Here is a 60,269-nt window from a genome sequence, read left to right on the forward strand (position 1 = left end):
CTATTAACATGTCTATCCAAACTCAACTTTTTAAAGAAATATTAGAGAAATTTTTTCGACTATAATGAATATTAGAATATCAAAATTAATTTTCTCCTTTCACTAAATTTACTCACAATATCATATTCTTTAAATTTAAAATTTACAATTATCTTTAAAATATGGGTAAGATATTCGTAAACAATGAGAATATTAATGGTAATTTATATCTTCTCTGTTAAATTTTAAATTTGAATTAACACAATATGAATATTATATTAAGTAAAAATATTTTATTTTTAAAATAATTAAAATACTCTTAGTATGACTTGATTGAGAGTATTTATGTAATTCTTTTAGTATAGTTAATTTAATTAAGATATTTAGTTAAATTTAACTAACTACATATTCACTAAATTATAGAGTTCGATTTATAAATAATAAAAATATAATGTGTAAACCAAAATTTCGCTAAAAGACAATGTGTTACGTACAAATTTCTCTTCACTTAAAAATTACTTGTGTTTAATATTGCTTATTTGTTTCTTTATAATAACCATAAGCTTATGATAGATCTATCTCTTGGTGCATATATTATTATTATTATTATTATTATTATTATTATTATTATTATTATTATTTCTTAATCGGTATCAGACCATATTCATATATTTTTCACTGTTGTTAAGAACCCAAAAAATGCCCTAAGCTAAATATATACCACAGAAGCTGGCCAGAAACTTCCTACAAGCCAGCTTGGTATGGACTGGCAAACCTTTGAAAACTCTTCTCTCCCGGCCTCTCTCTCTCTCTCTCTCTCTCTCTCTCTCTCTCTCTCTCTCTCTCTCTCTCCCCACCGTATCATGTGGGGATCCACCTGCCTTTCTTTCATTTGGTTGGTAATTGGTATCCTCCTATCTACTCCACAATGCCATTATTAAAATGGTTTACTTTTTAATATGTGGTCTTCCCTGCTTAGTTCTGGGCTCTCTGACAGTGTGTATCTTGTTTGCTTTTAAAGCTTTCTAGTCCCTGTTAGTGATGCTTTCTCACACTGCCCCCCCTCTTTCCATTGACCACATTGTCTGCATCATTTGCACATTTTCCTTCCCAACCCCTTCCCAGTCTTATATAATTCATTCAGACCCCCAAACCTCTCTGCCATTGTGAGTACTTACTTATTCCTCTGCCTTAAATATTCCACCAAAAGGGTTAGCTAATCTTGGCCTGGATATAGCAATGCTCTGGGTCCTTCAAGGGTTTCCTTAGTATCACTTTTGCTGGTATGAGTGTTCTTGGGGTCTGAATCATGTAATTCTTGCTTCTTTTCCAGTGTGATTTGTAGATCTCAGTGGTTGCCATTGTTCATCTAGTCATGGAACTGATTGGTCCTTAGTTTGCTGCTTGATATGTAATTTGTCTTCCTTTTTGAGGACATTGTGCCATTTTGTTCATTGGTCTAACTTTAGCTGATAGGATCTGATTTAGTGTCCAAACCATGTAAATATACCCACTTTTTTTTTTTTTTTTTGGTTCTCAGCAATAGTCATCTGCCTATCTTAGTAGAATTCTTAGCCTTTATAATCTTAGAGATAGAGAGAGCATAGTAACTAACCAAGTAAACATAGATATGGAGGAATCTTTTGTACCACTTCGCGGAATAAAAAATGATCTTCATGGGAGACTGTTGTGCTACAAGCAAGATTGGACTGGTGGCATCCGGTCAGGAATCAGGTAATAGTCTTGAGGAATGTACAAACAAATCATTGCAACATTATGAGTTCTTTTTTTTTCCAATAAGCCTAGCATATAATTTGCGAACTGATATATTTGAAATCAAAATACTCAATCATCTGCATCTAGGATTCTTGCCCCGACTACGTATATTTTCTTTGCGTCAGCAATACCAGTGATATCATTTGGAGAACAATTGGAGAGAAATACTGGTAAGAGAATCAGTTCTTTTGATGTTCTTTTGCCTACTACTATTGTCTCTGTGCATTTTAACTATAGTCAGGTACTCAGGTTCCTCCTAAATTGACATAGATGTGCTATTGCATGATACAGTAACGTATTCTATGGATTTGTGCTGATATTGGCAGATGGAGTTATAACAGCAGTCCAGACATTGGCATCGACTGCTCTGTGTGGGATCATCCACTCAATTATAGGAGGCCAGCCTCTTCTGATTCTTGGAGTGGCGGAGCCCACCGTGCTTATGTACACATTCATGTTTGCTTTTGCCAAAGATAGAGCGGATTTGGGTCCAAAGCTATTCCTAGCTTGGACTGGTTGGTAGGTTCTTCATTAGTGTTTTGTTTCCTGAAAGTGACAATAGATTGATCCATTCTTGAATATGAGGTTAGGCTTTCCTTTAATTTTTATCTATAATTGAGATCGGCAGGGTGTGCGTCTGGACTGCCTTATTGCTATTCTTAATGGCTATACTTGGTGCTGCCTCTATCATCAATAGATTTACTCGTGTAGCTGGCGAGCTGTTTGGCCTTCTAATTGCGATGCTTTTCATGCAACAAGCAATTAAGGTTAGCACCTGAATTGGTTCACTTTTCATGTCTTTAAGCTTGTTACATAAAAGAAAAGGGGGAAGGACCAGGTGTGTATCGAATACAAGAATAAGTATAGCTAAATGTAACTAATATTCTATTCAGTACTCTGTGATCTTTCACTTACCTTGTTAGTCATATTTTAAGAAATTTATGAATTGACATGATATCAATGGATTTGGCTGAAGTAATAATAAATCAATTTTATTAACAAAAGGAGGAAAAGATATATAGGTAGCTTGCAGCTTTGATGAAAATCACATGAGATTCACAGCATGTCAATTTTTCAGAATTTTTAGATCTTGAAGAATTACCTTGAACTCATGTTTGTATGTTATCAAATTAATGTTCCAACTTAAGAAGTTGAAATCTTCTGGGACAGATTGTATTCTAGGAACCACATAAGCTGCCTCTTTATGGGTAATTAATCTGCCTGGTGCTTTAGGGTCTTGTTGATGAATTCCGCATACCCAAGAGAGAAAATACAAAAGCACTGGAATTTGTTGCCTCATGGAGATTTGCCAATGGGATGTTTGCTCTCGTTCTGTCATTCGGTCTTCTCCTGACTGCTTTACGGAGTAGAAAGGCACGGTCTTGGCGCTATGGATCTGGTATGCATGACAACTAGGACTAAAACTGTCTATATATCTTCTGTAAGTGACTTTCCTCTATGTCGACATCTAACTCAAGTGTATTGATATCTGCAGGTTGGCTGCGAGGTTTGATTGCAGACTATGGTGTGCCACTAATGATCGTTGTCTGGACTGGAGTTTCTTATATACCTTCCGGTAGCATTCCAAAAGGGATACCTAGGCGCCTTTTTAGCCCAAACCCATGGTCACCTGGAGCATATGAGAATTGGACAGTCATCAAGGTGAACAATCTCAATGTTTTGTCTTAGTTCGTTTCATTCCACTATACTAACCAAATATTGTAATATACCATAAAATTAAACCAGACTTTGTTGGTCAATCCCATTTCCTTATGATTTGTTACTTCGTACCAATTAATCCTATATTAATCTTGCCAAATTAATTCTCTCTTTTTGACTTACAATTAAAATTTGGATGGAAAAATATGCAGGATATGCCTCATGTGCCCTTTCTCTATATAATTGGAGCATTCATACCTGCAACAATGATAGCAGTGCTATACTATTTTGATCACAGTGTAGCATCTCAACTTTCTCAGCAGCAAGAGTTCAATCTTAGAAAGCCTCCATCTTTCCATTATGACTTACTTTTGTTGGGCTTTTTGGTATGTTATTGCTAGAACTCCGCATGCTGCCTCAGAATTACTTTCCTTTCTGTAAATTGGTAATAATGCTTCATCGATGGTCATAATTCTTACTTTTGTTTGGCAGACCTTATTATGTGGCCTCCTTGGAATCCCCCCGTCGAATGGGGTCATTCCACAATCCCCAATGCACACAAAAAGTCTAGCCACTCTCAAGCATCAAGTAAACAATCAGTTTTTTGATTGAGTAAAATATATAGATAAATATACACTTATTATGCTATATCATTGCTATTTTTCATCCATCAATAAACTCTGCAGCTGCTTCGTGATCGATTAGTAGCCACTGCACGCCGGAGTATGAGTCAAAATTCAAGCTTGAGCCGACTGTATGGTAATATGCAAGATGCATATCAGCAGATGCAAACCCCTTTGATTTACCAAGAGCAGTCTGCCAGAGTATGGGAATAATAAGCTAATGCTCATCTTTTCATCACCACCGAATTTAATTGTGTCGAGTTGTTCTTTCAGGGATTGAAGGAACTAAAAGATTCTACAATCCAATTGGCTTCCAGTATGGGAAACATTGATGCGCCAGTGGATGAGTCAGTATTTGATATAGAAAAGGAAATTGATGATCTTTTGCCTGTTGAGGTTAAAGAACAGCGCGTAAGCAACTTACTTCAGTCTCTGATGGTAGGAGGGTGTGTTGCGGCCATGCCTTTCCTCAAAAAAATCCCAACATCTGTTTTATGGGGTTACTTTGCCTTCATGGCAATTGAAAGCTTACCAGGAAACCAGTTCTGGGAAAGGATTCTCCTGCTTTTCACTGCTCCTAGTAGAAGATACAAGTAACTCTCATCTTAGCCTTAGTCCCTGGTCTCTAATTTGCCTTTCATGGTGTCAATGAACACCACGAAACTAAATTTCCTCTATCTTACAGGGTGCTTGAGGAGTACCATGCCACCTTTGTTGAGACTGTTCCTTTCAAGACGATCGCTGCTTTTACACTTTTTCAGACAGCATACTTGCTTGCGTGCTTTGGCATTACATGGATTCCTATAGCTGGAGTCCTTTTTCCATTGATGATCATGCTGTTAATTCCTGTAAGACAGTACATTCTTCCCAAACTCTTCAAAGGAGCACATCTCACAGACTTAGATGCAGCAGCGTATGAGGAGTCGCCGGCTATACCATTCAACCTCACAATGGTAAGCTCAAGTATTTCTAGCAGTTACTGAAACCATGTCTGATCTTATGAACTACTGATGATATAATTGTCCTTCTAGCAGGAGGTTGATATTGGCATAAGAAGGGCAGAGAGTGGGGAGATTCTAGATGACATAGTCACCAGAAGCCGTGGCGAGATCAAGCATATGAATAGTCCTAAAGTAACTAGTTCGAGTGGAACACCAGCGACAGATTTGAGAAGCCTTTATAGCCCACGGCTCTCGGAGAAGGCATATAGCCCACGCATAACCGAACTCAGGCAGGAAGAGTATAGTCCTAGGCTTGGCGGGAGAGGACCAATTAGTCCAAGAACAGGAGAAATCAAGCCTTCCAAGTTAGGAGAAGGTCAGAGCTCAAAGTAACAAAGGGTTGGCTCAACTCAGTTACTCAACATGTTCATATTACTGTATGGCTTTCCTGCTTATATGCTGTGCTTTTGTTCTCTAGTCTGTTATGATTACGTATGAATTTTCAGCATTTAATTTTTCCTTCTCTCCTCTTTAGAGGATTCTGTAATCCCAAAATTAGCATAATATAGAAGATTACAAGGAAAATGTTAAGCTTTATATTTCTTCTCTTCTATTTTGAAACAAATTGTATGAATTTTATCTATTTCAGTTAAGATTGTAGCCATTTCTGAGGCTCACTGACTGTCTCTCCGAGTTTTGTCCAACTGGGAAGCATTTATTAGATTGCAACCAAAACAGCATAACCGAATACCCAATTTTTTTTTCTTTTACGCGTTTAGTATTCTTTATACTTTGCTAAACCACTAAACCAAGCAGTAACATTCAAATATAAGTGGCTTTCCTTTTACTTATATGATAATTTAAAAGTTATTAAGAAAATTTTTGAATCTTAGAAGATAAATTTTTCATATTACCTCGTTTCTTGATTCAATAATTTATATTTAAAAGTCGCTGTTCGGTTTAACGATTTATATGAAAAAGTTTCTCCTAAGACTTAGTAGTTTACTAAGCGACTTTTAAATTTTTAAATAAGTTATTGAACAGAAAAAAAAAAACTACATATTTTTAAAAGTCGATATCGAATTCAGCAATTTTGCTAACATGGCAAAACACATGTAATTTTGTACTTAAATTTTGAAGTAAATTAGACACAAAAAAAAAATTAACAACAGATTTAAAATAATCAAAAACTCTATATTTTGCATAGAGAAATGTAATCACATCCTTCTTTCCTTCAATCGTAATATACCATGGAGGAAAGAGAAAAAAAAATTAAAAGGATGAACAACTAGTACTCAGACAGTAAATTTATTGGAATGATATTTACTAATCGTCTCACATGATATTCTAATCCCCTTCATCCATTCCAGTAAATATTTTTTGAAGTTTGAACATTGTTACAGAAATCCATGAAGAAAAAAGACTTATAAACAAGCTAAAACAAGCAAGAAGGTGATTGTTGTTAGTACAAAAAGTAGTAGTGCAGGGTCGATAGCATCTCATCTATCTTTATCATTTCTAGTAAGATCGACAAGATTGTCCGATAGACTTTCTCCTCTGATTTCTATTCTTGTCGGTGAACTTTGTCGTCTTTTCCTTCATTGTGAGCATTTTTGCAATCAAGAACAGAACTCATGCATGTCAACATCTTAGAAGTCAACAAATAGATGGATGTGTCATGGCATTTCTGTAGCATGGACTATCAGTTGATGGGAGAGATTGAGAGAAAGTAGTGGGAAGCATGAAATGAAAGAAGCTTCTCCAGATGTGAAGTTTCCAAGAGTTGTGCGTGTTGGAGAGATGTAGCTCTCACATCATTGACTTGAAACAAAGTGGAAGCATTCAAATTCTGCAACAAACTGGGCCATTGAGAAAAAAACAAAAAAGAAAAAGAAGCCAGCTCTTGATCTAAACTCAAAAGTTTAAATAGTATTATGGATTTAAAACAAGACTATGATGCCTAGAAGAAAAGAACTACAGCTCAAAAGAAGAGAGTGGTTCTGAAACTATACTATTAGATAAATAGTTGATCTAAAAACTTAAGCTGCTAAATAATGAAATAATAATATGTATCATGTCTTTAATATTTTCCTCTTAGAATGACTAAGAATAAGAAGTCTGATATGTAAGCCATTCGAAATGGTGATACTTCATGACGCTGGCACAATTTCTACTCCTTTACAATAAATTAAATTAAAAGAAACACTCTTATACCAATTTTATGGGGCCTATTCAATAAATTCACCAAATTACAAATTCTAGTAGCGTCTGATATATTGTTCTGAATTTAATATCTTCCAGGAGATTGTAGAGAAACAAGCACTAGGACTGAGAGGTTTCCCTTTATTACTAAGTGATGCAAACTTAATTTTCTTCTCACACTTAATCTTATATATATTGAGAAATAGAAAAATAGTCTGTTACCATTATTCAGGATTCCATGAACTTTAGACAAGTTGAATGTCATTATCTTAGAATTTATTGCATGTTAGTTGCAAGAGAAGTTCTCATCAATTTATTATTTGCTAAACTCGCCTTGTTTGGTTTGAGACTAAGCCCCAAACTCAGATTAATTAGTCTCATTCCTTCGTTTTGATTTTTTGAAGAGTAAATCTAATTGGATATGAAAAAAATAAAAAGATATATAATTACTGAACAAATTTAGAGTTTCTGAACCAGTTTAAAAGGGGTCTCTAAACTCAAAGCAAATAAGTTTGTAATGTTTCAATAACTGAGGAAATTTATTAAAATCTGCCGGACTAAAAATATCGTTTTGTTAATTAAATCCAACTAATCACAACTATATCCAAACTTAGATTTTAAAAAGACAATTTTGTTCTTGTATAAATTGCTTAAAATACTTCAAAACTATCTTGTTTCCAATATCACATTACAAGAAAAAAAAAACATTTTCTTATACAAGACAAGAAAAAAAAAACAAATTATGAGATGCAGCTTGAAGCTACTAAATAGGATATGACAGTGACTGCTGATCCCCTCTAGCAATTATTTTATCTGGCTGATTAGGTCAATGGGCATGCAATTTCCGCATTTGGAGTGAGATGGTACTTAGATTATGTCAACTTGTCACTATTATTATCTTACTTATGTGGCCATGTAGTTGAATAATCTTATATGCACGGCCTCTGTGTTATATAATCAAGCTGAGACATCTCTCCCTCAATTTCTCAAAAGAATAAAAATGAAACAACATTAACATGGCCTCTGACTAAATTTGAAGAATATCTTGCAAATGCTTCTATGATTAATTTCCTTTTGACATACATATATTGATGAGTACACACAAAAATCACTCATAATCAGAATAATCTTAAGTACCGATTCAAGAAAAGCCGACTATCCAAGAAAAGGCAGTTAGATGTAACACCCCAAAATTTAAAAAAAAAAATAGTGTGGGGGGGGGGGACCGCGCACGCGCCGAGCGCATGCGTGCATCCCAACACCACATCCCAACACCACTGCCACCCCCCGCTACCATCCCCACCTCCATTAATCCCCTTCTCCCCCCTCCCACCGCACCATCTCTCCTCCACCTCGCTACCTCTCTTTCCCTCTTCTCTCTCTCGGGTTGCCGACGCCGGAGACGAAGCCTCGGAGCCGACGGCTGACGAAGCCAACCGCACGACCCCTTAGTAAATCTTCCTTTTCTTTTGTTGTCTTTCCTTCCTTCACCGTGCCTTACCCCTCTCGACTACATGGCTGCGCCGCCGACGTCGTCGACCTCGATGGTGGCCGCACCTCTCTCTCTCTCCCCTCAATTTCCTCCTCTCCTTTTCCTCCTTTTCCCTCCGGCGAGCCACCCACCCCGGGTGAGGGCCGCGGGCTGCCAGCAGTATGGGCCACCTGTAGCGCCGAGCCCTTCTATCTCCCCCCTTTGTCTCCTTCCCTCGGAAGGAGATGGTGTGGGAGGGTGGGGGTTAAACAAACCCCACCCATCCCCTTAGTGGGCTGCGCTGAACCGCAGCCCACTAAGCCGACTTTGGTGGGCTGCGGTTGGACTGCAGCCCACAGCCAGCCTTGGTGGGCTATGGTTGGACCCCCAGCCCACCCCATGCAACCTTGTGGGCTGCAGTTGGACTACAGCCCACCAAAGCCTCCCTTACCCTATTGGGTTAGGTTTGAGCCCAACCCAATACCCCCCAGCCTAGCCCATTTGGGCCATTTGGAGTTTTGGATTCTATAACCCGTTTATCTATTTCCACCTTATTTATTAGCCTAACCACTCCCATAAGGACAAGGGTACCATTGACTCATGTATACGCCCAAAGATAAATTCTCTAATAAGATAATTAATTCTATTAGTTCGCTAATCTTACATACGGCTTTACTTGCGTGATTGACGAGATTTAGTATACTGTGGAGAACCCCTAGATGAGTAGAGTTTATACAAGTCTAGAATAATGTAGTTATAGTTATTATATCTTCCATGACACTGTAGGAAATGTCGGTATTAATACATACATCTAGTGTACCATGATATATCTTGGCATGTGTAGTTATTGATAATTTACTCATCATGATATTATGAGAATGTTAGAATATACATTAGTATAACGATGCTCTACATGTATCCTGTATGATAAACTCTTGCATAAATATTTATTGTGAATATAGAATGTAACGATCATGATGACTATGACATACCTTATACGCTCACAAAACACGCACCACTTTCACCTATCATTAGTAGTCGGGTTCTGACTAGGCAGTGTCCCTACTCACTCAGCTCAGGGTTAAGGGTAGAGTGTATCCTATATGACTATACTATTAGCGACCTATACCTGAGGTCGGGAGCCTATGTGGCATTCAGATAATTATACTGCATAGTCATAACTAGATTATGATGATAGAACAACATGATTGTTAGGTGGGGATATATCTCTAGCGTTACCCGACGACGCAGGGTTAGGGCGTCCGTTGATGAGCCGAGGGCTCCCGATTCTTCCGCTGATGGCCACAAACAACCGATCACATGCAGTGTCACCATGCATGTGTACATGACATTACCGCTAGATGTGTATATATTCCCCCCTCGATGTATGAGATGATGGATGGTTATGTGATGGATGATTTTCTTGAAAGTATCTACCCTGTGTGGTGAATGGCTCAGTGAGCTATGATAAAACATGATTAATCCTTTGGTGAGCATGGAATGACTAAAGTACTCTTTTATTGCTATGCATAACATGTGAACACTATAATTGATATTTGTATGAATAAAAGATTGTATCAAACTTTATATCTGTGCGAACTTATCCTGATATGTTTAGGAACTGTCATATTCCAGGATAGTGACGTGTAGTCTTTATTGTTTGTATGGATTTAGTAATTCATGGTAAGTCATCTAAACAAGCGTATTGTTATTGCTAGCAACTATAAGCATGCATTGGATATACACGTGTGATTTCATTGTTATAAATTGTGGATTCTACTCACTGAGTTATGTGCTCACCACCTCGAGGAGTAGTTACCTTTTTATTTCAGTTATGTTTATTAGTTGTATTGAGCCCCTACGAGGGCGTTATGATTGACGTTGTATATTGAACTTTAGCGTTGTATTTTTGATGTGTATCTTAAAGGCTTGTTGTGGCATGTGGAACTTGTATCCGGACTCTTATGGTTAAGTTTATTTATAGTATAAACTTATGCTGCTATGTGCCTTGTGAAATCCTATTACTGACAGGTCATATAATGCGGAATCTCCCCACGCGGTTTACATGTGTATTTGGAAGTGTGGGTATTTCACCTCAGAAGCATAACAAAAACTAGTTGAGTTATGCTTTAATAATGTGTAGAGGTATTAGGGATGTAGCTTGAAATTTGCATGTCAAGTCAAATGGAGAAACATTTGATGAATTTTAGTATTGTTTCTTTAACAACACTATAAAGAAAATATAAGGAAACATTTATTAGGATACTCTACATACTTGAACCCAAGGTAGAAATGGATCAGTGCTGCCAAATCAATTTGTTTGCTCCTCTGTCCAGGAATATTATTTGCTAAGATATAATGCATGAACAATCTCCTACGGGCAGTAAAATTTTCTGGCGTAGCTCTTTCAAAGAAGGTTGAGATTACCAACTTCAATTATGAAGCTTTTTGGGACCTCTCAGGAGCTTATACAACAGGAAGAGAATTCAACCCATGTTCAGATCCTCAAGTGAATCAATGGGTCAGTCAATCTCCTCCTCAGGCTGCCAGGTACTTGTTCATTTACTCGTTTGTACCTGAAAACAAATTTAAAAGTCAATTACATGTTCATGATCAGATTATAGTGCAAAACAATTTCCTACTTGATAATGTTTGTGAAAAGAAACCAATATATTTTGACTAAGCTGCAGGCAATGACCCATCTATTTAGTTTTATCGGGCAGTGGAAAGAGCGAAATACTAGCAGGAAGAAAGGAACTACAAAATGATCCAGGTTTGGAAGTTGTTGTTACGTTCAATAACAAGAGCTTGTCCGAGGTTCGACAGAATTGTAATTCCCTATGTCAGTGACCAGGTTAACATATGGACTCTTCACAACATAAAGAACAAAGAAAATGATACATATATATATAGATTAAACATCCAAAATATTGAAACAAATTTTCTTTTAATTGAAAACAAAATATTAAGAAAATATTCTGAGAATCTTGAGGAATTCACATCTTTCTTTTCCTTCAACAAAAGAAACTCTCAGAATATACGAGGTTGGTGCATTTCATGATATACTTTATGGAAAAGTATGTCTTCTTTTGCATTATGACATTCTTTCGTAGTTGCTAGACCACATAATGTAAAAAGTGAAGAAAAATTCACTGTGGCCAAAACGATCCTTTCTTAGAAATGCAGTAAATTGCATAATACAAAAAAGTTAATCATGTGCACACTACTTTGTCCTTTATAGTACGGTGAGGCAGAATATACAAACAGAGGTGGCTATGAATTCCAATAATTGTCTGAAATAAAATATATAGCTATTGGATCATTAAATGCAGTTCATGAATCAATGTCGAGTTCAAATCAACCATAGGATACTATACGGTACCTTTGTTCAATATTATTTAGAGGAAAATAATCTCATTTGGATAGCAGAAAACTGAGAAAATCAAGGTTTTTCATGAACTGGGAATATCAACTACAGAAAACACAGATAGAATAGCATTTAGATGTAAGGCCCACAAAGCAGTTGTAAGGAACAGTTTACATATAGCACTAAGTAATATCATGTTCTAATTTATAGACGAATGCCAAAACTGTTCATTCTTTTTTTTTTCTCTCTCGCTCTCTTTTTGGTCCTTCCTCTTTTCTTTTATTATTTTGACATAGGTTTGAACTAATCTATCAATTTTGTGAGGATCTGTACACTTGCTTATGAATAATGCTGACATATTACTTTCTCTAAAAATGATTATCTCTGATCTTGTAGCCACATTCCCTTCCTTTCAGTCAAAGAAACCCTTGAATTTGCACAGGACACCCAATGCCTTCGGCCAGAGAATTTTACTCCTCAAATGAGGAAATTTTTTGCACACGCTCTCTTGGAAGGACAAGATCCAGTTCTAGAATATGTCTTAGAAATCCTTGACCTGGAAAGGATTGAACTTCTTCCAGTTAATAATATAATAACATCTATGAAACTGACAACTGCTGAACTCGCACTTGGAACCTACTCAGTCATGTTCTATTGACCAACCTTTAGCTGGCTCTGACCCAGCCACACAACCTATGATTTGGTGGACACTATCCGAACCATCTCTCGGATTCAGCAGCCATCAGAAGTCATGTCTTTAAATCATCTCTCACAGGAGGTCTTTGATCTATTTGATTGAATTATACTTCTTGGATTAGGTCGAATTCCATATCAAGGCCCACGACAAGTTGCAGTCGCTTATTTTGCTAGACTTGGTTACTATTATCAAAATTATTATTGCAACTAGTAATACTAGCATTATTCATATAAAAGATGTAAAAAGTATAGCCTAACAATTTAGGATTATAAATATTACTGACACAGAATGCATATGATTTACCAAAATGTAGGTACATGAAGCCATTATGTAGAATCCTGGGAGTTTCTTGAAGACAGTTGCTGGAGGGAGTTTGCAGTACCTGTTACCAAAATGTATTCCTATGAGCTTGGAAGAGCGAGTGGAGTGTCATCAGTCTTCAGAACATTATTAAGAACTCAGGATGTCATAAGGAACATTGGCATTAAGGATGACATGAATGCATACTGGACTGAGAGCGAGTCTAGCGAAGGATTGTCCCTCACGAAACCAGCTAAACTCGACTCCAACGTCACTCCAGGAAGACAACAAGAAGTTGGTCAGTATAGACACTTCAGACCATGTGGAGCACATACCTTAATATTATATCTCATGCAATTCTTTCTTGTTCTGACTGGTACAATTACCACTTTCAGCTGCAGAGCTAGTGGTTGATAAGCTTTTAAGCAACGTAGGCATGCAAGTGGGATACAAAGTTTGGGGATGCAGTGACTACAATTTCCATAAATGGAGAGGAGATGAAATATCTAGCAATAGGACCAACAAGCAGTCAGAAAGAGCGGGAGGCCAAAGTGTACCTCATAGATCTTACAATGAGGTAAGCTCTTGTTTCGATTGACTTGCTTCCATCCTTTTCTCCACTTGATGTAAACCCAAGATGCTAAACAACCATTGTTGTCACCAATTTCAATCTTGTCAGGAATCAAACAAGACTATCCCAAATAACTCTTCATAACATATCTTCTAATTGATCATATTCTTGTTTGATCTACTTTAATCCTGTCATTCAGTAGATGAAAAGTTCTCAGGAACTACTGTAACATTTTAATTGTATCACTTATTTGTACATCTTTCTGAACTCTTAGTTTCAGAAATATAGCCCTTTCATAACTTATCCATCAAAGACAGATATCTCAGGCAAGCTCATCTTTTCTTTGCATATTGCTGCCATTTCTGCAATTACTAGAGCAATTGACCATATTACCATCTCATAATTTTACCGATGACAAGATTTTGACACCATCTTGGGCTTTCAGTAGGCTTAATTCACTATTTAATCATCTAAGCCATGGTTCTCAACTGATGTAGTATGACAACAACTAAAATATACAACCTGAACTTCTTAGTTCTTAGCTTCTGCTCACACTGTTATACACATCTAACACACTTCAGAAGAGTAAGTACAAGTTCAAGTGGGAGCAGTTTCGGGGGCCATTTGTCAAAACATGTGGAGATCCACAAGAACTCTGATCCATAGACAACTTTGAATCATCAAACGACTTCAGATGTTAATCAAGCTACAGATTTTCCAAGTCCAACAATAAAAACATTGTCAAAACTCACCTACTTGATTTCATTGCCCACAGAAAACCAAATCAACTTCAATGTATTGCAGGCATGGATCTTGGCATCTTTATCGGAACACTCTTTTACAAGTTCGGTGGGCAGTATATATAACAGCACATGAATTCCATGAGGGTTCTCAGATTCGTAACAACCATGAGCATAATGCTGATAAACATGGTGCAGCTCCCTCTTTAGATGCTTCAGAGACCAATATACTATAAGCACAAAGCCCAGAGATTTTTTAGAACTTCCTCCTATCAAGTTGCTCACTGTGTAGTCAATATCCCACAGACATTTGCAGAGGTAAACCCTTTCTCCTCTCCTTATGGAGGTGCAAAAAGTGTTCTGAACATTGAATACAAGTGTTACCGTTAGATCTTCACAAGACAATTCAAGTTGACAGGCTGTCGCAAGTTATATGTGACAGAATCCCATCCTTCCATCTGCACCAAGTAATAAAATCAGGTTATGGTTAAGAAAAGCTTAAAACAAGAAGATATAATTCTCTTGATAAAGTTCAAATTCAGCCTTACTGAGATCATATCTGAAATTTACCTAATCTTGGGTGATGGTATCAGCTAGTGCGAAGTACTTATTATCTTTGTAATGAAATAGAAGTACCTCATAAAAATCAACATAGCAGCATAAATTTCTTTTAGTATCAGCACATTCACAGTTAGTAATTTCAAATGAGGCCAAAATATTTGGATTACTTTTACAGGAATTTCTTTATGCATGTATCGGGGCTTACTGTGGCAAATAATGGAGTGCTGTTCTTCGTGTACCTTGCTTTGATTTTCTAGTAGCCTACTTCAGTTCATCAGTCTTCTTCCTCAGCGCAGTGTCATCCATTCCTGAAGTTGGTGATGCTTTAGCAGGTAAACGCAAGACAATCAAATATTTAGAGTTTTAAACACATTTTCCAGCTGACTGGAACAGCCAGTTACAACATAATACTTAAAAGTCTAAGCAAAAGCCATGTTCTGATAACTCACCAGTTATTCAAATGGATGAGAAAAAGGTTAAATTCTCATGTCTCAATCTTAGCACATTGATTTACATATTTCTTTTATGGACTACTCTTTGCAGGTCTTGTAGTCTCAGTTTTCCTACTATTCAATGGCTTCGTTATCCACCCATCTAACATCCCACATTATGTGAATTCACATTGGGCCAACATATCCTTCTGTGAACTCCAGTTCTCAAATGGTTACGCCAATCACTGCCTCAATTATCTAGACCAGCTTCCTTTCTGCAATGATATCCAAATATGACTGTAGGAAAGGCCTACTTACTCTTTAGCCAGCTTTCCAAAGATGCTTCAGGAAAATCTAGCATCCCCTATGCAATTTTGGCAGGATGGACAGTTATTGCAAACTTGCAGACATTGCTAGCCCTAGAGAAGATAGAATTTTCACAAACAAGCCAATCACTGCCTCAGATAAAAGATAGGCCAGCAAGAAACAACTGCTCATATGTTCATTGAGAGCTATGCAAGTTCAGACCAAGCTTTTGAGAACTCAGGGGGATCTAATTATGCTAGGCCACAGACACATGCATCCAGCTCTACCCTTTTGACAGTGGAGGAGGATGATGGAGGAGTTTGTAATTCGATAAAGGAATTCCGATTCGATATGGAGTCTGAACAGCTAGGAGTTCCATTTCTCCCAATAACACTACCATTCTCAGATCTGTCATTCACAAGGTGATTTCCCTTCAAAAAAATCTTAGACATACATTTATAGATCATAATCTAAGATAAATCAAAATAAAAGGAGTCAATTGAAATGCTATTTAAACAAGATGATAAAGGACCAGTTGTGAAGTTTCAATAGAGAAAATACACAACAAAAGTTCCACAAATTAAATACGTGAAATAAAAGCATATAGTGGCACCAATGTAGCAAAACACAACAGTTCCTAATCACCATCATTAAAGCCTTTTTTCCCAATCACATGTTAGCTAGAACACACTCAAAGATGAGAAAGGTCAGATTGTTATGAGTCTTATGACCTTCTATCAACCTGATATAATCCTCTAGAATTCAAATAATAGATATAACACAATTAGAAAATGGAGTATCTATCTACTTTCCTAGCTAATGCTCCAGCTCATGCAACCAAGAAGAGAGGAGCAACCCATCCAGAAGGTCTTCTACACATGAAACTAAAAGACCAAATGAAACTTAGTACATAAATAGACTTACTAGCTCTCTTTTATGTGTCAGATATGATGAAGGAATGAAGCAAAAGGTCACAGTTTTTTACAATGTCAGTGGCTATGCTAAATGAGGAATTATGCTAGCTTCAACGGGTGGTGCCAAGGGAAGTATCATGACCCTCCTTAAATGCCTTGCAAGTAGAGCACCTCCCAATGGAAACCTTTCAGGGAAGCTTCAAGCAAATGGCATGAACCCATTTACTTCCTCCTCTAAAAGACTAGAACTGTCAGATATGTCGAGAGACTTGATGCCCACCAGCCTTACCTCACTGTGAGTTTTGAGTCCCTCCAATTCAATGGCAGACTCTGGCTGAACAGTGAGATCAGCTTGATGAGAAGCTACATCCATGTTGAAGTAGTCCTTGACCAACTTGGACTGAAGCATTATGCCAACGACCTAGTTGGGTCCCCGCAAGATGTGACAGGGAAGACCTTTGAGGTTGCAAAGAAGCTCAGTGTTGCAGTTGAGCTTGCTGCCAACCTAAGTGTGCTCTTCCTTGATGATCCCATCTCTGGCCTTGATGCTTCTGGGACCACAGAAATCCTAAGGATTCTGTCACAGCTTTCAGTGTGTGAGCATAGCCCAACTCAACCATCCTAACACTGGGGACACTCTCCTACTTCCACCGTGTTCTCATCCTAACAAAAGAAGGCCATCAAGCATACTTTGGTCCAGTCGGAATTAACTGCAATGAAGTACTTGGATAGTTGGATACTTCGCTGCAATTAGAGAGGTTCCGCAATACTTCCAGATGCAGAATGCAGTAAGCTTTGTCGTAGGAGATTTACGCCTAGGAATCGGAAGGAGAGGAAGTGTAGTGACAGAATTTGGGGAAGCATATCAGAGTAGCATCTCCTGTGAGTCTTAACAAGAAGGTTTTAAGGTCCATAATAAAGTCAGGTACTACAAAGGAAAATGAAGACTGTTGGTTCTGTATACCCATAATCATATGCAAGGCAGGCAGGATTAGTTCAGCTAAGAACACAAAGATCATTATGGAGGAATGTGCGCTACACATACGGCAGATCATTATCGGTTGGTTTACTTCAGAGAAAGGTCTATAATGTACCTGCCAATCTTCTATCCATTGTCATGGGTGGTCGGAGAGGTTCCATACTTTCTTATTGCAGCACTGCATTCGTTGGAATTGGAAATGTCATGACAGAGATCGCATTGCAGATGCTGCAGACTTCCTAGCATGTTGGTTGACACTCTTTCTTTCACTGCTTGTGTGTCTTACTTTGGAATGATGATAACATAACATTCCTAGCACCAGCTCCTACATTAGCCGCCTTTATAGTCTCGATCATAACATTGATGTGGGTCTCTACTTCAGGCATGGTAGTCGTCCTCTCAGACATCAAGTTCTATCGGTGGATGTATTAGACAAATCCATTTCAGTATGTGATAAATGTATTGACATTAATCCGCTTCTACAGTGATAGAGCGAAATGTGGGTCAGAATGTCCACGTCCACAGCTTCCAGATGGCTTGTATGTGTGGGATAGGTTTGCAAGCATAGAGTGAAGGGAGAATAAATTCAGATGTAGCTACCTTGGAAGGGATGTGTTTTGTGTTTGCAAGTCTTGCATTTTTCCTCGTTGTCAGTTTGAAGCACAACTCACCTCAGTCAGGATGAGAGAAACCTAAGATGAAGAAAAATGCAGATCAGAAGTATATTAGTGTACAACAAAAATGCACTTCATAAACATAGAGCAATCGTCTCATACCCATGTTTATCTAGTTAAGATGAAGGTTACAGTTTTTATGTATCTTGATAAGATGGAGGATTGAAACATACCAAAGAAGTGAAACTGCTTCATCCCCAATTCCTGATGACTGTCATTTCCAGCTGAAAGTAGCTTCTTTAAAATTACTGCCAAGCTACAACAGGTAATCCACCTGAACTCAGAAAACATTTTTTGATATGAATGAGAAAATGAACTTCTATATCATTATACAATAAATTCCATATCAGATGCAGGTTTTGACCAGATGAGATAGTTCTGCATGTTAGTTATTCCTCATGTACACTCATTTAAGTCACAGTTCCTGATCTGCTTCGGTTTTTAATATGTGACCGAAGGGAAAAAGAAATAATAAATCTGCATTAGAATAGAAGCACATTCATCAAATAGCTGTAGTTCAAGGACCAAAAAGTTGTACTCCTTAGATAATAATGTCGTCCATGACTCAATAAATCCTGTGAAGCTCTTAGCTAGCTGCACCATATAAAAGATAGGCCAGAGAGGCTGCTCTGAGATTATAGCTCCCAAATGAACTCAACTTACTCAATTCCATAAATTAGCAAAAGATAGCATTAAGGATAATAGGAGAACTTGAAATATAACTATCATTGTAATGGATAAATTAGAAAGCATATCAGCCTACAGCAGGCAAGAACATACCAAGTCAACAAACATGAGGAATTCAGGTAGTTATACAAAGGTGGTACCAAATATAATTATTTCACTGTATACCGGGATATTATACTGCCGCCAGACAACACAGGCAATAAAGTAAATAATTTTAAGATTGCTAACTTTAAAGAACCTAAACCATTCAGTCAGACAGTTATACAAGGCATCACAAGAAGCCAAGAATGGTAGAGACAACTCTCTGATTCTCAGTCTTTAATGATGCTAGATTTCCTGCCATAAAGTACTTGTTGATAAGCCATGAAAACCTCAGGGGCTAGATTTCCTGCCATAAAGTTCTCTAATTGACAGCACAGAGATTATCCTCTCAGCAATAGCAATATTATGAGTAATCATACAACGAGATGCTCTTGTCATCAGAAACACTTGCAAGCCGGCCTACACGCACTCCAGTTCCTCCAGGTGGTCGGAAAGCTACACCCCACACCTGGTCTGTGTGGTTGGTCATTGTCTGCACCGCAGTCCTCATGCCGAGATCCCAAAGCCGAACAGTCCGATCACTGGACCCTGTAGCTATTGCTGCCCCATCTGGGCTGGCATCCACACTCAGCACCCAGCTCACATGCCCTGACATGGCACCAACCAGGCTCTTTCCCTCAGCATCATACATGTGCACATGAGTATCATCGCAGGCAGTGAAGAGCACACGCGAGTCCACTGGAGAGAACACCAGTGACCTAACAGGCATGTGGTGGCCCTCAAGGTGGTGGAGAAACTTTGCACGAGCTACATCAAATACAGCTATTGTGCCATCCATTGACCCACAAGCTAATCGTTTGCCATCTGGACTCCATGCAACAGAAAGAACAAACTTTCCACTGCCAGTCCTATCAGGCTTTGCTCCGTCGGGACGTGGAACAGCAAGGGTGGCAACGAGCTGCCATGAGGAAGTGTCCCACAGCTTCACAGTGGCACTCCCACCACCAGCTACAGCCAGAACAGTACCCTGAGGGACATAGAAATTTGCTTAGGCAGATTGAGTGTCCACTAGTTCACCCATATAAATATAGGAAAAAAGCTTCATACAGCCAATCAATTGACGACATTGACTCAAAATATAGTTAATAAACTTTGAGTTTGCTTCTAAACAAAAGATAAATATTACTTTGAACAAAAAATCGGAGGTGTTTATAGAGATATATGTTGGAGGTTACAATCTGATTCCAAAAAGTCACAAAAAATCCGATCAAAATGAATTAAATAAACTTACAGATTACAGAATATAAAATTCTGAATAGTCGAGTCTAGTGTTGGACACTATCTCCTTAAGACCAATTCGTCCTCCACCAATTGCTTCTGGAACAGTGGATGTCGGTCTCCCATGATACAACGACTGCCTTGCACTAGAAAGGAAGCAGCTTTCTAATGCCTTGATTGAACCTGAACCGTGTTGTACTCTCTCTCAAATGCAAACTCAAATTTAAAGACTCGACTCTAGAAGGAAAGGAATGAACCAATTTTTCTACCTTAAAATATGCAGACTGACAGCCTATTTATATAATTAAACAGGCTCGACGAAAAGACACAAAAGATCACCGAATTGATGCACCATTTCGGGTCAGAAACTAATTAATAGTTACATTATGAAAGGATACACAATTTCAGGTTGGGTTCAACCAATTAACCGACTGATTAACTGTTTATCGAAGGGACACACCACTTCGACCCCTAATCAAACCAGATTTGAACCCAAACCCATATCAGTCAAAAATTAAAAATTGGACTTGACCCGTACGTGCGAACCGAACCGAGCCGAACCGGGCTGAGCGGCGCGCGTGTGTGAGTTAAGTTGCACAGTAACCTTTACCCACAAAATAGGTACCCCTTTTGGGGCCCAAAGCTCATAAGAAGTTTGTTACTTATATACCATACTAACATTTCTTAAATATTCAATATGGTACTAAACTCACTTTTCTTTATTTTCCATTGCCATGATGCCCACTTTAGAGCCAATTTTTATTTACTTCTCTTCATGGATTTGACTAAGTAAATATTTGACAATAAAGTACACTTTGAGCTAAATTAATTCCACCATTAAACTATCATTAATAATGTGTGGGCCCCCACTTAAAACTTAGCTCAAAATTAATAAAAATCCATGTCAAATACATAAAATTACCAACAATATATAGCAATAAATTATTCTAGAGCTTTAAAATAGTGATAAGCAATGACATTTTACTTTGAAAATATCTTTTAGCAAACAGGAGATGTGACAAGAATGCCAAAATACAAATGAAGACAAAGAAAAACAACGATAGTCCCAACAATGTATACCAGCCAAACAATGTGCATTCTGCAATAACTATTCTTGACATTCAATAGAACATGCACTGATGCACATAATTAAATTTTATTATTCGAGCTATTGCATCAGAGCTAGCAACACTTCTTTGAGATCAAAAATGTAAAACCCTCTCTTAATGGGGATAAGACAATAAACATCAGCAGTAAATAAAATCATATTTAGCTCAATGAAATGCCTTGAGTTCTCATGAGGTTTCACAATTTCCATCTTAAGGAAAGAAAAATCTATAAGAGATACATCCTTTTGGGAGTGATCAATTAATGCTGTAGAAATTGAATACATTTATCTATCACCATAAAGAAAATAGGAAAGACAAGAGAAAAGATACTTTGCAACAGCTTGTCTGGGAGAAGAGTATTTGACAGACAAGCTAAAGAAATATATATGTATATCTAGGAAAGAGCCCTACATTCACAGCCTCACAAGAACCCATCCATATGTAAAAAAGATCTGGTTAAGTTTTCCTACATGAAAGAGAACTCTAGCATCACTTAAACAATGAAAAACTTACTCGGTTAAAGACTTTGAATCAGCGGGACTTCATACTTTGCATCCATTACACCTCCTTTAGCTACTTAGCTAGGACCTAAGCAATTTTTCATTAAGCCACATAGTTTCTTTGTTATTTTAGCTAAGCCCAAATAGTTTAGACTAAATGCTTTGTTATTTGCTTATTTATATGGCCACTGTTAAAGTAAAGTAGTAAAGGACAATTTTGTCATATCTGCTTAACTAAGCTAGTGTCATGATTCTTGTGTTCTTGTGCTTGAAAAAGATGCACTCCCAATGAAGATGCTTGGATGCAAAGATCAAACTATTCTCATTAGTATAGCAAAAAGGAGCTAATTTATTTCCAAGTAGCAATACTCTGCATGTCAATCAGCGAAGTAAATGATTCACGAATCAGCATCGAAAAGGCCTCACCTTTGGGTCGAACTGCATGCCCCATACCTCGGAGGGCGGCGCCTCGAGGGTGGCAATGGACGCATTAGAATCCACATAAAAGACCCGGACGAAGCTATCAATGGACGAGGAGGCGGCGATCGTGCCGGAGGGGTGGGCGGCGACGGCGACTACCCCGAGGCTGTGGCCACGGGAGGGCGGTGACGCTGCCACGAGCTCGTCGGGCCGCCATAGCCGCACCGTCTCGTCGAGGGACCCGGTAAGGAAGAGTGCCGGCCGGGAATCAGTCGCCGGAACCCACGCCGCCGCCCAGATAGACTCATCGTGGGCATTCTCCACCGACTTGATCCCCGCAAGCTTCATCTCACAGTGCGGAGAAAGAGGGGCTCAGGTGCAAGTCAGAGGAAACCTAGAAATAGAGCAAGTCTTCTCCGACGAGGAAACCTTAGGTTTAGGGATTTGGTGTAGAAGAAAAGACAGGAATTTGCAAAGGAGAGTAGAGAACGAGATACAGCAGCCTTAAACCCCGAGAAGTACGAACCTACTTATCCTTAGTTCGATTTCAATCCATGTTTGTTTTTGAGTTAGAGGGTTGTTTTTTTTTTCTTTTTAAGGAAGAAAAATTACTTCTTTAATTAGCCACCACGGTTAGAGTTAGAGACCAAAAACAGAATCAATTCAGCAAGAAAAACTGTCATTCCGTGTACGCCTAAGAACTACCCTTTTCAGTCAGCCAATTAGCAGTATAATTGACTTTCCGATAGACATAAGTAACTTTATAATTTTGATAATTATGAGTGAGTTTAATAATATCATCAAGATTTTCCATCGTCTACGATGCCTTTGATCACATTGATCAATAGAAGCGAGTCAGAATCTATCCATAGATTTGGAATATAGGTAAGGTAAAGTCTCCCTTATTTCCACAGCTTTGCACCGAGTTGAAATAACTAAATCGAACACTTGCAAGTATATGCTCATAATTAGCCTATTAGAGAACGAAGCCAGCTCCCCCCAACTCAGTAAACCCAAAAGCACCGCCCATGTTAACTGTTAGCCACCCAGGTGGTGGAGGTTCCCAGCATATCAGAGCAGGAGGAAGAGTCAGTTTCGTTACTTTGATAGAATAATTCTTAAAGTATTCAGCATTTAAATTTAGAGCTTGGGTCCACACCTTTTCTAGATCTTCTATTTGATTACTATAGCAAACATTGTATCTGAATTTCCAAATTTGCCATAAGATGATAGCAATAAGAGCCCGCAACCAAATATTCCCCTTATCCAGAAGCTTTGTGTCTTCATTAAGCCAAAGTCCATTCTCCCACGAGTCAAAAAAAGGAAAGAGAAACCGAAAGTCGGTCCTGCATAAAGCCCCACAAGGTAGAGTCCACTCTAAACTTTAAAAATAAGTGGACTATGGACTTAGGTTCCAGGTTACAAACAGGGCATCTAAACTCATGGTTGAGTCCAATGCTAACTAGGTAAGCCCTAGTAGGCAATTTACCCTAGCAAAGTTTTCATATGAAAACTTTTATATTAGGAGGGACCAAAAGGGCCCAAATCTGCCTCCACCCATCCCAGGCATGGAGGTTGATTGGGAGGTTACGAAGATAGTTAATAAACAATTTTAGAGTCAATGGACCCAGAGAGGTAGAGGGTCCACACACCAAGTATCGCTTCTACCCCATATACGAATGACCAAATTAAGCATTACATCTAATAACTTAGATCCAAAACAATGAATATTTGACAATACATTTCGTACCTTGCTAAAGGCCACATTGGGCATAAGTTTGCAGACCCAATATGTATGAAGCAGAGTGTTAGTTGTTACCCTCCCCTACAATACTTTCCAAACAAAGGCTTTAACTCGAGGGTTAGCTTTAAGCTTCCAGAGAACACTCGATTTCGTTGCAATTAGAATTGGACATCAGGTAAGAGTAAATTGTCTTAGCCCTAGCCACCTCTTTGTTTTTTTTTATATTAAAAGAGTTGAGATCTCAGCTATCAGGTACAACACAGGCACTGCCCATACCCAAACTATCATTAAGTAGCTTCCATAGCCTAGACCAACCTTCCCACCCATTCTCCTTAGGCCCACATAAGAAGTTGTAAATAGAGCTTGCTTTAGCTTCCCCACGCACATCTACAACCTACACCTATTCATTAGCTAGGTCAGTATCTCTCCCAACTTACGTGGCAATATCGAAAGCCATATCTCTTTCAAAGCTAACCAGCAGCTTATTAATATCTTACATTCTATTCTACATAAGAATAGAGACATTAAACTCATCATGAAAGCACTCATGTTGATTGGACAAGATTGCCTTCCAAATGGAACCGTCACGAGCCAAGCGTCTCCTAAGACGAAAGTACCTTCTCTGTTGCCAATGTGTCGCTTGAAATTTTTCTTTAGATTCATCGCTATCTGCTATCTGACAAAGAGCTCTCCATAGCCACGAGGAATTCTTTGCCGACTTCGCATTCTATGGATCAAGAGGCCCATATTTAGCTAGCATAACGAAGACCCACGGGACCTATTTGTTGTCGGGCCACCGAATCTATTTGTCCTCGTTAGGACTTACCCACAAGGAGCCTTTTGATTTTGTCCATCAAAGTAGGCACAAAAACTTCATTGATCCTAGTGTCAACCACCGCCCATTGTGCAGAAAAAAGCACTATTAATTCAATCGCATATGCTCAAATTTTACCGAGTCCGTATCTTTTGGAAGCAATCAAACTTATCCCGAAACAAGACCGACCACATCCAATCGAGTTCGTTTATTTACACGACGTCGAGACTCGAGAGCAATTGCAGATTTGCAGCCGCCACTGCCCACCAGTGGCAATTTGGTCATTTCAGCACTTTCCAACCTCGACTGTATTTATTTGTTAATTTTGCCTTTCGCTCGGGCATTCTCCTCTCGCGAGGGCAGAAGAAGAGAAGGTTGGCAGGACCGTAGCAGAGAGAGAGAGGAGAAGAAATGGCTATGGCGAGCTTGGCAAGGCGGAGGGCCGGGGACATCATCCGTCCGGCGGCGGCGTTCCGAAGCGCCTCTCTCTGCCGGAGTTATGCGGCGGCGGCGGAGGAGAACGACGTGGTTGTGATCGGCGGCGGGCCGGGGGGTTACGTGGCGGCGATTAAGGCCGCCCAGATGGGGCTCAAGACGACGTGCATAGAGAAGCGTGGGGCTCTCGGCGGCACATGCCTCAACGTCGGATGTATCCCCTCCAAGGTGAGATAACAATCTCGTCATCTCTGGAAATCGAATCGAGCGCTAGGTTTCTATCCTCTCGATGGACGCTTGTTTTGATGAATTAGATATGTAGGGTTCTTGATTCAGTCGAATCATGTGAAGTTTCATTCATTGCATTGTGCAATTTGATCAGTGAATCGTTTAGTCAACGCCGTCTAATTGATGTTTGGTTCATTTCCCTTGAGATGCATTACATAGGTTGCGAAATGAAACGGATAAAGGTTTGATTTTGTTTCATATGATTGTAGAAACTGTTTGTGTTGATAACAAGTTCTTGTCCATTGCTTGATTTTATTGTTTTTTCTTGCAACTATATTTGTGATTAAATCTTCGCCTATAATTAGAGAAGTAAGCGATTTGTTAGTAATTACTTTTTGGTAAATGACCTTGGAGGAGGATTGAGCAAGAGAATGGGAGCTCCTGTTAATGAGGAGGAGAAATGATGATAGATTCTATGGTACCATGTTCTATTTTCCACGTGTTAGTTAGGAAGATTAGGAAGAATAATCTCAATAGTGGAGGATCCCTTGCTGCCCACAAATAAGCTAGATGAACAGGGAGAAACTCAGGGAGAAGGAAGAAAAATATGTATGAGTTTGGAGAGGATTAGTGGCTATGAACAATAATCTACAGATATAGTGATGCAAGTGCAACTGAAATCATTTACATCTTTTCACAGCTATTTGTTGACCATTTTGAAGAAGTAGGTATCTGCTTCTTTCCAGAACCTAGCATTACTTTCAGGATTAGATCAGCTGATAACAACAGTCTAAACTACTGAACAAGATGATAAGCCCCTCTTGATAAATTAGCTTCCATGTACTAATTAATCTGCAATCAGAAATTTTTAGCTGCAGCTAGGATACTGCCGTTTCAAGCATGTCCAAATAACACTTGTATGGGTTAATCTGTCATTAGTACAGAAGCCAGCCAGCCTATTGAAGTCTTTCTAGGACATCTAGGTGAATCCATAAGATAATAACTCCTCTACCAGATGTCTAAAGATGCTTGATGGGTTCTTGTTAGATCATTTAGTGTCCATTTTGAAGATGAACAACCAAGCTTGTGAACTAGTCATCACCCTGTTGGAAGCATGCAATCTTTCTAGTAGTTGTTTACACCTCGTCATATATTTAGCCATATGCTGGATTGTAGAAAGCATGGATATTATTGTTGGTTCCTTTGTATGTAATATGGCTAAATAATTTCTAGTTTTGATATGCTTTGGGTCAGATCGGACCACTTCATATGACAATGGGTTCGCTGGGTCGAGCCTAATCATCTTAGCTTAGTCACTTCCTATTTTAGCACCTGATATATTGTTGAGTCCTAGACATGAGTACCCGCTAATTATAAGCTTAAGTTGTTAATTTGATTAATTGGTCTAGTCAAGGTGTTTAATTGGTCTAGTCCAAGTTCGAGTCTGTTTGGGGTTAGGGTTAGCCTCTAAATATATGTGGAGAGCAATCTAGTTTAGGTTATTAAGGAATATTTGCATTGTTTAATTTCTATCTCTCCCTTCTCTATCTATTAATTTCATCCTCTCTAGCCTCCCTCACGTTCTCTCAAGCCATCGACGCCCTTCTTCAAGAGGATGAAGCTTCTCCTCCCTCATCAATCATTGATCCCCTTAGTCTCTCATGGCCGACCTATTTCTTCCTCCTCTTTCTTTCTAAAATATCGATCTACCTATTCATCACAATCATCATGAACCCTCTATGCCATCTCCATCATAGCTACAAGCCGATCTACCATTGTGCCCTTTAAACCACAATCACCACCACACCCGCCACCAACACCACCGCCAGCCCTCCCATCTAGATCAAACCCAAATATTCTGAATCTGAGAAGAGCCTGAATACCAAAGAAGGAAAGTTACGAAGCGAATATATTTGGTTTTATAATTTTCTGACGATGTAAGAATATTCGGTGAATATTTTTCCCAGACTGCATAGACCTACAAATCTGTGACTAACTTAGATCTACCCTCCGAACCAGGTTCGCATCAAGTTTGTTGTGTATATTGCTCCAACTTTACTTGTCACATGAGGTGCATGTAGAAGCCCCATTTGAATGACGACCTTAAGATCGAGAAATTAATAAAGTTTACCCTAGGTTAGTAAGAAGGTAACTGTTTCAAATTCTTAATTAGTAGAATAGGTAAAATATTCTTAAGTAGTTAGTGAAATTCACGGTGGATAAGAATTAACACTATAAGAGTTATGGTAAGACAACAATTTTAGTTTGCATTCAAATTTGAGCATGCAATAGTTTTGACTGTCATAAAAGTGATTAAGAGGGAAGGTGATCTCTTTGTTATTTTGGTAGATGTTGCTCATTGTGTTCCAACTTTGAAATCAAAGACAAACTGGGTAAATTCATGGTTCAAAGTTTTGATTTGTATTTGGACCCCTTAAAGAAAAGAAACATTTGGACTGATAAGGATTTGTTTCAGCCAATGGTGGTCTGAAACCAAGGTCAAATCCAGCAATCTTGTGGGTTTCTACCTTGAGCAATGATTTTTGACCTTGGTTTTGATTAAGTTTCCGTTGGAATCATATTCAATTTTATCCCAAACTTCAAACTGTTTATGGGTTACAAATCATTTGAAATTGAGTATGCCAAATGTTTGCTTTAGATATGCCTTGTATTAGTCGGGATAATGCATATTGCTGCAGTAATATTTCAGTGAAATGTTCCAGATGTAGCTAAGCAGATGTAATGTATTTTTTGCTAGGAAACTGTGGTATGTTACTATGTGAGATCTCTTGCATTTAAAATTTGTTGTGCTGTGCTGGAAATCAATGGACTGCATAGTGCATGTGTGGAAGGTGGATTTAAATGTGGCCATATTTGTGTTTCATATCTTAATTTGATAACATACAAAATAAGTAGGAAACTGAAGAACAACAAGCAAACAATAACAAGCAAACAATGAGTCCCAGCTAGTTGGATTGGGCATGTGTAACCTTTCGTCCATTTGGCTCTATCTAGCGTAAGGTTCTGATTTATAAGAATTAATGGTGAAGCATAAAGTTTCACGGATCAAGAAGAATGACTAGGTTAAAATTCTTTTGCAAAGAAGAGCCAATACCAGCATGTAGTTTTTCTTGCTTTTGTGATTGTATAAAGTGCTTAATCTTTACTAGACCTCAAAGTGTTAATTTCATGCTATTATGATTATCTTCTTCACATCATCTCATGTCTTTATTTGAAGTTTTTCCTCCTTATGGTCAGGCAGGGGATGATTGCTAACTATGTTAGAATATCTGATAAAAAAATATTATTTTATGTATTACCTTGATTCTTGTTAAACTGCACAGTTTCTTCACTTTCAATAGAAATAAAGAAAAATAAACAAAAGAAAAGAAAACCATTTTCCTTTTTTGCAGATAAATTTAATCATTCCATGTTTTCATCATTACCATTGATACACCTTGCAAATGTAGTTTTATGATTTATAGTTATAACAGTGGATACTTTTCTCTTTTTGATGATTCTAGGCTCTTCTCCACTCATCTCACATGTACCACGAAGCCAAGCATGCATTTCCAAGCCATGGTGTCAAGTTCTCTCAGCTTGAAATTGATCTGCCAGCCATGATGGCACAGAAAGATAAAGCAGTCTCTGGTCTTACTCGAGGAATTGAAGGTCTCTTTAAGAAAAACAAGGTGAACTATGTAAAAGGCTTTGGCAAGTTTGTATCCTCATCAGAATTATCTGTCGATACCCCTGAAGGGGGTAACACTGTTGTCAAAGGCAAAAATATCATTATCGCTACTGGTTCTGATGTCAAATCCCTCCCAGGAGTTCCAATTGATGAGAAGAAGATTGTTTCATCCACGGGAGCTCTGTGTTTATCAGAGATCCCAAAGAAGCTTGTGGTGATTGGTGCAGGCTACATCGGTTTGGAGATGGGTTCAGTCTGGGGGAGACTTGGTTCAGAGGTGACTGTTGTCGAGTTTGCTCCAGACATTGTCCCAACCATGGATGGTGAGGTCCGAAAGCAATTCCAACGCATGCTCGAGAAGCAGAAGATGAAGTTCATGCTCAAGACCAAGGTCGTCGGGGTTGACACATCTGGAGACGGAGTCAAACTGACCATTGAACCTGCAGCTGGTGGTGAGCAGAGCACACTTGCAGCTGATGTAGTTCTTGTTTCGGCTGGTAGAACTCCATATACAGCTGGGCTTGGCTTGGAAGCTATTGGTGTCCAGACTGACAAGGCTGGAAGGATTACAGTTGATAACCGTTTTATGACGAGTGTAAAAGGAGTGTATGCTATCGGGGATGTGATACCTGGACCAATGCTTGCTCATAAAGCAGAGGAGGATGGGTTTGCATGTGCAGAGTTCATCGCAGGTAAGGAAGGTCATGTAGACTATGATATGGTCCCTGGTGTGGTCTACACACACCCTGAGGTAGCATCAGTTGGAAAGACAGAGGAGCAGGTGAAGACCTTGGGTGTGCCATACCAGGTTGGCAAGTTCCCATTCATGGCAAACAGCCGTGCAAAAGCAATTGACGACGCCGATGGTTTGGTGAAAATACTAGCCGAGAAAGAAACTGACAAGATACTTGGAGTCCACATAATGGCACCCAATGCAGGGGAGCTTATCCATGAGGCTGTTATAGCCTTGCAGTATGGAGCATCAAGTGAGGACATAGCTCGCACATGCCATGCACACCCAACCATGAGCGAAGCTGTGAAGGAAGCTGCTATGGCGACCTACGACAAACCCATCCACATGTGATGACCATTTACTAGCTTAAAATCTTTTTGGAGATACTAAATAATTTTTGGATCTGTTACCAGTAAACCAATATGAATTCTCTCCTTGTTTATTATCATTGTCAAAAATACTTGTGGATCGAGATTTTCCCACATGCTTACTGGTAAACTTATATGGTTTGCTGTTGATCTACATTTTACAGGTGTTACAATAAGAAGATGGAATTATGAAGTGAGTTGTTGTCTTTGGCCATTCTTCTTTGTAACAAACTAAAGAAAGCCATCTGAGAATTCTAAGAGACTTCCTTTTTATTCCTCAGAGCAAAAAGATTGTGTTATGGTTTTGTTGGTAGTTGGGTCAACAATTCCTTGCTGTTTAATATGGGTGCTGTTCTCTCTGCTAGGTTGTTCTTGTTCGTGTATATATCAAGTGGCTCTCCAACTGACCAACAACCTCAGATCAAGCTCTAGTTATATTACCAGTCTAAATAGATTCATCTTTCTGAGACTATCAAAGATCAACCAGAGAAATTAAAGCAGTATCTTTTTAAAGGTAAAATAATAATTGATAAATATAAAAAATATTAGATAAAATAAAAGATGAGAAAATTAGGTATATTATTATACTAGCATAGACCTAAAAAGTTGTTTATTTGGTATACCATCATAACGAGACTTATACAAGTGATAATTTATGGTTAATTAAAATGTCTATAATTCATAATTTTTTTTTAAAAATTTATATGACATCAATTCTTGATAGTTTCTCACTGCAACTCAAAAACAAATCAACTTTGAATGAAATATGGAGATCATTTGCTGAATTGTTTAATCTGAAAGTGAGTTTCCTTTAAACAATTCAGCAGAAACTTCAAAACAGTGGGCGAGATGCTGGATTAGTAGTTTAATTTTTCTCTTTCATCACTATCATTACTTTAAGCAAGAACAAAAGTTAGTTTTGGTGTATAAAGATGAAGAGATCTCACATACACCCTCTTCTTAAAGCATCCATACTCTCTTTCAACTCTCGAAAATTATAGTTTATTCATCAAGTGTGGCCTTAAAAATTGTATCCATCAATTGCATCTACATATTTACACTTTATATAAAGTTTCAGAATATAATATTGCCAATGTATCTTTCATGCAAACTTAAATGTCTATTAAAATGGCATTAAAACGACATAAAATATTACTTAAATGCTAAATCCTAGACCTTAAACCCAAAACCATTTTATCTTAGTATTATATTTCATATGGGCATATATAAATAATATTTAGTCCTTGTAGCGGCAATTTTGAGGGCAATTTGCATAAAAAAGTAACAAAGACTATCGTGTCTCACGTTTTTTTATTTTGTCAAGTTACACATGGGCACGAATTATTTATATAAATTATATGTAAAGAGTATATAACATATATACTTTTAATTTGTCAAGATAGTAAATGAACCGCATTTATAGTAGTGAAGAAGTAAAGCTCATAAAGAGAACTTTTACTGTATTATTATGGTTTTCAAACTATTTGATTCTTGAGTTGCTATTATATAAACGCTAATAAATGGGACATTGTTTATGTAATAATACAGTTTAAAAGGGAGCAATTGTTTGTTTGCTGGACCATTTTCAATAATCTGACTCTACTGTTACCAAACGGCATCCAATAACTGCAATAGAAAATTAAATGAATAAATTTATATCTTATATAATATAATATTTTATATATTTTAAGTTTAGTGTTTAATACTATCTCCTTAAGACTAATTCACCCTTCTAAAATACGGCAATAATTTTGCATGCAAAAAAAAGTATTCGAATGCCTTATAGAAATCAATCAATAACCATAATAAAATAGGTGTATTACTTCTTGTCTTAAAAATGAGCTATCATTGTTCATACTCAGTAGTAAAATAAATTTGAGTCTTAATTTAGTTGATTTATATAAATTTTTTGCTCGTAAAAGTAATAAGGTATTGGGTCCAAACAAAAATTTTAAATAATTTATGACATGTCGGTGGAGTGATGGTCACAATTCACAATAAATAAATGTGGTTGGTTTGATGAGCTTTGATTCAAACCATTTAAGATAGAGGTCCTAAAAGAGAACTACAAATACCTACACTATCTTTCAGCGTCTTCCAACGTCTTCTCCTTTCCTTTTCTTTTCTCTTTGACACGATTGAGCAATGTCTAAGCCAAGGTAAGCTTTGTTTCCTTTGTCATATCTTTTGCTTCCTGTGATTTTTTTCCGTGAGTAAATTACAACTTCTCTCTTTGATGTGATCTTATTATTATTATTATTATTATTATTATTATTATTATTATTATTATTATTATTATTTTGTTAGGATTAAACTCTCATGGTACTATGAATTTAAACAATAAAGTTAGAGGGGAATATTTGGGATTTTATCCTTACTAAAACCTATAGACAATTAATAAATATATGTGAAAGTTAGATTAAAATTTTATATAAAATTTATTAATTTAAGTGATAACTGGATACTGATATTTGCATAGATTATTCGAAACTAGATCAAATCAAATTTAGTCGGACCGTTTTTATTCTTGAAAATTAGACAATGTTTTATGAGATCTATAACATAACTAACCCAAACATATATGCTCCTAGAGATGACAGAGCTCTATCTCTAGTGCCAAATGGCGAATAAAGAGGTCGGATAAATAGAGATGGTAATTAGCATCTTTTCCAAAGCTTAACCAAGTAATTATTACATAAATTAATTTTATGAAGCACTCTCAAGAGAATAAAGATCTATCTTATTCTCGAATAAGTTCCAGTTTTTACTATCCTTTCTTTTATCTCTTTTCACTTAATAAACTTGTTATTTAAGAAAGCCATATTCAATGTATGTACGTGTTATATATGTGGACTACAAGCCACCACCAACTCATTTAAATAACCAGATGAGTTTTTTCCGTCATTAACTACTCATATAAATGAATTAGCGAAGGCCAAATAATGAATTCTCAGGTGGATTTTTGGCATAGCTTTTAATGAAAAGTTTTCCATTCCTCACTCACCAAATACTAAAAAGCTACCAGTTAAAGAGATGGAGAAAGAAGAACTAGTCAAAGAACTCCATGGCGCTGTTGGATCGAACTACATTGCCTCCCAGCTGGGAGATCGATCTATCATATACTATCAATAATATAATACAAAAGATCAAAGCGTAAACATGCAATTAAAATTTCAAACTCGAGCAGAACATCACGGATCCTATTCAGGATGGAACTAATAATTCATAACGACTGTAATAGTTATAAGAAATTTTGTTTCCTTTTTCTCCCCTCGTGTGCTTCATGCAAACTACTACTTGGATTTAGGTTGGAAGGCAAGGTGGCTATGATCACTGGGGCCGCGAGCGGGATCGGCGAGGCCGCAGCTAAGCTCTTTGCGGCCCACGGCGCCACCGTCGTCATCGCCGATATCCAGGACGAGCTCGGGGCGGCCGTCGCAGCCTCGGTCGGCCCTGACAAATGTAGCTACAAACACTGCGACGTGACCGACGAGCGGCAGATCGAGGCGGCGGTGGAATACGTCGTGACGAGGTACGGCCGGCTCGATGTGGTGTTCAGCAACGCCGGCATGCTGCCGCAGCCGACGCCGATCATGGACGTGGACATGGCCGAGGTGGACAAAGTCATGGCCGTGAACGTCCGGGGCATGGTAGGAGCCATAAAGCACGGCGCACGAGCCATGGTGAAATTGGGCATACGCGGGTCCATCATCTGCACCTCAAGTGTGTCATCCGTTCAAGGCGGGTTTGGGCCAGCATCCTACACTGCGTCGAAGCACGCGGTCGTCGGGCTCATGCGGGCGGCGGCCGGCGAGCTCGGGCGGTGCGGCATCCGAGTGAACTGCGTGGCGCCGGCCGGAGTGGCGACGCCGATGTCGACCGTGCACACCGGATGGAGCGCAAGTCAGGTAGAGGAGATTTGTGGTGCCAATGCTGCCTTGAAAGGGGTGGTTCTAAAGGCTCAAAATATCGCAGAAGCTGCTCTCTTCTTGGCATCAGATGAAGCTGCCTTCATTAGTGGCCACAACTTGCTTGTCGATGGAGCGATGACTGCTGCCTTCACCTATAGTATGATGAACTAGAGGGAAGGTGTGTGTGCGTTTTGCTATGGTTAATTTGAATAAACGCTCCATCTCTTTGAATTATGATGATGGCTTCTGGATTCCAACAAATTTGTAAGCCAAAATTTCCAATTAAACACAAGTTTGTGGTCTAAAAACAACTCAAATTGGACGACAGATGGCTGCCGCAATAGTAAGTATTATCAGTCTGCCACCCATACTAGAAGGAAGGGATGATAATGGTAGTGTTGTTGAAAGTTGGACTGGTACGAATGATTGACCCAGCTTGCCTCTAGCCTTGAGATTAAGTGCTATGAATGACCTCACCAAGCCAGACATCCAGGTTAAATGAGATTAGAAGCACCTACTGGCAAAGCTCCAAAGCCTCGGTTTAGAAATATTTCAAGTGATTCTATTTTGACTATTCTTTCTCAATGCGATTCTTCCAGAGTGCTATGAACATCTCTGCCACTGATCCCCCCCTCTAGGCAGAGCAGAGGCCCAGACTCTTAAATTGGCTTTACTCAGATCAAGATAATTCAACATAAGCAGAACCTCCATTGAAGTGGATTCAAAAACTCTATCCAACATTCTCAACTGATGCCTTCCCTGCCCTTGGCGTTTGAAAAATTTATTCTATTTACTTGCATAATCTTTATTTGCATCCTTTTCACATAGTTTTAGGAAAGCTAACCAACCTACAAATTGGTTAACTAATTTTAATAGGGAACATAGTTTTTCCTCGATTTGGGTCTACTTGATTAGTATTTTCTCAGATAGCTGATATATTTTGCGCATTCTTCTGAAGGTAATTTAAAACCTTTTTCTAACAAAAACAAGCAGAGGCGACGAAGACACAGATCAAGATGATTGAATTCAAAGCTCACAGGAGACACCATAACCATTGGCCCTGGCAACAGTTTGGTAGCTTAACAAATTCGCAGAAAGTGAACAATTTTATCACCTTCTTCTACATACCACACATTAGAACAAATACTAGCGTCACATTCTAACACAAGTTAAACATAGAATTATAAGTATGTAATGTGAGTACCCCAGACTTTATAAACACAATACAACATCCACAAAAATATAGTTCAAATTAAACTCAAACAGTGTGCAGTAATTAATGAAACAGTGACTGCAAAGTGAAGACCTTCCTGTCTACTTGGTTAAGCAAACCAACTATCAAAATCATGGACAGGTCATTAAAGCCTAAATGATAATGAAATGTTCACTGTGGTTTTCTATAGAAAAGTACAGAATAGTGGAATTTAGAAAGAGCACACATACACATACAACATGCACTATTTCCTTCATTGTTGGATTGAGGCAAGAGCTTACTAGTTGATACTCAGAAAAGATTATGCACATGAAAAAAAGATTAAGCCCACCAATAAATTACTTTATAAGCAAATTTTAACTTCCCCCCTATTGTTATGCTAGAAATCAAATTATCTTTAAATTTTTATTTGTGTCACTTTGCCCCCGTTTTGTTTAGACTAATATAAAACTATTAAACTTTTTATCCAAACTAACAAAAAGATAAATAAATAAATAAATTATCATAATACACCTATGATATTAATAATTCTGTATTTAGAGTAAATATAAATCTTTTACAAATACTTAGATGATCAAAATCTTCTTTTCCATGATCATATATTTAAAGGAAGGTACATTAAGATAATTAAATATTAATTAAAATTTGAGACTTATAATTTAAGTTGAAGAGATAAAAGATATGAAAAGTGTATTTAAAAATAGGAAATAATAGTAAATTTAATGGAAGGAGAATATATATCTATATTTATACTTTCTCTGATAATTTAGACGAAAAATAACAATTTTACATTAGTCAGTGGATAGCAAAGTGATAAAAATAAAAATTCAAAGATAGCCCTGACTTTATTGTCTTCAAATGACTCTGCACATGCACAGAAAGATCAAATACAACTGAAGAACTCAATAAAATTCAAAGCAAATTTACCATCAAATTGTTGCACTAATAAGTTAACAAGCAGTTCCTTATACTACATCTACGAATGCTTTACAACAGAACTGCATAAACAAATTCAAATACAAAAGCAATCAGATCAACAAGAAAGTCAAGACCAAACTAAAGGATTAAGAAGAGAATATAAAGTGAGAATAAGAGCGGGTAAGAAATCGGTGGATATAGGAGGGTCTGAATTAGATTTCAGATCACCAAATTACTATTTCAACCATTAATCACCCAATCAGATAAATGATTTATTTAAAATTATTTTAAATGTTTAAATATATATTTATAATCCAAAATAAATCTGATAACTAAAAAAATATCTATAAAAAATAACATTCCTCCATTGTTTAGCTATCTTTAGTTAGCTATGGGCCACATGGACAATATCATATTTTAACAATATACTTATTTTAATTTTTATGACTTAAAAAACCCTTATAGTAAATAATAAATAGTTAAATACTAATGACAACTAGATAATTTTAAAAAAAAGAGCAATCCAATTAATTCGCACGATTCACTGGTTGGACAATCAACCTGTTCGTACCTAGTAAAATGTATTTCGGTTGAATAACAAAATAAGGATTGAAATGGCTTGTAACATAGCACATTAAAAACCAGCTCTAATATATACCTCAACCCTAACAAATAAAATTTCAAACATCATTGCCAGGATACATGTAATTAGTGATAAGAATGAGATACTCATAACAAGCATAAACATATAAACGAAAAATAAACAATACATTCATAAAACCAGATCAACAGACGAACTAATTCAAGTTTAACAGTCTTTAAACAAGCATTACAATAGCATCAACAGTTCAAACTAATATCCAACTATACCTTATGACTTATGGTTTCCATCCAACCTCTCTTACTCCCCATTTAATGAAGAGAAAAATTGTAGACATATATACAAGCAAAAATCTAAAGGAAGATGGTGCAATTAACAAGCTAGTAGTTAAGTTGCTAGATATGGCAAGATCACTGATTTGAAACCAAAATCGAATTTTCCATACCAAACCATGACTCGGAACAAACAAAACCAACCATAAATCTCTGAAGTTCATAATATATAAAGCTAAAGCAACACTACTCATAAATAAAAATTCCAACTTGCATGGAGTTTTCAAGGATTTACTACTTCTCCATCTTCTTCCAATAGATCGAGATGGACTCAACTCACTCGCCTTGCTTCTGGTAGACGTAGGTGAGCCCACACTTCCCGCAGTAGTGTCGATCGAAGTGGTTCGCCATGAAGGTGCCAGCCCCACACTCCGCATTCGGGCACTCCTTCCTGAGGCGGGTAACCTTCCCGGTGGCGTCGTCGACCTTGTAGAACTGGAGCACGGCGAGCTTGACCTTCTTCTTCTTGTGCTTGATCTTCTTGGGCTTGGTGTAGGTCTTCTTCTTTCTCTTCTTCGCGCCGCCGCGGAGGCGGAGCACAAGATGCAGCGTCGACTCCTTCTGGATATTGTAGTCGGCTAGAGTCCGTCCGTCCTCGAGCTGCTTGCCGGCAAAGATGAGCCTTTGCTGGTCCGGGGGAATCCCTTCCTTGTCCTGGATCTTGGCCTTAACGTTATCAATCGTATCGGAGGACTCCACCTCGAGGGTGATCGTCTTCCCCGTTAGGGTTTTCACGAAGATCTGCATCGTTGCGGCGGCGGCGGAGACCAATAGAGAGGAAGGAGGGGAGAGAGAGAAAGGACACGGCTAGGGTTTGTGAGAAGAGGCTTTGGGAGAGTATTTATAAGGGAGGATGGCTGTCTGGTGTCTCGCAGGTACTGTTTATGGTTGGTTAATGATTAAATCGCGACCGTTCATTCTGTTGCGTTGGACGAAACTAGGAGCGAAACTGTTTAGGATACTCAACAGGTTGTTTTGTTTCAATTTAGAACCTATTTTTGAGTCGAGTAAAACTCGAGCTTAAATTAAGCTTATTTCCAATCGAACCTAATTACGATTTGATTCGAACTCAATCTCTAATCTAGTTTGAATCAGGTTCAAATTAAGATAGCATTTAAGTCAAATTTGAATTGATGGATAGACTAAATATCAATTTGAACAAAGGAGATTAGAATTTGGAGCTTGGCGAGCCAAAGCAAGCTTCAGCTATCGGAACTAATGATCAAGATTAGCTAATTTAAGAATCAAATGGTTAGGATCGTACTTTTCTAACTATGAGTTTAAATTGATCGAATTGGAGTTTAAATTACGCCAAGCAAGCCTTGTTAGGTCGCTGTTAGTGGGTCCATATTCTCGTGCACGTGGCAGTCGCTAAACCCGGTCTCATCGTCCTCTAACGCACATCGGAGCACGTCGCAGAGAAAGCCAAGGGAGATGACTCGCTGTTGCAGCCAATCCGCGGAAGCATCGACCCAACCAATTATAACTCACAAAAGCGGATCGCCTACATATCCAAGTACAACTGTGCCACGTTATGCATTGTATCATATTCATGCTTCTAATGATGCAGACGATCCGACACAGGTATCTACAAACGTCCCTTCAACACTCACTTCTCTCTCTATCTCCCCCGCCACGGTTGCCCCGTCGCCGGAGTCATCGCTGTCGTCTTCTACTTACATAAATCGTTGGCTTAGGGTAAGCATCCAACGCCTCTTTTCTGTCCTCTAGGGTTTCGGATTGGCTTCGCCTTTGTTTGGTTTGCTCTTAGCATTAGGGTTTTGATATGCACGATCGGACGTTGCGGGGATAGAGATGTTCATCTGTTACTCCTTGTTCATATTTTTTTAGAGTAATATTTACATTAATTTACTGCTTTCATGATCCGATCGGTTGGGTTCCGAAATCCCATTGGATTGGATGATCCTTGATGAAAATTGGTTGGGTTAATCGTGCAAAGGTTGATTTATCTCTCTGATTATATTAAATAGCGAAACAAGAAAACGGTAATCATTTATGTGACTTGTTGTACAATTTTTGTTAGAATTAGATTAGATGCATTGTTCTCGCAGTTGGAGGACGGAACGTTTTGTGGTTACTTTTCTCTCAGCTTCATTTCCGAATGTTTAATATCAAAATCAGAAATGAGGTCAATGTTGGATAAGTGGATCTTCCATGAAAGGTTTTTGTTTGTTAAGATGGCCTTCACTAATTGATAAGATACGGACTGGCCTTCCTGGGGCTCATTGAAGATGCCCCTTGGGATTCAAATATCGTGGTGCATTTTGTTCTATCTATGCTAAGTAGTGAAAAATCTATGTAATTTTTTAGCCCGTATAGAAGCAAGCAATTTTTTTTCGCTCTTTATGTATTAATGGTTTCTGAATAGACATGACCCATAATGGACAGCTAAAACAACTTCAAAGGGTGTCTTTGGAAGTAGTTATTGTGTGAATTAGATTTGAGGGAAATCTGTTTAGAGTAGTATCTTAATCTTGTTCCATAAAAAGTCTTTTAACTCCCATTTGAATTGTCGGCAGCGTGCTCTTCTTCATTAGTGGGTTTAAGATTTGTTGCAAAGAATCTTCCATGCTTTGTGTTCCCACCAATTGACACATTTTATCCATTTAGGTATTTAGAACTGCATGCAGAATTTGGTTCTTCTGCTTTTTTCTTTTCTTTTTTCTTATGGTTTACTCATCAATTAATACGATCTGTATTGTTTTACTGGCTGGATCACCGATTCTTCATTTGCATTTGTATAGTTTTATGTTTGTTAGGTACATCACATCATTCTACCCCATTGGTTGATGAAGTAGGTATATTCCAACAATAACCATTTTGTGTTTTGGTTGCACACTTTAACCCAATTGTTTCATTTGCATCATGCTAATTTTGATAAACCTTTTGATTACTTGATGGATGTTTTAAGAGTTGCTTCTTCCTGATTGGACTCACTTGAATGAACCTTTTGATAAAATACAAGAATTAAAGAGATGGACGAGATTCTTGGGCATAGGATAATCTTTGCCTACTGTAAATTCTGGGATTCAGAATATTGCTAAACAGTGAAAACTTCTATCTTTTACTGGAAGGTGAAATTCTAGTAGAAATTTTTATTAAAATGTAATATACTACTTCTTTGTAAGAGTAACCACTTGTACATAGTACCTTTTCTTTCGCTTACCTTGGGATGCTATGAACTGACCAGTATCATTGGAATCCGGATCTCAACTTGCTCATAGATCAGGGAACTTGAAGAAATAAATAATTTGTCCTATTACTTGTATTCTCTTTCATTTTGTCTTTTCTGTTATTTATTGGTTTAACATGCTACTTTATGCTTCAATTTATACTTGATGGGTTCTAACTCTCTAATAATCCTTGAGTGGTGCAATTTGAATTGTGTGTAATAGCTCTTCACTCAAGTGAGTCAGTCTTTCACCACTAACCTACAGACACCTAGACAGGAAAAAGAGAAATTCTGGAAAACCAATTACACACACACACACACACACACACACACACACACACACACACACACACACACACACACACATATATATATATATGTAATTTTGTATGCGTCCATATATTTTTCACATCATATATTCATTTGAGTATGCAAATCAAACCAGGTTCACACTTCAAAGCTTGCCATTATAGGAAACAAAAATTATGAATTAAATATGTGAGTTAATGGTATAGGCACTTGGACTGATTCTGATGAAGCACAAAGACAGATACGGGATACAAATACATTAGGATACAGACATGGATATGAAAAATTCCTAAAATACATGATACTGATATGGCAAGGATACAACAATAGATAAATAAATAAAAATATATTTACAACAACCAATATAATATATGGTCAAAAAGTTCATAATATCATTCCACCACAATAAGCAATTCATAGTGCCAAAAAAATCTAATAAAGAAATCCACTAACCAAGTATCCATCATTAGATATCATAACTTATATACTAAATAGGTTCATTCCCTATGTCACCAAAGACCAAAATGCTTAGAGTTAGGACAAGAGGATTATGTGAAAAACATATACATGCCAAAGTCGGATGTATCCCTTACATATTAGGATCAAGGTTTCGAAACTCGGTATCAGGATCGAGATCGACCGTTCGAAGAAACAATACATATCGGCCGATTGAATCGGATCGGACTATTTTTTAATTATGTAAAATTTTAAACATTATTTAAAAATGTACACAAATTTCTAAAAATTTAGAAAAAATGACAAGAAAATAAGAAAATAAAAATTACTCACTTATAAAGCCTAAAAATTTAAAAAACATATTAACTTACTCAAAAGTCAAAACTTTGATGAATACCGAACAAACTCATAAATTCTTATGGTCTTCATCATCATAATCACTATAAAATTGTAAATAATGATACCTAGGACTTGATGCTCCAAAAAATAATTGCATCATGATAATCATATCATATGGATCTTGTTGTATTTGAGAAAGATAATAATCACCATATGAATTTTGTGTTTGAGGATACTGAGAATAACAATTAGCATAAGGATCTTGTGACAGCTCCAAATAATAAATACCCGATGCACCATAATCATAGGGAGCAATATTCTCATGATGACATCGTTGATATGTATGTATATTTTTAGTTTTCTCTGTCTTCAGTTCTATACCATGATTTTTTTCAGCAAATGTAAAAGGGACGACCTCACAATCAGTTGTTTCATCAGGATCATCAAGGTTATATTGGTACTAGTAGTTAACTATCTTTCACTGTCGAACGACTTGTTCTAGCTTCTGCCCTCGTTGTGGTCTAACCATAGATCATCTCCATCGTTTAATATGATGTCATCTACTTCTTTGATCTATAGAGTTAAAAAGTTTTCTTTATCAAAAACATAATTTAAATTAATCAGTTGTTTATTTTTTTACTTTTCTTTTTAAATTGCTCTCCTTAATCTCATATTATAATGATAGAAAATTTACTTCTCTAATTTTTTCATTATCAATCTGTTGCGTGTTTTAATGTAGATTAAAGAGAAAGTAGTCTAATTTTTTTTACTATGATGAAGACATAATTTGACTTAAAATCTTTTTTAATATTTGGTGTTAAATTTGATGCCTCATCTCATCCATAAATAGAGTACCATTTAGCTAGAGTGTTATGAGATATAGTTGCGGCAATTTTAGCAGTACTGAATTGTCCAGCTCTCAATTTGTATTTCTCCATTTGAAATATATTATTGTATACATTTTATAAGAAACTGATTATGTTGAAAATTAAAACTTGAAACAAATAATAATAAAATTATTTAATTGAATCATAACTCACTTTTCTATTGCAAATGATTTATTTATGAATGTCGGGCTCTAGTCTGCTAATTATCTTTCTAACTCCTAATAAGACTTCAACATCATTATTGATATTTGTAGAGAATTACAATCTTGGATTAAGAAAATATCTTATAAAAATTTAAAATTTATAAGCATTCAAAATTTTAAATATTTATAATAAAAGTAAATTAATAAATTAAAAGCATGTTTATTAGCAACGTGTATATCTCTATGTAATTGTCTGTTTCATTTAAAATCAATAATTTTCTATTTGCCCATATTTTTTTATTGATTATTTTGCTATGTCTATTGCCTCATGTAAGAAACTTATATTAGACTTATCATCACTGTCTATAAGTCATAATACTTTGACAAGAGGCTCAAATATTGCGATGGTAATTATAAACTATCCAAAATGCATGTATAAGAGCTATGTACTTCAAAGTTTTATCTAAAGTTTAGGTTTCATATTTTTAATTTTTATAGAGCACTCCTATGATATAAATTTTTGCATAATATTATTGTTGTAGCGTATGATGCTCTCCAATACTAAAAATTAAGTGACAAATCTTAGTGAGACCGAGTTTGATAATATTCTCACCATTAGTCATCTGCCTAAGTAAATTAAGAATCCAACTATGGTTGTATATAAAACTTGTCAACTTTTGGCCTTTATGTATAACCATGTCAATTTTGGCCTTTGGACAATATCCTCTAAAATAAGATCAATACAGTGTGCAGTATATGGCATCCAATATAAACAATGTCTCTTCATCATAAGTAATTTTCCAACAGTCTTATAAGTTATAATTGGCCTTATTATCAGTAACCACTTGGATTACTCTTTTTTCACTTATTTCTTTTACTACCTGATCTATTAATTGACAAATATAATTTACACTTTTGAAATGAGCAGTAGCATACAGACTTCAAAATTATTGTTTCCATGCTCGTGTACACTAAAAAAGTAATTATATTTCTTCTCTTTTATATAGCCCACCTATCATACATTAGTGTACAATCAAACTTATCCAAATATCTTTTAAATGTTTAAAGGTAAGTGCAAAGTTCATCTACTTTTAACTCAAGATATTTAGTAGCAAACTAACAATGTCATTTAATTTAAGAGGTAGAACATCAAACTCTACTGATTGTATAACTTCCACTATAGTGTGATAATAAATAATATTAACTATATTAAAAGGAATATGGTTATAAAAGAAAAATTTAGAGCTAGCCATACCAATATGCTTATTTGCACTTTTAATTCCTTTGAGAGCTATCCTAATAGTAGTCTTTATATGACTTTTTTCTCTAGAGATATGTATCCATTGGTCCAATGTTTTCGGATTTCGTTGTAACATTAGGAGTTCTAGAGGTAGGATTATTGTCCCTATATTCTCTTTTTTCATGAATGTAAACTGATCTAGATCTCTAAAAGTTACCATCACTATTTTTTTTCATCTCTTTCTCTTCTCTCTTTCATTGTCCTTCTCATTTGCCTCTCCATTCTCCCCGCTCTGCTCACTACTATCATCATTAATGTGTACATGATTATGCATCAATTTTTTACGAACCATTGACTCTGTTGTTTAGATTGTTTATCATTCTTTTATCGAGTAGATTGGCCAACAAAATGGTTTTCTAACTTCCATGGCCACTTGAGTGCAAGCTGCTACATGTCCTTATTTTTTAGCTAAATAATCTTTTAAATGACTGACAATCTCACTCATTTTCTTTTCATACTAGTTGTATATAACACGTCTTTTATTTTGCCTAATAGTGTTACAATGTTATTATCCGATGTCGGTATCATGTGACTTATCTTTTGGAACAATTTCAATTTTCACTATAAGTAAACATAAACATAAACATAAACATAAATCAAAATAAATTTAAAATATTTTAAAATTTAAAAAATAAAACCCTATCTCTCTCTCTCTCTATTTTTTTCTGATTTTTTTTCTCTATTCCTTCTCTTTCCCTCTCTCTCTTCCTCCCTCTCTCAAATTCTTTACTACCAAAAACTTGAAAAGAATATTTCCAATTTTTTTCTCCATTTCTTCTTTCCCTTTACTCCGCCCCTCTCTCTCTTCTTCCCTCTATCTCTTACCGTCGCATCTCGCTCTCTCTTCCTCTTTCCCCCTCTCTTTCCCTCTCTCTGTAGCAGTTGCTGCAACAAAATCTACTCCTGCAACAGCAGGAAGAGAGAGAAAGGAAGAGTGTTACAAACTAGATCTGGAACGATCCGTTCGAAGGATGATCTTGAGATTTTGTCTCCGAAGTCTCGGATCTAATCGCTTTGGAATGAAGCCAATCGGAGATCCGGATGGAAAGTTATGATTAAAATAGTAGAGATAGATTAGAATAGAGCAGAACAGTAGATATCTGACGTTGCGACGGTCGTTGGAGGGTGGCAGACAGCCAAGGGTGGTGGTAGACGGTTGTAAGGTAGGGTTGCTGTTGGTGGAAGAAGGTGGTTAGGATTTGGAAAATCAAGATACTTCTACGGCTATGATCTACTCTTAGAAAGATAAAGCGATCTAACGGCTACGGTAAAATATAAGGACAAAAATAATAACTTGGCTAAACTCAGATTTTTCTTTAATAATTCCATGATTATTAGCAATATATGTCCACTCCTATTTATAGGAGTAAAAATTCTTAGTGGATCGGATCCACATGCGGATTATCCGATTTATTTGAAATTCAAACAATAAAATAAAGCTAACTAACTTGACTAAATCAGCCTTCCTTATCATTCTCAGATTAATCATTCGTTTCGCCGCAGATAGATTCCGAATCTGGAGAAGTCATGAATACCAAAGTTGTAGATCTGGAGGTTGGCGATCTTATCCAGCTGGTTTGATATTATTTTGACGTCTGTAGAATATTCTGCGAATATTTTTCCTAAACTGCGCAGAGCTGGATTTAGTTAATTAAATAAAATCATAACCTACTAAGGCTCTAACTAAATAAAATAAGCAAATAAGATAACTAGACTCAATCCATTGAGCCCAATCACCCTTGATGTGATCCGATCTGATCAGTTCGCATCAAAGAGAGAGGGAGAGAGAGGGGAAAGATAGAGAAGAAAGAAAAATTAAAAAATATAAAAAAAATGAAAAAGAACTTATCCGAGGTCGTCGGAGGTTAAAGTCGTCAGAGATCTATTCAGTCGCTGGTGATAGAACCGTGGAAGAGGTGAGAAAGAAGAGAAAAGAGAGATTGAGAGAGAAAAGAGAGAGCTGGGAGAGTGGAGGGACTTGAGGACATCAATAATTGATTAAAATGTATCCATGCCGTATCCAACAATTGAAATTATTATTTTTATTCGGATATTCCTTTAGGCTTATTAGATATGTATCAATGTCGTGTCAGAGATGTACCATATTTGATATGTATTAGATATGCGAACGACACCTTATATACGGTATTTGTGTTTCATAGGCCAGTTCAGGTGGCTAAGTGGTTGTGCCTGTACCAGCACATTCAAAGCCAATTTTTTAATATAGAGAAGAAGAGTCGATTACAATAAAATTTGGACAATCATGTCAAGTTAATTATCTTTAGAATCAAATAACCTTTAAATCAAGGACTGTAGTATTGTGGGAATTGGGTTTGTACTGGAGATTTGGAGTTGTAATTGATAATATACTTTTAAAGTTTAAACCAGCATTCTTATTCATCCCGCATCACATAAGTTTTATTTAAACTCCTCCATTAGGTACTTATTATTGTTTTTCTTTTTCAGGTTTATATATATGATCTCACAATTTTGTATTCGCTCTTCTTGAGTTATGGCTTCAAGTATACTGACAGCAGATCGAAGGTTGCAGAGATCAATCATTTTTGTTTCTTTTTATTTCTAGTCATGCTTTGTGTGCTCTTCATTAATTGCTTTAGGTTATTAATTCATGTTAATAGTGTGGTGCATTTTTTCTTGGTTGACCTTTCTCATGCTTTTGATGACTAAAATGGTGTGTTAATCATGCCACATGACACTCATTTTAGCTAGATATGCAAGTTTTTTACTAGAACTGCTGAACAAGGATATGCCTTTATCAGAGGTAAAGAAGGCAAGTGAATATATTTTTGTTGGTTATTCGTGATTCACGAGAGGAGCTTCTTACTTTGAAATGTATTATGCTCCTTATTACCTAGTTTGTTAGATCAAAAGTTTGAAGCATTCGGTTTCGACTTTCCACCTGACATGCCACAAGTTGGATCAACTAATTATTTCATAATGCTTGTGTCTTTGTGGGTGAGTTTATCTGTTTTTTTTTAATATCTTTGCCCATGTGTAGTGAAAGACTATTTGATAGTTTTTGGTGGTACTGAGGTTCTTTACGTATGGACTATACCTCTATATATATTGTGTAATATAAGTGCAATACACTGAATTCAATTTCAGATTAACCTCCCTATCTTGCCAACAAGATATCGGCATATTAGAGGAAAGGAATCTGGAATTTTGTATGTTCATTCAACATTTGTATTAAAAGATGAGATAATTTCTGAAAATAAACTATTCATATTTTTTATCCTTTCCCATATCTACCCTTGGATGTGCTCAATTTGAATATCTGTTTGTAGTTTCCCTAAAGATGAGTAGTGATTATATTTTGTACGAAATTTGTAATTTTTCTTCTAGAATCTTTCATGTGCAGAGGAATATTCCTAAGAGTTACTCATAAGTTGCATGAGGTTTTAACTTTGACTAACAAGCTAGGTTACTCCACTCACCAACTACCCATGTAAGTTTTGTGGAAGCCATTCATTCTTGATTTATCCTTTGGGTAAAAAATTAAATAAGAAAATTTCAGAAGGATGATGACAGACTGGCAGCCAATTTTCATAACTTGGTACTTCTTCCATAATCTCGTCAATATTGAATTTAGTTTAGCTAACCCTTTTCTTTTTTTTTCGAAAACAATTGGATGATACTGATGGCGAGGACTCTTTTATCCCTCCTCTGAATGATGTCATCACCATAGTCATATATATGCAATTAAAAGTTTTAGATAGTTGTCTATGAAAATCCCAAACTTTATATGCATGTGTTTGTGCATGGAGTAGTAATTAATTTTACACTTGATCTGATCTTCTGAAGTAAATTTATGCTTTTTGGAGGATGATAAATTTTAAATACCTTTTCATGGTCTAACTTTGACCATAGGCTCAATTTGTGGACATAGATTGGAAAATACCTATTCCTTTATGATGTTACTCTCCTGATTTTGTCCACGCTTGCACCTTGTGATTCTCAGTAGAGTGATAGCCTGAATACTTCAGCTTGTTTTAGTATGGGGTTGCTGTGTTTTTCTCTTCTAATAGTATTTTTCTCTGCCCTACTTACCAAACCAACTATGATGAAACTGGTGAGATCAAATGCAGAACTCTAGAAGTATCTCAGTATAAGCTAAGGTGATGTTTATATTGCTTAGATTGTTGAAGGTTGCTTATAGTGACTTTTGCTTTCTTCAGATGTGTTTCTACACGAAAATCTGGTATGACTGTTTTGGGGAAAGTTCCAAAACCCATTAATTTACCCAGTCAAAGGTAATAGTATTCTTCAAATACTCGGTTGATTCTAAAGCCACCTTGTTTTTTTTGTGATTTTATTCTGCTCACTCTTATAGGTTGGAAAACAATGGCCTTGACCCCAATGTTGAAATTGTTCCAAAGTAAGTCTATCTCTCCATTTCTTTTCCATTTATCATATAAATAAATTGTGGTCAGAGGTTTTCTATTGATATTTTTAGAAAATCTACTAAAGTTCATGAATTGTGGTGATATGAGACTTTTCTTGCATAAAATAGGGGTACACTCACATGGGGCAGCCGGCCATCTTCTGCTGCAGCATCAAACGCATGGCATTCCTCTACTCTCTTATCATCTAAAACAGATGGAAGTGCTGGTTCACCTAGCCATGCAAACAGTCGTCCATCTTCTGGAGGAGGTACACGACCTTCGACATCTGATAGTGATAATTCCCATGATCCAACTTGTGCATGGGGTTCAAATCCACGCCCATCAACGGCATCAGGATTATTGGCATCACACCACACATCAGTGGCTTCAAGTCGCCCACAAAGCGCAGAAACAAGACCCAGTAGCTCTCAGCTCTCTCGATTTGCAGACAGCTCAGCAGAGAATACAATTGCTTGGGGATCAAGAAGAATTGCTGAAAAATTGGTACAACCCTTTACCTTGAATTTTGGTAGGCTTGTGCTTATATATTCTATGAACTTATCAGTCATCATATTGATGAACATTGCCCTTTTAATCTTGTATCTCTATGCATATGTATAATTTGAGCCACATTATTATAGGGTTCTACTCTATCTGAGAGTAATGGATTTAGTCTAAGTTCTGGAGATTTCCCGACCCTTGTCTCTGAAAAGAATTCAGAACCCAACAATCAGCGAGGTACTTATATTTTAATATTCTCTCTCTCTCTCTCTCTTGCAAAGATTATTATTTGATTATCTTATAATTTTTTATGTTTGTAAATTGTATCACAAATAGAGCTGAATAACATAAAATGATTCATGTAATGATGCAAAAGGGAAACTAGTCTCATACATTTCTCTATATCACTTTACCTATGTAAGTCAGTAGTATATCGTCCCATAAGCTTTCAGGATTTTTCCTTATCTTGGTATCTTTACATCAGCATTCGCTGTTCTGAAATATTTGTAAATGTTTAGATAGATTTGGGCCATTTGGCAAACTAAGCATTCATCTCTATAGTGTTACTGCTGAAGGTTTACATTTATATCTTAGGTAGTAAATATCAAATTGATGTATTCACTCTTTTCTTTATCTTAGAGCATTTTGTGAAGTATTAAGCAACCAGTTGACCTAAAAACTGAAGTTGTTAGGTAGAAGACTAATATTGTATATTATACTTTTAACACACCATAGAATATGTGGCCCACCCACTAGACCCTAATTCTAGAAATTAAAGGATAAAAGCAGACTAATGTGGTTTGAACTCATGACCTCCAGAAAAATTAGTTCTAATATTATATTAAATAATAATCGTCCCAAAAACTTAAGTTTTTAGACTATTGACCAACAAAATATATCATGCATTTAACAGAGCGGAAAGTGAGTTTCATTGTTATTTATAAGGAGACTACTATGTAAAGGCATGAAAATTTATATGTGGTAGATTTCTATGGTGCTTTCTAAGGATCTTTTGTGCAAGACGTGCATACTGCGTAGCATAAGGTCAGGAGACCTGTGATTCCTGATTCTTTAACGTGGGGCTTTATAATTGACTGTTGTGCAGTGATAACTTAACTTGTTGGGATGCATCTTGAGCTGTTGATGCTTCCAAGCCAGATCTAAAAGCATTGCTAAGTACTTGTAATTAACTGAAATACATCAAGTAATTCAACTATTATTGTGCTTGTTCATGTATATGATTTTCAGACAAGAACTTGATATTTAATTCATAAAGAGAGCAAAAAAACAGCAACTGCAAATGTTCTTTCCTTTAGTTTATTCTCCAACAAACAATTGTTTCTTGTAGCATCAGTTCATACAGAATCTCCTGCTTGCGGATTCTTAGAGATTGATTGCTTTATTCTTGTCCGCTAGTCAGTGATTTTTGTTAGGCTTAGAGCTCAGTTCTTCTACGACTTGACACACTGAATAAATAAAACTAAGAAAAGGGATTGCAGTGAGCTCAGTCGTGTGCTTTGCTAATTTAGTGGTGTTACTTGTGAGAAGGAGTATGGTATCATCCATGTATACTCATGTTACTCCTGATGAGGAATGTAGTACCATCCATGTATATACATGTTACTTGTGATAAGGGATGTGGTGGTACCATACATGTATACAGATTTTCATCTGAATGAATCTCTTTTTCTGAATTTTGCCCCATTGCCAGGTCATAGTTTGCAAGGACGTCCTACTTCTGGATCTGGTAGAAATGTAACACCAAAAGAAGGGTGTAGAGCTCCTATAAATGGTAGGTTCATGTATTGAGTTCTTGTCTTCTTACATGTCTGCACTCTGCAGTTTATAATGTCAGATGTTTATCTTGTTGTGATAAGTCACCTGCTTCCTGTAATTCTAGGAGATGGTAATGTAGTTGCATCCCCCAGTCCTCAAAATGTGAATATCGCGAAGGCAGATAGACATCCAGACACTGGAGGAGGTTCGAGACCAAACACAAACTGGGATAGAGAGGTCCAGCAGGCACAGCCTTTTCCAAACAAAGATATGGCACCTCATCAGTTTGATTCTTGGCATGCTTGTCCTCCAATTCATTCATCTGACGGAATTTGGTATAGAGGAGGGGCATCAGGTGGTCCTTACAGGCCAGCAGACCTCCCTGGTACTTTTGGTATTGATCCTTCTGATTATTACCCCCATTTCCCACCTAATTCTGAACCTCTTGTAAGGCCACGAGCTGGAGAAGTTGGATATATCCCTAAAGATGGGGATGCATATTACCCTTACTTGCCTCCTAATTCACTCACGGTTCCTACTCATTCTGTTACTCCAGTTAGGCCTGGAGTTTGCCAAATTCCAGGGCCTTACAGTGGCTTCTATTGTCCTCCACAAGCAAGCTTTCACAATGCTGGTGAAAAGGAGGCCCCTTTCATGGCAGTGGCTGCACAACCGGGCCACTTTAACCAATATAGAAATCAAAATGACAGGTTTAGTCCAGGAGAATTTCAGGCAGAACCTGATAAACATGATCTACCTCTCGCCAAGGAGCAGATGGAATCAGATAGACCACATGGTGCTTATCCAGGGCACTACAGGGTTTCATATAAGCAACAAGATAGCTGGGAAGATAATCATGATGTTAGGAAAGGGCAACCTATAAGACCTATCCTACATTTCGGTCAAATTGTGTCAGAAGAGACTGCTAGTGGAGATCAGAAGCATACAGGCAGCAGAAAGGATGAGGTACTTGGAAAATTGGGACCTGATCAGAAAGCTTGTTTGGTGGCTACTAACTGTAAAGGTCAGTACTCGCATAATGTTACCAAAATTACACAAGTGAATTCCATTAAAGCAGATGATTGCACTTTGTTGAGGAAATCAGAAGGTACTTCTTCCATTGTATGTGAGCACCAACCTGTTATTAAGAAGAATGGAACATTGATCGAAAATATAGAGGGATTAAACTATAAAGCTCGAAGTGCTGATGCCCAGAGAGACATTGGGCAATTTTCATCTAGAGAAGATAAGACCATGCAGCTGAAGACTGTTAATATCAAGGTAGATCAACCTACGGAAGATAAATGCTCTAATGCTGTCCTATCTGAAATTGTTAGTGCAACTGATAAGGTCATCTCAGTTCCGTCTAATTTAAATTCTTCTTCAGTAGAAAGTTCTGCAGAAGTGTCTACTTGTGGTAGAGCTGTCCTTGGGTCATCAGAATCACAAGTTACTCTCAGGACTGATCAACTTGGTGAAATGGCTCATCCTAATGTTCTTAAAAGAGCTATTGCCACGGGAAAAGAACTTTCTGGTGGAAATCCCCTGCTGATAACCTGTGTGATAAATGCTAAGGATGACCCTGGGATTGGTGACCTTATTTGCCAGTCCTCTCAAGAAACCATTTCTAAGGAGTCAGATGATGCAAATTCTAAGGGAACAGATATATCATCTTTGGATTCACTTGATCACAAAGCCCAGGTATTCTGATTTGGCTAATCTTCATTTCTCATTGTTGGTCTGAAGATATACGGATTCTCTAAAAGTACCACATTGGATTTTGAAAGGTTTTAGATTATGAGGAAATCATTACACTAATAAGGAATGTTAGAGCAACTCTTCCTGAAAACTTAAAGCAAATATAGATAGAAAATGGGGTCTTTAGCAGTGACTACATGATCGTTGTTTATTTTCTGTCTAGGAGGTTCGAGTCCTCTTCAAGGCATAATATTGAGAATGCTCATTGAATGAGCAATTCAATAACATATTTCGGATCTAATCAATATTGATATGCCGAGTATCTTATTTGTTGATATGAAGTATTCCGGTGATCCCCAAAATCCGAGTCTGAACTGTTGGAATTGGAATAGGTTCGGCAGCAAATCTCAAAATCTTGGCGATCTTCTCTATCTAATGAATGAGTAGTGCGTTTGAAAATTGCCCCCCAGTACCCATAACCTAACAGGTAAAGTACATTACATAATCTGTTTTAGGGATTGGCGCCTTACCCATTTAGTGACTTTGGCAATGGGCATTCCCAAAATGAGTAATATCAGGTTAGGTGAATTAGAGAATAAACAGACGTCTTTGGAAGAGAATCCAATATCTTTTGTTCGTGAATATCTAAATAGGATGAACCAGCCTCCGTGGATATCTTTGCTTTGGAACAAAACAATTAGAATTAGGCTTGGTCAACTGGAATGTGTGTGTATTATCCATATGGGAGATCTTCCAATTGAGAAGATCCATTAACCTGAGATGAAAAGAAAGAGAAAGGTCTATCTATTTTATTTACTTATTCTATCTATTTTTTTCAGTTAAACCAATGATTCGTTATTGAAGCAGATAGCAACAACCATTTCATCAGACATGCATATTTTTTATTATCTGATGGATTTACATGGTTTTATTAATGAAAATTGTTTGATGTAGTGAGTACTCTGATTGTTTGCCATCCAAGAATTCTTGTTTAGGCACTTCATATCATCCATACATAGTATTTTGATTTAAGATTTCAATTCTTCCATGTTCAACAGTAGCATATTGTTCTGTGGAGCTAAGGTCCAAAATATGGAAGAAACAAGTGTTTCCACGACTCTACCACCCAGCTGATCCTGTTCCACTTAATCCCTTCCCTTTTTTATGGCCACATATCTTTACGGCTAAGGAATGGTAAATCTTTCTCCTGTCACGTGAATCAAATATTTCATTCCATCTGGAAAAGCCATCTCTTTCTCAACAATGTCTTTCTCATTTGATCCAATAGCGTTCTGTTAGATAGGAACAGATTTGATAAATATTGATAACTGTCAGATAAAGTATTAGAACGGAAAGATCCATTAGCATTTCTATATAGATGTAGGAGGATTTGTTTGGGAAGTAATAAGCCCCTTTGACATCTCTTCATCTGCAAAGAATTCTCAACGTGAAAACACAGAGACAAAAGGCTGATCTTTGAATAGGAAAAAGAATGGATCTGCAGGGTCCCATATGAATTGGCTTATTTGAAAAAAGCCTTGTCTATCTCGTGTCTAGTACTGCATGGTTCCCCTTTGCAACAACTCTGAATCATTTTCTTGAAGCTCATTCTCTTGTTGATAAATAATCTGCTTGCCCCAAAATAACCCGGCCCAATAGGGAAATCTCAATTCAGTGGGCCTTTCGATACAATCAAATATAGTGCTGCAAAGGCGTCGCATTCTAGGATCCCAAACTATGTGATTGAATAAATCCTCCTCTATCTGTTGCGGGTCGATGGCTCCTTCCCCTTCTTCAAACTCTGATTTGTATTTTTCATACAAAAATCTTTGATCAACAATAGAACAAGATCCATTTTGCATCATATCTAATTGATTCCTTGGTTTGGACCGAAGAAGTAATGTCACTCGATTATTATCAAACTGATTGCAATCTTTTTTTTGTACATGAGGATCCTATCAGAGCACCTTCTACTTCTAATAGGCAATGAACTAAATCAGAATCATTCTCAATGAATCCATAAAAAGTGATCCAATTTTTTTTTCATCAGGCCCGTGTGAAGACCAAAGATCTTGAGCGACCGATCCAGCAAAACAACTCAAAAGACAAAGAAGTATCATTAATTTCTTCATGCTCATTCCAAGTTTGAAGTACCATTTGTACAAATTAGAATCCCCTTCCTTACACGATTTCTTCTTCATATAGATAGATATAGGTCTATGGGCAATTACTTAGAAGTACATTTTATGCAACATCCCTTCCTATTTGATAGAAAAGGATCCCTTGATCCTGAACTGATCTTACCTGGGATCGCAAATCCCATGTTTGTCTATAAAGAGCTGATCTAATTGTATTAGTTTTTATAATTGATTTCTTTTGTGTAATTCTAATTGGTAGGGCCTCGTTGATAAGTGCTACAAGATCTCATGCATTGGAACCCATGGTTAGGGACCCGAATCTTTTAGTATGGAACATTTTCTTTTCCAAGTGAAATCCCCTAGTATATGAAAGAATGAAAAAGTACTTTCGTTGTTGTGGAATAAGAAACCTTCATATCTTAATTCATGTATTTAATTTATTCCGAGCTATTAGAGCGTGATCCACTTTTTGGGGAATATGAGTTGAAGCAATAACAAGAATATTTCTAGTGCAACATCTTTCACAATTCCTGTAGAGAGTTCTTTAATAGACCGAGGGATAAGTAATTCGACTCATTCACATACAGATCAGGAATGTCTGGAATCCATATTATGGGAGGAGACATTGCTTTTGCTGATTTAAATTGAAAGGTGATATCAAATCGGTCAATTTTCGGTGTCATATACATAGTTAGCACAGTCGTCATAGTTAGCAGCTCCATATCGAGGTCATCATCAATATCGTCACTATCGTCAATATCGATATCATCACGATCATCAATATTGATATCGTCGCTATCATCAATATCGATATTGTCGCTATCATCAATATCAATATCATCAATAAAACCTTTAGGTTTGGTAATGGTCAATTAGTAGTATTATTTTGTAAGTAGCATTTTATGCACTGATTCAAATACAATCTTTTATAGGTCCTCTCTGCGGAGGCTTGGTAATGGTCAATGATAAATCTCCCTGGGAAGATTTAATGTATATGTATAAGAAAGGATGTTTCAGAAGTTCCTTATCCAAATTGTTTGTTAAATCCATTCTTTTCTAGTGAAGAATTTTGGCTGTCTGTATCTAAAGAGAAACCGTGTTTTCACTTAAATCCATGCCCTTCCATATGACACCTCGACATATGCTAATTTTGGAGTTGTTCCTTTTTATCAGGGCTTTGTTTTTATTTTTGCTTTTTTATTATAGTCTCTTTGCTATATTCAGAGTCAGACTTGAGTATAAAATGTGCATTAGATGTGTAACACGATATTACATAGTGATTTTATTTCTTGAGAATTTACCAATTAAGTATCTAAGTTTGTTATACCATGTCAGATAAGTGAACTAACAGACTGGATATTACCTCTCTGACATAGTTCTGTTAATATGCTCTACTGGGGCTTTTATAGTATTCCATCATCATTCCTAATATTACTTTTTTGATTATTTCCTTACCACTTAGCGGGTGAAGTTGAAAGAGATGGCTACACAGCGTGCAAAACAACTGCAGAAGGAAGAGGAAGAACGGGCAAGGGAACAGAAGGCAAAAGCTCTCGCAAAGTTGGAAGAATTGAACAGGCGCTCATCAGCACAAAGTGTGAAAAAGTTGAATGATGCATTGCCACCAAGTGATGATTTGCAGCATAAGCAAGAATCAGGAGCTAGTATAACCGGTAAAACTGATGTGTTAACTAGTGAATCTCCATTTGCTAAATCAGCTGAAAACTCTGACTCATCATCAGTGGCTGTGCCAAACGATACTGAGCTTATAGATGTGGCACTTGCAAAGTTGCCTGCTCGTATGGCTTCACCTTGCCCAGAAGATGTTAATAAAGATTCAACAAGTTCCTACAATCCATCTCTAGCAAAGGGACAAGATACCAATGTGACAGATTTCATCACCCACAAAAGTGGCTCACATTCTCATGACAACATGGTTTCCAAGAATAAGAAGATGGGTAATAGAAGGAGGCAAAATTATCTGAAGGAGAAATATCCGATTGAGAAACCAATCACTCCTCAAAATATGGAGAACGCAAAAGATCATGTTGAGGCCAATGTAGACACATCCAATGGTGATAGTTTGCCCCATGAGGATCCCTCCATGCAACAAAAGAAGAGAAACTTGAGGAATAAGAACAAGGTGGATGATGCTCTGGTGAGATCCACATTACCAACTATGCTACCAAATGAAGAGAATCTTGAAAGAGGCTTCAGTGATAGTTCGAAAACCCAATCTCCAGCATCTGTGGCTGAAAATATTTTAGTTAATGGGTTAAAAGCAACTGTGGAAGCACATGGTAGAATGGGGAACCATTTGAAATCTCAACCTTTTAGAAAGTCAGCAAGAAACCAGCAATGTATTAGATCCATCGAAAATTTTCACCAGGGTGAGGCTATAGTCTGGGCACCTGTTAAGCAATCTAACAAGAATGAACAATCTGAGGAAAATAATGATAACAATATAACTGTATCTAGTGGTCAATCATCTGGAAAGAATGATAACTATCTGCACAATGTTATGAAAACAAAGAGGGTTGAAATGGAGAGGTATGTTCCTAAACCTGTAGCTAACGAACTATTACAGCAGAACTCTCAACAAACTTCACCCTCCCTCAACCAGGTGGCATCTGGTGGTATGACTAGAGAGGCCCATTCCAATTTCAGGAGTCTTGAGGAAGGAACAGATGATGCATTTTCTTTTGGAAAGATTAAATTTGCTTCATATACCAAAAATGGGGTGGTTAATAGTAGTACTATGCATGGTAGAATGCGTGCTGATGTGTCTGGACAATCTAACTTGGTTTTCAGGAATCTTGGTAAGGGAAAAGTTGATGCATCCGTAGAAAAAACCGAATTTCCTGGTGATACCAAGAATGGGGAGGAAAACAGAACTTCTAGACATGGTAAGACTTGGCGTCAAAGAAAGCCAGCTGAATCTGCCATGAATTTATTGTTTCCTAGTGGACATTCAATCTCCTCTGATGCTTCTAAAGTTCAAAAATCCTCTTATCAGCACCAAACACTTGAGCTAGATAGCCAACCAGAAAAGCAGTTCCAGTCTGATGGCTGGAATAGTACTGATTATATTTCAGTGTCGTCTGAGCCGAGCACCTTGCCTGTTTCTGTTAAGTACCAAGGAGTAACAAGCAGACAAAGGAGTCAACAGAATAAGGTTCACCGATTTGCTGGAAGTAACTATGCGCTATCTGATAATAAAGATGTGGAAAGTGGGAGGGACGATAAAATTGATATAAAGTCTTCAGCCTTAGTTTGGAGCCAATCTGAACTAAGAGAAGGTTCCAATTTTGAGAAAAAGAATTTTGGGGCTGAGCACCCGAGGTCTCACTGGACACCGAAATCACAGATCTATTCCCGTAATCATCAGCATGGAATTAGGGGCAACAAAGGACAGAGAATTGCTTCTTATGGTGGAACATTTGACAAGGAGCATCCTTCTCAGGGTTTTCAAAGTTTCACTATAGATAATGAGGATAACAGTGACCTAGCTCAGAAAAATGGTGTAAATGACTCAAAAGATGCAAGCCATCAAGAAGTTGAAGCCTCAAAAGGTCAGAGTGATGTAGTAAACCTAGGTATATCTGTTGAAGCTTCAGCTGATTTAGTTGCTCAATATGAACTTCAGGTTAATCCTGCAACACACCATCATGGCAGGCAGAATGACGGGTTCAGTGGAGGGCAAGAACTGATGTATAGAGGAAAAGATTCAGGTCAACATGCTGACAAGCAAAATCTTCGAACAGGAGACAATAGAAAGATTAGGACTCATTTTGAATATCAGCCTGTTGGATCCTTTAATAAGCCTACAGTTTCATCCCAGACGAACCGTAACGTTGAAGAAACACAGGAGGGTCATCAAGTTTCTGGACCAAGGTACAGGGAGCGGGGCCAGAACCACTCACAGCGTGGTGGTCACTTCATGAGGCGAGGCGGTGGCTTTTAATGAAGAATGAATGAACATTGACATGTATGTATGTATACATGGAAACGATAGTGATTCATAATGGTATGAGTCACCTCTTACCAAAGTGTAAGTGAAGTTCTGGAAGTGAAGATGCTTGTATAGAGTTGAGTACGATTTAACCAACGTTCTGCCCAGTGTGTTTGCCTCTACAGCGTGCCAAAGCCTGGTCCTAATGATACACTTCGATGTCCAAGCTGATTGTTTTTGGTTGAACTTTAATTCTTACAAGCGCTCTGTCATGTCTAGTGCAGTGCTAGTAGTGAGCTAAAGAATTACATGAACTAATGGTAGTTATAATTTATTTACATGAACTAATGGTAGTTATAATTTATTTACATGAACTAATGGTAGTTATAACTTACGGACACCTCCCGATGACTTTAATCAAATCAACTATGAGGAAATGACCCTAGCACAATTTCAAGAGTGGCTTGTGAAGTCATGAGCACAAAGCCACAAACCCAACGTGGATTATGGTTTTCATTTGCTATTATATCTATATAGAGATTCATCTACTGAGAACTCTTTTACCTTTACTTAAGACTTTCTTTTTTTTTATCTTTTAATCCCATTAGTTGTTTTAGAGTTATTTTAGAAGGCATTAGTTATGCAAGAGCAAATACTAGGGTGGACTAGGTGTCATCAATATCTCACATCCCAAAATACAGCACTCTTGGCCAAGGATTGTTTTGTCATAGGGATCAACTACTTGTTGGACAATGGTGAATGAGTTCTCACCCCTTCCAACATCTCCTAGACTAGATGGATCCTTCCTTAGTAGTAGTGATTTGGATATCCACCACCACAGAGAATCCATTCTCTGTTTCATGGCTCCAGTAGGGCGGTCAGGGGACTCTTCCACCCTTCAGGACTTGTATTCTATCCGAGTATTAGTGGTGGATTGGACAAAAGAGTCACGGATACATATAGAAGAGACTGGGGATTCAATGAAAATGGAGATCTACACAGTGAAATCAATGTACAATCTCATCAATTTCTCGACTCAAGCATTAGAAATCCTGTGTCTTACACACCAGAGGAAACCTCATCAGAAAATGGCTCCAAGGACCTCCTACCTCCGCCGTGACTTCACTCTATCTATCTATCCTTAAACATCTCTCCACACAAGCAACGTCCAACTCTTTGGTGGCCTCCTAAGATTACCTCAACTCCTGGGCCTTGACATGTTAGAGAGAATCTTCCAATTCTCTACCTTGACTCCCTCCGTCCCTCGGGTTATAATGATGGAATATTCTCGAAAGTTTTTTTTTTTTTTATATCAAACTAGACATCATTTTAACTTTACTCACCACAATGGATTATATCATAAATTTAATACCCATATACTTCACCTAAGTAAAAGTTAAACTGTTAAGCATTTTACTTAGCCCAAATTAAATGCTCATCGTATCAATATTTTTTGAAGTACAACGTTAATATGATCATCGTTTTTATTAAAAGAAAAAATGCTGAAGAATTTAGTGATTTATTAGAAAAACATGATACATATAAAACGCGGAAAATTTTAAACGTTTTATTGTTAAAATACTAAACGAGAAAGATATAAATAAAAATATATAAAACAAAGTTTATAACATCGTACCTTTTTGTTCAGTTTATCTATTTTAGTCTTAAGATATAACATTGTAAAGATATAAAAAAATTTATATAAGTTGAAATTTTTCATAGCCAATTGCGTTCAAAATTGTAAAAAAAAATCATACTAACTTTTTCAAATTTTATTTTTTAATTCTTTTTCAGTTTTTCTAACAAAACGTTTAATATTTTAGTGTTTTCTGATATGAAACGCTAAACTCATTAGCAGCTTATATATGGCTATGATGCTGCAGAACCATTTTAGTATTTAAGTTTGAGATAGTGTCTATTTGAAAAATAAGTTTTAAAAGATAGCTAGTTTGGTCA

The 60,269-nt window shown here is 37.1% G+C and overlaps 6 protein-coding genes and 1 long non-coding RNA gene across 12 annotated transcripts; 4 read left to right on the forward strand and 3 right to left on the reverse strand.

Annotated features, from left to right (window-relative positions):
* The first annotated feature begins 986 nt into the window (after positions 1-986).
* Positions 987-5,575, forward strand: LOC140790419 (probable boron transporter 2). Of its 2 annotated transcripts, none has more exons than XM_073140499.1 (12): positions 987-1,713; positions 1,843-1,925; positions 2,082-2,274; positions 2,384-2,522; positions 2,989-3,154; positions 3,251-3,417; positions 3,627-3,800; positions 3,907-4,002; positions 4,101-4,238; positions 4,311-4,630; positions 4,723-4,990; positions 5,069-5,575. In XM_073140499.1, the coding sequence occupies exons 1-12, from the start codon at positions 1,610-1,612 to the stop codon at positions 5,369-5,371; spliced, it is 2,151 nt and encodes a 716-aa protein (XP_072996600.1). In that variant the 5' UTR covers positions 987-1,609; the 3' UTR covers positions 5,372-5,575. The 2 variants fall into 2 exon arrangements, with proteins under 2 accessions (XP_072996600.1, XP_072996601.1); XM_073140500.1 differs by having other exon boundaries at positions 5,072-5,575.
* Positions 5,576-10,818: 5,243 nt separating this feature from the next.
* Positions 10,819-18,496, reverse strand: LOC140790261 (uncharacterized). Of its 3 annotated transcripts, XR_012109359.1 has the most exons (6): positions 18,365-18,496; positions 16,549-18,209; positions 15,337-16,032; positions 15,093-15,195; positions 13,019-14,784; positions 10,819-11,227 (listed from the first exon to the last, which is right to left on the reverse strand). It is a non-coding gene; the product is annotated as an uncharacterized lncRNA (long non-coding RNA). The 3 variants fall into 3 exon arrangements; XR_012109358.1 differs by having other exon boundaries at positions 13,098-14,784; positions 15,337-18,209; XR_012109357.1 differs by having other exon boundaries at positions 15,337-18,209.
* Positions 18,497-18,984: 488 nt separating this feature from the next.
* LOC140791534 (WD repeat-containing protein VIP3) lies at positions 18,985-22,895 on the reverse strand. Its single transcript, XM_073142152.1, has 2 exons — positions 22,234-22,895; positions 18,985-19,947 (listed from the first exon to the last, which is right to left on the reverse strand). The coding sequence occupies exons 1-2, from the start codon at positions 22,573-22,575 to the stop codon at positions 19,324-19,326; spliced, it is 966 nt and encodes a 321-aa protein (XP_072998253.1). The 5' UTR covers positions 22,576-22,895; the 3' UTR covers positions 18,985-19,323.
* A 2,100-nt stretch (positions 22,896-24,995) lies between these two features.
* On the forward strand, positions 24,996-30,433 carry LOC140790764 (dihydrolipoyl dehydrogenase, mitochondrial-like). The gene is made up of 2 exons (XM_073141008.1): positions 24,996-25,448; positions 28,973-30,433. Exons 1-2 carry the CDS (start codon positions 25,197-25,199, stop codon positions 30,221-30,223), a joined length of 1,503 nt encoding a protein of 500 aa, XP_072997109.1. The 5' UTR covers positions 24,996-25,196; the 3' UTR covers positions 30,224-30,433.
* Positions 30,434-32,273: 1,840 nt separating this feature from the next.
* Positions 32,274-34,459, forward strand: LOC140790765 (short-chain dehydrogenase reductase 3a-like). Its single transcript, XM_073141009.1, has 2 exons — positions 32,274-32,399; positions 33,548-34,459. Exons 1-2 carry the CDS (start codon positions 32,386-32,388, stop codon positions 34,320-34,322), a joined length of 789 nt encoding a protein of 262 aa, XP_072997110.1. The 5' UTR covers positions 32,274-32,385; the 3' UTR covers positions 34,323-34,459.
* Positions 34,460-37,300: 2,841 nt separating this feature from the next.
* LOC140790085 (ubiquitin-ribosomal protein eS31z fusion protein) lies at positions 37,301-38,025 on the reverse strand. Its single transcript, XM_073140010.1, has one exon. It carries the CDS (start codon positions 37,960-37,962, stop codon positions 37,492-37,494), a length of 471 nt encoding a protein of 156 aa, XP_072996111.1. The 5' UTR covers positions 37,963-38,025; the 3' UTR covers positions 37,301-37,491.
* A 754-nt stretch (positions 38,026-38,779) lies between these two features.
* LOC140790084 (protein MODIFIER OF SNC1 1-like) lies at positions 38,780-58,539 on the forward strand. 3 transcript variants are annotated; one of them, XM_073140009.1, is made up of 10 exons: positions 38,780-38,913; positions 46,309-46,386; positions 48,042-48,116; positions 48,197-48,241; positions 48,377-48,752; positions 48,890-48,986; positions 50,461-50,541; positions 50,650-52,226; positions 55,824-57,933; positions 58,008-58,539. In XM_073140009.1, exons 2-10 carry the CDS (start codon positions 46,355-46,357, stop codon positions 58,010-58,012), a joined length of 4,398 nt encoding a protein of 1,465 aa, XP_072996110.1. In that variant the 5' UTR covers positions 38,780-38,913; positions 46,309-46,354; the 3' UTR covers positions 58,013-58,539. The 3 variants fall into 3 exon arrangements, with proteins under 3 accessions (XP_072996110.1, XP_072996107.1, XP_072996108.1); XM_073140006.1 differs by having other exon boundaries at positions 55,824-58,539; XM_073140007.1 differs by having other exon boundaries at positions 55,833-58,539.
* Positions 58,540-60,269: the final 1,730 nt, after the last annotated feature.

Source organism: Typha latifolia, chromosome 6 (genome assembly GCF_019914945.1).
Source record: "Typha latifolia isolate L0001 chromosome 6, TyphaL0001v2, whole genome shotgun sequence".
In the NCBI taxonomy this organism is placed as follows: Eukaryota; Viridiplantae; Streptophyta; class Magnoliopsida; order Poales; family Typhaceae; genus Typha; species Typha latifolia.

Excerpts from the sequence above, each read along its gene's own strand:
- LOC140790419 (XM_073140499.1), top strand. The coding sequence starts at position 1,610 with ATGGAGGAATCTTTTGTACCACTTCGCGGAATAAAAAATGATCTTCAT. Across the intron at positions 1,926-2,081 it reads ACAATTGGAGAGAAATACTG|ATGGAGTTATAACAGCAGTC; the intron begins GTAAGAGAATCA and ends TGATATTGGCAG. Across the intron at positions 2,523-2,988 it reads TCATGCAACAAGCAATTAAG|GGTCTTGTTGATGAATTCCG; the intron begins GTTAGCACCTGA and ends CTGGTGCTTTAG.
- LOC140791534 (XM_073142152.1), bottom strand. The coding sequence starts at position 22,575 with ATGAAGCTTGCGGGGATCAAGTCGGTGGAGAATGCCCACGATGAGTCT. Across the intron at positions 19,948-22,233 it reads GCATGCAGTTCGACCCAAAG|GGTACTGTTCTGGCTGTAGC; the intron begins GTGAGGCCTTTT and ends TATGTCCCTCAG.
- LOC140790764 (XM_073141008.1), top strand. The coding sequence starts at position 25,197 with ATGGCTATGGCGAGCTTGGCAAGGCGGAGGGCCGGGGACATCATCCGT. Across the intron at positions 25,449-28,972 it reads TCGGATGTATCCCCTCCAAG|GCTCTTCTCCACTCATCTCA; the intron begins GTGAGATAACAA and ends TGATGATTCTAG.
- LOC140790085 (XM_073140010.1), bottom strand. The coding sequence starts at position 37,962 with ATGCAGATCTTCGTGAAAACCCTAACGGGGAAGACGATCACCCTCGAG.
- LOC140790084 (XM_073140006.1), top strand. The coding sequence starts at position 46,355 with ATGGCTTCAAGTATACTGACAGCAGATCGAAG. Across the intron at positions 48,242-48,376 it reads AATGTTGAAATTGTTCCAAA|GGGTACACTCACATGGGGCA; the intron begins GTAAGTCTATCT and ends TGCATAAAATAG. Across the intron at positions 52,227-55,823 it reads CACTTGATCACAAAGCCCAG|CGGGTGAAGTTGAAAGAGAT; the intron begins GTATTCTGATTT and ends CTTACCACTTAG.